At 37.9% G+C, this 72,089-nt stretch overlaps 1 protein-coding gene, 1 long non-coding RNA gene and 1 pseudogene across 2 annotated transcripts; 1 reads left to right on the forward strand and 2 right to left on the reverse strand.

Annotated features, from left to right (window-relative positions):
• Nucleotides 1-6,859: 6,859 nt before the first annotated feature.
• LOC141605962 (uncharacterized) lies at nucleotides 6,860-16,059 on the reverse strand. The gene is made up of 2 exons (XR_012526541.1): nucleotides 15,756-16,059; nucleotides 6,860-7,212 (listed from the first exon to the last, which is right to left on the reverse strand). It is a non-coding gene; the product is annotated as an uncharacterized LOC141605962 (long non-coding RNA).
• LOC141605960 (RNA polymerase II C-terminal domain phosphatase-like 4) lies at nucleotides 14,628-15,646 on the reverse strand (annotated as a pseudogene).
• An 18,009-nt stretch (nucleotides 16,060-34,068) lies between the features above and the next one.
• LOC141608235 (uncharacterized) lies at nucleotides 34,069-35,328 on the forward strand. The gene has a single exon (XM_074427597.1). It carries the CDS (start codon nucleotides 34,069-34,071, stop codon nucleotides 35,326-35,328), a length of 1,260 nt encoding a protein of 419 aa, XP_074283698.1.
• The last annotated feature ends 36,761 nt before the right edge of the window (nucleotides 35,329-72,089 follow it).

Here is a 72,089-nt window from a genome sequence, read left to right on the forward strand (position 1 = left end):
AGTGAGAAGAGATTTCTGATTTGCTAAAATCAATCCATGGCCAATGCCTTGAAGATCGTCTCGACATCCTTGCCAGAGTCTTCAAAATAAAGCTAGACGAACTCGTCCTAGATTTAACGAAAAGAGCCTTCTTTGGTGAAACCCTCGCAAGTATTATATTAATCATCACTTATATATAATAGCTCTTATTCTCACCACATTATATACCATTGTGCAGCTGCAAATGTATTTTAAAAAATTACAACACCTAAATATCAATGACACCGTAACCAGAAGACATCTACCCTAAGTACTCACATAGTTCACTTTTCTCGGTTAGTTATACAATAGAGTACCACCAAAGTGGGTTGTCGGATGCACCAATACTCTTAATTTTACCAGATGAAATTCAACAGACTGAGCCACCTTTCTCAAAATTATCAGGCCGGACTCCCGGATAAAGCAGAATTTTAATTCTTTTTCATACTTATTAGTTTCCTTTCTACTCTATTTAAAATTTGATTGGGTTTATCCCGATTCCCTTTTCCCGTACAAAAACTTGGTTGTCTATGTGGAGAATGTGTGTTTGTAATAATTTGTTGTTTACCAAAAGAAAGAGGAGGTTTGGGTATTCAGAATTGTCATTTGTGGAATGTTGCTGTGATTGTGAAATATGCATGGTGGGTAGCTAACAAGAAAGACAGCATGTGGGTACGATGGGTTCATCACATTTATATAAAACAGGTAGAGTGGTGGGGTTACAAACCAGCCTCTAATTCCAGCTGGACTTGGAGGCAAGTATGTAAAGTCAAAGAACAGTTAAGGGATGGGTTCAATGAGAAGCAGTGGCAGAGCTCTCCTTATATTATTCAGAAGGTGTATGAGTGACAGTTGGGTGAGTGCATTAAGGTTAGATGGGGGCCTTTTGGAGTGCAAGAGATGAGTACAAGTTTTGTTTCATGAAGCAATGAATATGGCTGTTAAGGAATGGTGTAGGGAGTTAGCATTGTTAGGATTGGCAGCTTGAGTAGGTGAGAATAGGTCCTTATATGAGGCAAGTCTTGTATGGTTCGTATGATATAATAGAGGTCTAAAGTGAGAGTGGGTTGTAGTGAGGTTGGATGTTCTCGGTTTCTCTGAGTCTCCAATTCATTATGAATGATGTAATGTGGTATTTTGAGCTTAATGAAACCAAAAAAAATACCAAGTGATCCAACCGAACTGTTTTTTCAAGCATGGCACCCAACGCTTCCAAATCCTCCAAATTCCCCCATTAGACAGTACACAAACGAGAGAGGTAGGCCACTCTAGCTTTCAAATAGTTGATTTGCGAAATATGCACGCAATTTGGGCAGCATGGGGCGGAAAAAACTACCTCATTCGTGTAATCTGTCATGAAACTCATCCCAGGCCTCTTGAAGTGTCCTAAAACCTTTATAGTTGTTGTTGTTAAAGCCTGACACTTGTTCATTACATTCATGCCATTTATCGTAGATTCCAAGTTTTCGATCCCTCTAAACAACATAGTATTCAAATTCACCTGCAAACAAATCGTCATATTTCTCACTATCATAATGATTGAATCAATCGTTATCAATTGGGTGCATCACATCTACATGAAACAGAGAGATTGGTGGATGTATGAACCTCCTGTTTACTCTAGTTGGACTTGGAGACGAATATGTAAAGTGAAGACTAAACTGGCTAATGGGTTCACTAGTCATAACTGGTTGCAGACGGAGTATTCAACTACTGCTGTGTATGAATGGCTCCTTGGGATTGGTACAAAACTGAACTGGTGTCCATTTGTTTGGAATAGACTAAGTCTGCCTAAGGTCAACTTCATCAATTGGCTTTTTGTTAATAGTCAATGCCTTTCTCTAGTCACTGACTGGCTGAATGTAGGGTGGACATGCCCCTTGATGGGATGGATACTGCAATGGAGGTGTCGAAGTCTACTGCAGAAACATGTCATTATGGCAAGCATAATAAATTTGGATGGCCAGGAATCGTGCAAGAGTGGAAGGAGCAGTACAGGGCCCCTAAATGGATACTGTGCACAGTCCAGGAAACACTGAGGTTCAGATTAAAGATGCTGCAACCTGCTACTTTGAATGCTAGAAATTGTGGTTGGCTAAGTAGTGTTAAGCTGGTGATTGTTTAGAGAGTGTTATGTAGTGAGGATTGTTGTTGAAAAAATTGATTGAATCAACCAAATATTGCACAATATGCATCAATAAACTTACCCTTTTTCTTGTTCTTTTTCGTCATGATACACCTACAAATCAACGTGCAAAACTAAACTTAGACATAAAACAAAAATAGCAACCAAGCAAAATGCTACCCCCCACCGAAGCAAAATACATAAACCCGCCAAATACTTATATATGCATTTTACCACAAGTATCAGTGTATCACCAAGATATCAAATTTCAGGAAAAACTAAATAAAAACCCTAATTTCAGGATTTAAAAAACCTAAATAAAAATTGAATATCATATATGACTTGATCAGTAATCTAAATCAAAAAAAGCTAAAGACCTTACTTCAAAGGCATAGGTGCTCATATTGGTCGTGGTAGAATTTGAGGCATGGTGACTCTTTATTCAATAAAGGGCAACCTGGTGCACGATGGCGTCCCCTCTAGGCAATCTTTATAGTTAAAAATAGACTGGCACGGGGTTTTAGTAATGGGCAGTGGTCTCTTGATCCTAAGGGATACACTGTGGGGAGTGGTTATGAGCTCATCAGATTGAAATATCAGGTGGCGCTGTGGCACAAGGAATTGTAGAGTAATTGGTGTATCCCAAGGCATCAATTCATAGGTTGGCTAATAGCTCTTGTCTTCATGACTTATGTCTGGTGTGTGGAAGAGAACCTGAGACTCAGTTGCATCTGTTCCAATATTATGAGTATAGCAACAAAAACCTGACTGACATGGCTCAAGTATGTCAGTTATCTCTACCTAACTGTAATCTGATTGACTGGATTGGTGCTTGTCAAAGTTCATCAGTAAAGAAAGGGGTAATAATGTGTGTAATTGTGGCTACTTTTTATCATATATGGTAGCAGCGCAATAGAGTCAGAATTGAAGAGCATCCTTAAGACCTGAGATACACCAATGGAGAGTACCACCTCATATTTCAACAAAAAAAAAAGGAAACGAGGTACACTTACTAGTAAATCGTCTTTCATGCAACGGAGAATATCTTCTTGGGTTTCCTTAAAACTTAGCTTTTCCACCTTATCACTGAGGACTGAATCCAAGCAAAACTTGAGAATCTCAAGGCCAATGGACTGGTGAACCTTCATAATACAAGGTTCATATGACAGTGAAAGCTTGGGGCATAGTGCTTCTACTTCTGCTTGTTCAGCAAGGCTCTTCTCTATGTCTTCACAGGATGTGCACTTTCTCTTGCCAGGAATCACCATGTATTGGTGACCTGACCTGACTTTGAAAAACCTTACTGCGGGCCTTCTTGATTATGTGATTCAGTGGAGAAGACTATTACAATAGAATGCCTGCATAACACATTAAACATTACCAATGGGTCGGTTAAAGAGCTATTGAATATATGAGCAGTTAGTTAGAAGTTAGTTAGGCGGTTGTAATTGTCTAGCTAGCAGTTAGTTACTGTGCTGTCATAACATAATAGGTCGGTTAAAGAGCTGGTTAAATGGGCCAGGCACGTTAGCTCGGCTCAGCCCATGCAATTGTAACTTCAATATATTTGATAATAAAAATGATGAGGTATTACCTCAAGCAACGGAGGATAGAATTTTAGATGGAATGTTAATTTCTTTTGCTTGGCTTTATCCTTCTCTAATAACACCTTATCAGTAACAACCCCGCCTGCCACTTCCTCTTCCTCCTCGTCTCCCTTCTTGTCCTTGACCTCCCCCTCGCTTTCTTCTTTCTTGGCTTTCAATTCCCCAGATTTTAACATTTTACTTTTACAAGATATATAAGAATCTATATCAGCATACACATTTTCAGGGATCAGGTTGGGTCAATTTACCGCTTCGATTTCACCTATGTCATAAGAAATGTACTTCAGACTTGCTTTCTCGCCAGACGTCGGGAAAAGCAAGAAATTCAATACATAGAAGTATTTCAACTTCTTGACTGAATCCTTGTTTTCTTCTGTAAGCTTAGTTTCCTTAATAATTTTAGCAAGATTATTTTTGTGCAAAAGTTTCTCATGGTTAGTTATATCCATCTCCTCTATGTTGGAGGCAAGGCTGATGATCCACTCAGGAAAGTCTGCCTTAATCTCCTTCTATTTGAATACGTTGCCACTAGGTCTCAACCCATGTAAAAAGGTACATGTGATGACACATGTAAAATGCTAATATCATAGGCTGTTCTTTTATAGTTTTTATATAGATAGATGACTTTGATAGTGGTGTGCTGCTCTTGGGAGGTATTAAGATGGACTATTTTAAGTCGGGTTTTGTATGCAAAATGTAGACAATAAATTCTTGATAATTGGTATAATTTTTTTCTCTTGTTTACAGGATTTTTACAAACAAAATAAATGGAGCACGTGTGTAAATTAATACTTCAATCAAGGTCTAAGTTGTTCGGTTTTGAACGGAAAGATAAGCTTGAGATTAGGAACGGTTCGGTATTTTACAACCTTTTAAGCATGGAAGAGGAAGGGTCTAACAACCTCTATGTTGCCGAGCGCTTGATGGAACACTACAGCAAAGAAAAAAATGCTTTCCTTATTGGAAATACATGGTGTCGGCTGTGTGAACAAGAGGTCGGCTTTTTACTAGGGTTAAGACCCAGTGGCAACGTATTCAAACATAAGAAGGAGACTAAGGTAGACATTCCTGAGTGGATCATCAGCCTTGCCTCCAAGATAGAGGAGATGAATATAACTAACCATGAGAAACTTCTGCACAAAAATAATCTTGCTAAAATTATTAAGGAAACTAAGCTTACAGAAGAAAACAAGGATTCAGTCAAGAAGTTGATATACTTCTATGTATTGAATTTCTTGCTTTTCTCGACGTCTGGCGAGAAAGCAAGTCTGAAGTACATTTCTTATGACATATCTGAAATCGAAGCGGTAAATTGGCCCAAGCTGATCCTTGAAAATGTGTATGCTAATATAGATTGTTATATTTCTTGTATAAGTAAAACGTTAAAAATCTGGGGAATTGAAAGCCAAGAAAGAAGAAAGCGAGGGGGAGGTCAAGGACAAGAAGGGAGACGAGGAGGAAGAGGAAGTGGCAGGCGCGGTTAGTATTGGTAAGGTGGAATTCGAGAAGGATAAAGCCAAGAAAAAGAAATTAACATTCCATCTAAAATTCTATCCTCTGTTGCTTGAGGTAATATCTCCTCATTTTTATTAGCAAATATATTGAAGTTGCAATTGCATGGGCTGGGCTGGGCCGGGCCGGGCTAACGGGCCTGGCCCATTTGACCGGCTCTTTAACCGACCTATTCTGTTATGACAGCACAGTAACTAACTGCTAGCTACACAATTACAACCGCCTAACTAACTTCTAACTAACTGCTCGTATATTCAATAGCTCTTTAACCGACCCATTGGTAATGTTTAATGTGTTATGCAGGCATTCTATTGTAATAGAGTCTTCTGCACTGAATCACATAATTAAGAAGGCCCCCAGTAAGGTTCTTCAAAGTCAGGTCAGGTCACCAATACATGGTAATTCCTAGCAAGAGCAAGTGCACATCCTGTGAAGACATAGAGAAGAGCCTTGCTGAACAAGCAGAAGTAGAAGCACTACGCCCCAAGCTTTCACTGTCATATGAACCTTGTATTATGAAGGTTCACCAGTCCATCGGCCTTGAGATTCTCAAGTTTTGCTTGGATTCAGTCCTCAGTGATAAGGTGGAAAAGCTAAGTTTTAAGGAAACCCAAGAAGATATTCTCCGTTACATGAAAGACGATTTACTAGTAAGTGTACCTCGTCTCCCTTTTTTTTTTTTGAAATATCAAGTGGTACTCTCCATTGGTGTACTATCTCAGGTCTTAAGGATGCTCTTCAATTTTGACTCTATTGCGCTGCTGCCATATATGATAAAAAGTAGCCACAATTACACACATTATTAAACCTTTCTTTACTGATGAACTTTGACAAGCACCAATCCAGTCAATCAGATTAGAGCTAGGCAGAGAAAACTGACATACTTGAGCCATGTCAACCAGGTTTTAGTTGCTATACTCACAATGTTGGAACAGATGCAACTGAGTCACAGGTTCTCTTCCACACACCAAACATAAGTCATGAAGACAGACGCCATAGTACTTTTCGAGCTATCAGCCAACCTATGAATTTATGCCTTGGTATACACCAATTACTCCACAATACCTTGTGCCACAGTACCACCTGATATTTCAATCTGATGAGCTCATAAACACTCCCCACAGTGTATCCCTTAGGATCAAGAGACCGCTGCCCATTACTAAAACCCCGTGCCAGTCTATTTTTAGCTCTAGATATTTCCTAGCGGGGACGCCATCGTGCACCGGGCTGCCCTTTATTGAATAAAGAGTCACCATGCCTCAAAGTCTCAAACTCTACCATGACCAATATGAACACCTATGCCTTTGAAGTAAGGTCTTTAGCAGTTTTTGATTTAGATTACTGATCAAGTCATATATGATATTCAGTTTTTATTTAGGATTTTTAAATCCTGAAATTAGGGTTTTTATTTAGTTTTTCCTGAAATTTGATATCTTGGTGATACACTGATACTTGTGGTTAAATGCATATCTAAGTATTTGGCGGGTTTATGTATTTTGCTTCGGTGGGGGGTAGCATTTTGCTTGGTTGCTATTTTTGTTTTATGTCTAAGTTTAATTTTGCACGTTGATTTGTAGGTGTATCATGACGAAAAAGAACAAGAAAAAGGGTAAGTTTATTGATGCATATTGTGCAATATTTGGTTGATTCAATCAATTTTTTTAACAACAATCCTCACTACATAACACTCTCTAAACAATCAACAGCTTAACACTACTTAGCCAACCACAATTTCTAGCATTCAAAGCAGCAGGTTGCAGCATCTTTAATCTGAACCTCAGTGTTTCCTGGACTGTGCACAGTATCCATTTAGGGGCCCTGTACTGCTCCTTCCACTCTTGCACGATTCCTGGCCATCCAAATTTGTTATGCTTGCCATAATGACATGTTTCTGCAGTAGACTTCGACACCTCCATTGCAGTATCCATCCCATCAAGGGGCATGTCCACCCTACATTCAGCCAGTCAGTGACTAGAAAAAGGCATTGACTACTAACAAAAAGCCAATTGATGAAGTTGACCTTAGGCAGACTTAGTTTATTCCAAACAAATGGACACCAATTCACTTTTGTACCAGTCCCAAGGAGCCATTCATACACAGAAGTAGTTGAATACTCCGTCTGCAACCAGTTATGACTAGTGAACCCATTAGCCAGTTTAGTCTTCAATTTACATATCTGTCTCCAAGTCCAACTAGAGTAAACAGTAGGTTCATACATCCACCAATCTCTCTGTTTTATGTAGATGTGGTGCACCCAATTGATAACGATTGATTCAATCATTATTATTGTGAGAAATATGACGATTTGTTTGCAGGTGAATATGAATACTATGTTGTTTGGAGGGGTAGAAAACCTGGAATCTACGATAAATGGCATGAATGTAATGAACAAGTGTGAGGCTTTAGCAACAACAACTATAAAGGTTTTAGGACACTTCAAGAGGCCTGGGATGAGTTACATGACATGGATTACACGAATGAGGTAGATTTTTCCGCCCCATGCTGCCCAAATTGCGTGCATATTTCGCAAATCAACTATTTGAAAGCTAGAGTGGCCTACCTCTCTCGTTTGTGTGTTGTCCAACGGGGGAATTTGGAGGATTTGGAAGCGTTGGGTGCCATGCTTGAAAAAACAGTTCGGTTGAATCACTAGGTATTTTTTTTTTGGTAGAATGTAAAATTTTCATTAAGCTCAAAATACCACATTACATCATTCATAATGACTTGCAGACTCAGAGAAATTAAGAACATCCAACCTCACTATAACCCACTCTCACTTTAGACCTTTATTATATCATACGAACCATATAAGATTTACCTCATACAAGGACCTACTCTCACCTACTCAAGATGCCAATCCTAACAATGCTTAACTCCCTACACCATTCCTTATCAGCCATATTCACTGCTCTATGAAACAAAACTTGTACTCATCTCTTGCACTCCAAAAGGCCCCCCATCTGACCTTAATGCACTAACCCAACTGTCACTCATACACCTTCTAAATAATATAAGGAGAGCTCTGCCACTACTGCTCATTGAACCCGTCCCTTAACTGGTCTTTGACTTTACATACTTGCCTCTAAGTCCAGCTGGAATTAGAGGCTTGTTTGTAACCCCACCACTCTACATGTTTTATATAAATTTGATGAACCTATCGCACCCACAAGCTGTCTTTCTTGTTAGCTACCCACCATGCATATTTCACAATCACAACAACATTCCACAAATGATAATTTTGAATACCCAAACCTCCTCTTTCTTTTGGTAAACAACACTTATCCCATGAAATTTGTGAGTATATTTTATTAAGTATAAGCTATTAAAGACGGTTGTTAAGATGAAAGTAAGCAAACTGACCCATCAGATATTGATAAAATTATCAGCGCCAAACTACTGGATAAAGCATAAGAGCCAACCGCATATGAGGTAGTGGTGCAATTCATGCTGCATGGCCCTGGTGGAGAAGCAAACACCAACTCCTTCTGTATAATTGCTGGAAGTGCTCAAAGTACTACCCGAGAGAATTTTGCCCTTACACATCTGTCAGTGATGATGGCTACCCTGTGTACCGTCGAAGAAAAGACGGCAGAGAAGCTGAGAAGAACAAGCATACGCTTGATAATAGATCAGTGGTCCCTCACAACCTAGACCTATTAGTGAAATACCAAGCACACTTGAACATGGAATGGTGTAACAAACACAGATCCGTCAAATAACTATTCAAGTATATGTTTAAAGGGCCGGATATGGCACATGCAAGTGTGCAAGAAGTACGTTGTCATGAAAATGATGGAAATGTGAATGCACAGCCGGTTGATGAAATTGAAACATTCCTTAAATGCAGATATGTGTCAGCATCTGAAGCGTGTTGGCAGGTGTTTGCATTTGAGATTCAAGATAAGCAACCACCCGTGCAGCGCTTGACGTATCACTTAGAAGCCGAACAAGACGTCTTCTTTGAAAATTCATAGGCGCTCGATGACGTCCTAGACAGGGTGGGAGATGCAAGAACCTCCCTTACTGAGTGGATAGATACAAACAAAGAACATGAGGATGCATGCCTATTAACATATGCTGAATTCCCGACTAAATGGGTTTGGAACAATAACGGGAAAATATGGACAAGGCGGAAAAAGGGTTTCAAAATCGGAAGGATATACTTTGCTAATCCAAATTCTGGAGAGTCGTATTACATACGGCTTCTACTGAACATTGTCAAGGGGGTAAAATGTTTTGCAGATCTTCACACTATTGAGAAAGTCGTTCACCAAAAATATAAGTCAACTTGCAATGCCCTTGGGCTATTAGATGGAGACGATGAATGACATGTAACCTTGAAGGAAATAGCCAATTGGACAACTACTCAACAAGTCCGAGAAATGTTTGTAACTTGTAACGTTGCTATTACTCTGTGAGGTGGCAGACCCAAAACAATTATGGCTCGCACATTGGAAAGATTTGTCAGACGACATTCTACCTCGTCAGCAACGATGCCTTGGGTACACAGATGTGAAGTTGAATGATGAACAAATTCAAAACTATGCTCTATCGGAACTTGAAATTATTCTTAACAGAAGTGGTCGTAGCTTAAAACAATATGCCGACTTCCCAACTCCGGATAAATCCTTGATAAAGAACAGCGGGAATAGGCTAATACTGGAGGAACAAAATTAGCGTGCAGAGGAAATGGCAGTAGAAACTAAACAACTTCAAACTAGGTTGAATGGTGATCAAAGAAAAGTGTACGCCAACGTCTTAAATGCAGTTCACCAAAAAACTGGTGGCCTCTTCTTCGTGTATGGAAGCGGAGGTACAAGGAAGACATACATTTGGGGAGCACTGATATCGAGGATATGATTTGAAGGCCATATTGTTCTGGCGGTAGCCTCCTATAGAGTTGCAGCATTATTGTTGATATCCGGTAAGACATCCCACTCTAGGTTCGTAATACCAATAAAACTAACCGAGACAACAAGTTGCAGAATAGAACAAGGAATAGATCTCGCACACTTGATTAGAAAAACTTCTCTGATTATATAGGACGAAGCACCAATGGTTCACCGTCATGCATTTGAGGCTGTTGACAGAGCTTTCCGTGATATCATGCAGCTCGATGACCCCGACCCAAAGGAGAAAGTCTTTGGAGGTAAGACTGTTGTGCTTGGTGGAGATTTCAGACAAATACTCCCAGTTATTTCAGGGAAGGGAGGGCAGACGTAGTGGATGCCTCAATTAGCAAATCATCACAAATATGGCCATACTGCGAGGTCCTTAAGCTCCGAAAGAATATGAGACTTATGAAAAACCAAGAAAACAATGAGGTTGCAGAGTTAGAAGATTTTGTAAAGTGGATTCTTGATATTGGGGATTGTAATATACCGACAACTGCAAAGGAAGAAGAGGACGAGAAAACATGGATTGAAATACCAAGAGATATGTTACTCCCAACTACAAATGATCATATCGGCACAGTCGTCAATGCAATTTACCCTTAACTTCTTAACAACTACACAAACCCCAAAGATTTACATGGTAGAGCAATTCTGGCTCCCAAAAACAAGTTGGACGATGAGATTAAACGATATATTCTCCGACTCATACCAGGTGACGAAGTAATTACAAAAAGTGCGGATAGAATTTGTCCACTGATTAACGGGGGGAACATGGAAAATTTATACCCAACGGAATTTCTGAACTCCCTCCGGTTTCAAGGTTTACCAAACCACGAGATACATCTAAAGGTTTGATGCCCCATAATATTGATGAGGAACATAAACCAAGGTGATGGCATGTGCAATGGAACTAGACTAATTTTTGTACGTATACGATGTCGTACATTGGAGGCCAAAGTTATCATGCTGCTAATGTCAGTCAGTTGGTTGCAATTCCACTAATAGAAATGACTCCAACAGAAACTTAATGGCCCTTCACAATAAAGAGCAAACAGTTCCATATTAGGGTTTGTTTCGCAATTACAATAAACAAAAGTCAAGGGCAGACATTTGAGCAAGTAGGTGTTTATTTACCTGAACCATTTTTCAGCCACGGAAAACTGTAGTTGTACGTCGTTGTATCACGAGTCACCACTCGCAAGGGGTTAAGAATATGCATTCCACGAAAGGACTTGGAAAGGAGCGAGGAGGAAACCAAAAATGTGGTGTACAAAGAAATATTTGATGAACTCTGAGCCAGGAACAACCCATCGACCAACGTCTTAAGATTTGGACCGAGACTATAATCCCGCAGGTGAAAAAAAAGAGGTATTATTTAGACGTCCAAGCCTTGTAAATTATCTACGCCCTCACCGTTAACATGCCTTACATTACCTTACGTTTATGATGCTATGTTGTGCAGGTTTATCTTCTAGAAATGATTTTGAAAGAAATTTAGTTTGATAGTTTCCACTCCAACAAGTCCGCAATAGAATTTTTGAAGGATCATATTGCTTTAGCTTGGAGTGGTACTGGAGTGCAAACATTATATGTTGTTTCTGGTCATAAGAAGGACTTGTTTCTTTTCCTCGGTAACAGCCATTTAGACACAATTAAATTTAATTTATAATTTATAATTGTAGTTCCTCTTTAAGTTATACTTCTTATATTAAGTGTCTTTAGTATGCTTTAATTAAAATTAAATTGTGGTTATTGTTCAGAGTCCTCTTGTATTTCAGTTCCTCTTTTTCGTTAGTAACCGGTTTTTTTTTGCTTTACCGTGTATTTATGACATGCTTATTATTATCATGATTCTTCTTATTCTCTTTTATTAATGTTGATGGCTGCTTTTTTTTGTCTCTTTAGTTTCTATTTTGTTCGTATTAATTGGTTTTGTTTGTTATATATGTAAGTTATATTATTACTAAGATCTTGTGTTCTATCTATACTTTCCCTTGCTTATTTCTTTCATTTCTAGTTTGTTTTCCAAGTTGTTTGATGTCTCTCTAATAGCCTTTTACAACGTTGACGATGTAGTGGAAGTCATGTTCCTGGAGCCGGGGTTTTTTTGTTCCTTCTACCTTGCAATTATACTTTATTTGTTGGGTGATGTGGAAGTTTATGTTGAATTTCACCAGCTTTTGACTCCCAACAGTCTTCGTCTTTTGAGAGATGTGATTGCGGTTGTGCACATACGCCCATTGGCTCCTTTTATTACGTAGGTCAAGTATGGTATATGATCTTGTTGACGTGTTTGTGAATTATGGTTGGTGGTCCGGCCGAGTTATAGACGTTTTCGATGTTGAAAGATATTATTAGATTTTTTTTTGAGTTGTATGATGAGGTGTCGTTCAATGTTTACAATGAGATGCGCCCGCATCTTAATTGGGAGGGTAGTAGGTGGATGGGTTTTTTGGGTTGATTTTTCATTTAACGACACCTCATCATACAACTTCAACCACAACGAAAAATCAACCCAAAAAACCCACCCACCTACTACTCTCCCAATCAAGGTGCGGGCGCATCTCATAGTAAACATTGAACGACACCTCATCATACAACTCAAAAAAAAATCTAATAATACCTTTCAACATCGAAAACGTCTATAACTCGGCCGGACCACCAACCATAATTCACAAACACGTCAACAAGATCATATAGACCATACTCGATCTGCAAAGGAGCCAATGGGCGTATGTGGACAACCGCAATCACATCTCTCAAAAGCCGAAGACCGTGGGGAGTCAAAAGCTGGTGAAATTCAACATAAACATCCACATCACCCAACAAATAAAGTATAGTTGCAAGGTAGAAGGAACAAAAAAAAACCCGACTCCAGGAACATGACTTCCACTACATCGTCAACGTTGTAAAGGGCCATTAGAGAGAGACATCAAACAACCTGGAAAACAAACTATAAATGAAAAGGAAATAAGCAAGGGAAAATATAGATAGAACACTAGATCTTAGGAATAATATAGCTTACATATATAACAAACAAAACCAATTAATACGAACAAAATGGAAACTAAAGAGACAAAAAAAAACAGCCATGAGCATTAATAAAAGAGAATAAGTTCACGATAATAATAAGCATGGCATAAATACACAGTAAAGCAAAAAAAAACGTTACTAACGAAAAAGAGGAACTGAAATACAAGAGGACTCTGAACAATAACCACAATTTAATATTTAATTAAAGCATAATAAAGACACACTTTATATTAAAAGTATAATTTAAAGAGGAACTACAATTAGAAATTAAATTCAATTGTATCTAAATGACCGTTACTGAGGAAAAGAAAACAAAAACATCAAAGGCCAAACACAACATAACTGCAATAGAAAGCCAATCATTTAACAGAAAGATGACCAAATAAATAAGCAAGCGTGACTATTTCCCTAATAATAATTATCCCTAATAATTATACTATTCCCTCTGTCCCTATCAATTGTTATCATTTGCCTTTTGCACGTTTGTCAATCCTCATTCCATTTCGTTAATATCGTTAGTTACTTATTAGTAAAAATTATAAAATTTTGATATATTTAATTTATTGTACTCATTAAAAGAAATAAAACATGATTTCACATGACTATATTTTATATTATACAATCGAATTTATTTTTAAGATAATCTTCAATAAATAGTACCCAAAAAGCAAATAATAACAATGTACTGCTCTCAACCCACCATTACCTCTCCCTAACCTCATAATCTTTATCCTTCACCGCCATTACCTCTCCCATACATCCAAACTCCTCCCCACCCACCATTACTTCTACCATAATCTTCATCCTCTTCCTCCCCATTTTCCCATTCTCTTTAATTCGTCACACCCTCCATCCTCACCCTAACCTTGTGCTAAATGATTAGCATCACCATAACACACACACACACACACTCTCTCTCTCTCTCTCTCTCTCTCTCTCTCTCTCTCTCTCTCTCTCTCTCTCTCTCTCATGAATTTCCCTTCCTTAAAATTCTCTAACCATGGTGGCGAGAAGGAAGTCTAAAACGAAATTGGACATAACGACAACTGTGATGGATTTCTAAGGCAATGAACGCGATGATTTTTCATCTTTATTTCTTTGTGTTGATTTCGGGCTTAGGCCAACCTTTCTCTAAGGTGGGTGAGGCTTTCTCGGGAGTGGGGTAGCACGAGGTTTGGTTGTTCGTTACGGTCTTGTGGGTCGAAAGGATAAATGGGTGAGGATGGGCAGGACAATAAAGGTAAGCAAAAGATTTGATGAAATGCTCAAAAACAAATACATAAATAATTTATTGAGTTGAATGAAAAGAAAATGATTTAGAATGGTGAAAATCAAGTAAAAGCAAACAATTATTCACTTCTATTTTCTTATCCCTATAGACAAATGATTCTCTTTTCATTCTTTATTACCGGAAAATAATAAAGGATCATGCACGGATCCAATTTTTTCAAGGTAAATACTTTTTTTGTTGTAAATTTATATCATATTTATCGTAATTAAAATGAAAACATAAAGAAATGATTGAGATTTCTAAGTGAAAAGAAAAACATAAAAAAATGACCACGATGGAGTATGTGATAAATTGTTTACATACCTTATAACCTTAAACCTATCTTCAACTTGTCTTCTCCACAGATAATACTAAGTAACTTCAATCCATCTTGGATGAACCAAAAACTTCGCTTCTTGGATTGCCCAACGCGATTTCTGAGTTCCTCCATTGTTTGAAACAACATGTGTAACATCCGACTCAATGTCAACACAACAAGTTGCTCCTAATTCTTGGGCCATTTTCCACAATTTATGTTCATAAGCTTGAAAATTTCTAGGAAACACTCCACTTAACACTACCTTACACTCTCTATGAACCCTCTTTCGAACGATTTTCAACATCTCCCTCACATATTTACCCTCAGGAGATCCAACATAGTCGCTATGGACTCGTTTAAGAACTTGCAAAATCGTTGACAAGGCTCCATCCATCTCGCCCTCATCCCTCTTTAACTCCGACAAAGCCTTAGCATTAAACCCAAATTTACGACAACTCGAAGAGAAATATATATATCTATCCATCAATATAAGATTCTCTGTGTTGTGGCCAGGCACTCTCGGTATCGTCAAGAACTAAAACTGAAATTTTACGGCTTTTTCACAACATCCAGCCCCTTACGATGTTTATCTACACAATCATCGCGTGAAATAATTCACGAATCAAAATACTTATTCTCTGGATCAAGAAGCTTTGCCATCTCAAGAGTATAAATATACAACTCAAACAACTTACTCGCTTCGCTCAAAAACGTTCTGACAAACGGCCGTAACTTCGTTAACACGCCAATACGAACTAATCGAAATAAACCGCGTCTGTAAGAATCATCTAAACTAGTTAAATACTCCTCGTCGACGCTTAAATCGTCAATCGGAGTCAAATTGACTAACGTATCACAACCGTTTCGCAAATTCGTCTATTTTTCGAAACTACTACATATACTATAGCTAAACTACAACGAATAGGATATTTATTGTACGGTGTAGAATTAATTTGATGAGCACGCAATTTCTTACCGCAATCAAGGCAGGAATCGTTCGCGAATTGACGATACGAACACGATACATAATCTTGATTCTTCATTACGCGATTGAAGATTCTTCTTTGATTTTGACGGAAACTCGAAATAGCAATTTCTCCTCCGATGGCGGTTGCAGAATAATTGTGAGTTTGCAAAGCATTAGCCATGGAAACTACAAGATTGAAGGAATAACTGAAATTGAAACTAGGGTTTCAATTTTGGGATTTAAAGCAAACGGAATAATTTTTTGGGAGAGAATGTAGAAGAGTGGTGTTGTGGTTTTGCAATCGTGTGGTTTATACGAGAAAAGGCGTTTCAGATTCCGAGTGTAATTAATTAGGGAAGTTAATAGATTTGATTTAGGAAATTTAATATTTTTTTTATAAAAAAGGAAATTGAATAGTTTTTGGTGTCATATTAAATTTTGAATCTATTAAATATAATTAAAAGGATATCCCAAAATGACAAATAAACGTCACCTAGACAAAGCCACGTAGGATTCAAAAGGTTATCTAGATTAAAATTTAATGTGACGTGGCATATTTAAATGTGACGTTGCATATCTTTAATGTGACATTGATTATCAATTTATTATTACATGACATTAATTTAAATCATTTATCTATAAATTAATTTAATTCATTTATATCTATAATACTAAAGGATATTATCATTATTCTTAAATTATTTGTGTATATTAAATATATTGTCTTCCAGAATTTATATAACCATTACAAGTTTACATCAAATTTCATAATTTATAATTAATATTGACATTTTAATTGAAATTTTTATAATAAAACATGTTAATAAATTTCATAATTTATAATTAAAATTGAAAATTTAATTGAAATTTTTGTAATAAAATATGATAAGGATTAATTAAATCTCTTCATATTACTAAACACTCACCATTATTAACATTTTCCTATTTAATTCATTGTTCTTAAAATTTTTGTAATAAAACCTGTTAATAAATTAATTAAACCTTTTCATATTACTGAACACCCACTATCACTAACATTTTTCTATTTTTTTTAATTAAACATGTTAATAAATTGATTAAAACTCTTCATAATACTTAACACACACCAAATTAATTAAAAGTTTTTCCTATTTAATTAATTTTTGTAATATACTATGTTAATAATTTTACTAAAACTCCTTATATTACTCAACACCCATAATTTTCATTAACATTTTGTCCTACTTAATTCATCTCTTGAGGTCCTCGGCAATCAATTATATCTAATTTAATAATACCACAAAATATATTAAAAATTAAATTAAAATATGGGAATTTATGGTTGTGTAATGCCTATAATACCTATAATAGTTTCTATTCACTTTATTTATTTAAAAGATGACTATTTGTCATGAGTTTCTAAGTTGTGAATTGTATTTTATGGTTTAATTTATTTATTTGATTATATTGATTATATTGAGTATATTGAGTATTGTTGTTGTTGTTGTTGTTGTTGTTGTTGTTGTTGTTGTTGTTGTTGTGTCCAATAAAGTATATTTTAATTTGTTATGTTGTTGGTTTTATGAATCGTTTGCTTTATATTTTAATTCAAGTTTTCCAGTTGGTTTAATTTAAGTGACTTACATATGACAGTGTTTTGATTCGTTTGTCAAGTTTTTGCCACGTTGATGTTTTATCTTTTCGTCAATGTATTTTTTATATAATTTTAAAGCACCGTGAAACGTATGTGAATGCAGATAAGGCAAACCATCACATGAGTAATCTGAAGAGGGAAGAAATATAAAAGGCACGAAACTTAGGTAAAATTAAAGGTAAAAAAAACCAAGGTAGAAACTGATAAGTAATGGATGATTGTTGATCTCAAAATAGAAGTCTTATAATATTTATTTTAATTTGTTATTGAACGTATATTGTGGTGTAATTTACTATTATACTTTCCCGATCAACCTATTTGAATTTGTACTTTTGTAGGGTGGAGTGTGAACTTCGGGACGAAGTTCTTTTTAAGGGGGGGAGACTGTAATACTACGGATTTTCTTTGGTGACTACTCGACCGAGTAGAGCCTACTCGGCCGAGTAGTGCTGTTGTTATAGTCTGTTTCGGTTCTGCCGAGGAATACTCGGCCGAGTATAGTGAATACTCGACCGAGTAGAGGATACTCGGTCGAGTATACACTTTACTCGACCGAGTATACGGTCTGGCGAAGTGTATTTTGACGGTTTGATTAGGGAATGTTTAGAGATATTTTTATATCCCGCGTCAGTTTCTAAAACATAATTTCAAACCTACGATTACCCTAATCACTGCCTAATCATCCTCTAATCTTGTGGTGTGTGCAATTGTCGCGGTCTTTGCGTATAATCTCTTGTTCTACTGTTGGTAAGTTTCATCTCCATGTTATTTGTATTCGTTTAGGATCATTGTATTTATGAAATTGGGGATATGGGGGTTGTGCAATGTGTAATTGTGTATGTGACTATTGTATAGGAGAAGACTTCGTAGAGGAGCCTTTCTGATTGTCCGAGTTTCGTTCTACTGTTGATTGTTAAGGTAGGGTTTCCCTACTCAGTTTACTGTTCATTGTTAAGACATGGTTGTTTTGTAAATATTGTTATCTGTTGATCATCGGAGTATGAGTGTTGTGGTGACGGTGTTGGTGTGGAGATGTTCTAACGGCTGTGATGTTGTGTGATTGTGATTGAGGTGGAGTCACTTGCGGGAGTGGCTTTCACACCCTAGTTCGCCCTCCGTGGAACCCGCCGCGGGAGGGGACGTGCACATTAAGGGACAGGGATTGTTAGTCGCTCGTTGATGAGCTAGACTAGGTGGGAGCAGCTGCGGTCACCCACTGGCGGCGAGGATTACCTGTTGCGATTGATAATCTGGCAGGGCTACACACTTTGGTGTGTAGTCGGTTACTGTGTGAGATCGGGAGACTGGAGTTGGAGGATGATCAGCTGGTTATCTCGTCTGTTTGTCTTATATTATTTGAGTAATACTGACCCCGTTGTTGTTTGTGGAATCTGCGGTGATCCATTCGGGGATGGTGAGCAGGCTTGACAGGTATTGCTAGTGGTGAGCTTGGGGTAGTCATGGGAGCGTTGTCATCACCAGTCATAGCATCACCGTTCGAGTCTTAGTTTTGATTTTATTAGTTGTCAGACATTGGAATAAGGAAGTTGACAATATAAATGCTTGCGGGGCGGGAAGCTCTTTTCTTGTCTTGGGTCCAGCCATTTTTTACCTATTGGTCCTAGTATCATAGGCGACCGAACGGCCGCCCCCTAAAATTACTAGACCAACCTGCTATAATAATTCCATAAACACCTAGCGAAGATATGGCAAACAAATAAAGTAGCCCTATGTTCGGATCTGACAATACCATACCATAATCAAAAGAGGATCTATAAGAATATAAAATAAATAAAGGAAAATCAAGTAAGAATATAAAATTCTTTGCTTTATTTTTACAAGTCTCTCGATAAATGAAGAAAGACCTCCGCTCTTCGTGATCCTACTCTGTTTTGACTCGGATCACAGGAAGCACGTGAGACTAGTCTCCGAAAGACGCCACTTGGATCCTTTGCCTCTTCTTTTTCAACTCGACTCGCTGATAGGACTGTCCTTGAGCCTTGAGCACCTCCGCCGTGCTCGCCGTTCCTCCCCCGTGGAGGTTCGGGGATGTATTGATTGTATTGTATGGAACACAACTAGAAATGGAACAGGGTAACCACCCAACCCCTAAAAAAAAAGAGGGTCTGAAACCAGTCCACCTTTAATAAGGATATGGCGGACGTATTCCTTTCATTAAGTGATTTATTAGATAATCGAAAACAGAGGGCAAAAAAGCAGCCCATAAGCTGTTTTATTTTTCCAGAATGTATCCTAATTTTTGGCCGAATCCGGGACAAGGACGGAACTTATATTATAAAGGCTGAGTTTCACATTTTCCTCCTTCTTTACTTTCTCTTCACCGCGAATCAATTACAATCCTCGGGGGAAGGGCTCTTCCCAAGCGTAGTGGGCGGAACTGCCAAAGGAATCACTCAAGCAGGGCCTTAACACAAGGAAGTAGCGTAGTACAATTCTTATGAGTCCAAGTTCCTAGGCTCCCTACTTTAACTGGCTCGCATTTTAATTATTCAGGTTCTAGACTCGCTCCGAGACTACACTCGGCGACTGCTGGCCTGAGAGAAGGTGGCCTCCCTCGGGTGACTTATCTGTCAACTTTTCCACTATCACCCCCAAAAAACCAAACTCTGCCAATGACTAATGATCAAGTACAAAATAAATTTTTGGATCCATATATTAAAAAATCTAGTAAAAAAGAACCCGCAACGGGAAGAGTGCCAGCAAAGGTTTGTTTTGTTTTGAAAAGCGCCCTTTGAATGGTAGTTTTTGGATTTTGGTTTGATGTAAACTTTAACCCTTTATGGCATTTAATAAATGTGCTCAGTTCAGACGCTTTTGATATGTACTAACCTCGGGTAATCGAGATGGTAACACACTTTCATGGTAGGATGGTCCTGGTAAGGCACCTTGGTATGAGGGGGTGTTACACATGCCGATTTTGGATTTGAAATTGGAAGTTCCAGATTTCTTCTGATTACTATTTCAATTTGAATACTCAAGGACTTTGATTGAAAACTTCAATTTTTAAGGTAAAGCATGGACTTTATATTTTTAAGCTACTCAACCCATGAACTAATTGTAACACCTAAGATTTTTAACTTCAAAACTAACAATTTTATAATTGAACTTTTCATATATTATGATTGATACATTGGCGGCGGCTTCTATATTTGTTTTGTGAAATATGATTTTAGTTTAATGCCTAGTAGTTTTAGTATGACAAGTTCATGTTCAAGGCTTTGGTTGTGTCTTTAATTTCATAAAGTATGTATTCTATCTTTTATGATTGGTTGTTTTAATTAGGCAATATAGTTTATTGAGTTAAAAACTTACGGATTTGGCATGAACACATTGATGACCATGAGCAGGCCAGATGACGAGGTCAAGGTCGGAGAAGGCCGCAAATCCGGAATTAAACTGGTGGCGCTTAGGGGCTGACAGACTTATGGTGTGCCAGTGGGGGAAGTAGAAGGAATTGTACTACCATGGAGAAAATAGCGAGGCACTGAGTCTGAGAGAAGATAAAAAAGTTAGAATTTTATATTTATTGGGCTTGTGTTGCAATATAGACATATAGTTAGTCTTTTGCTTAATGGACTGGTCTTATGGTATAAAACCGTCATATATAACAATTTGTGAAATAAAATTATTTTTGTTAATACACAATGGTAATACAACAATTGCTGGTCTTATTTTCTTGGTCCGGTCCGTCTTGCTTCAGACCGCCTTATTTCAGACCGCAATAAGACCTCTCACAAGTGAGAAGCACGTGAATGGTGGGACACCCTCATGTGCTTTCCCACTCACACCCTAAATAGATTTTCTGTAAGAGGAAATGGTATCCGTCTGACAATTTCAGACGGATATAACGATCTGAAATAAGAATTTGTGTTCTTGGTCAGCCGAAAGGGATGGCCTCATGTTATTCAACAATAGCTGAATCTTTTTCTTTTTTTGTTGGTCAAAGCCCAAAGGCATAATGGGCTAGAGATTTAGAAGTTTATGATAATTTGACATTAGTATCTATGGAATTTCATACACTAATCATACAATTAGGGTGGAATTCAACCAAACTAAACTTATTATACTCCGTAATCAAATTAAAACTCACTAATTTTTGGTAATTGCAACAAGTCAACAACACAACACAGGTCAAAACAAAAACACAAACTCTGCAACAATAAAAACTGAACTGAAATTATAGAACCGAAATTCTTGTGCCTATACTTAGAATTAACGCTTGTAAGTGTACCAATACACACCATTGTTCTTCTCAACCTCATCATTTGTCACATAAACACATTCCTTGTATTCCCTTCACAAAGCCTTGTACCATAGAGTCCCATCAAATTGGTAATATTTGCCTAAAATCGGCTTGATCGCCTTTGTGGCCTCCTCGGCCTGATAATGTGGGGCAAGGTAGAGAACAAATGGTTTGCATGGTGTACCAAGGAATGTATTCTATAGTGTTAAGGACGAAAACCTTGTCTTTTTCTAACGAGTTATGGTTTGCGGGGTGTCGTGGCTTAATTTCCATGAAAACTAGGGTGTTAGAAGTAATGAATAAAGGATTAACCCGACCGTATCATCAAGCCATCGGTAGTTACTAAAGGCGTGGTGGCCGCATTCGTGGGCTAGGACCCAAACTACGGTCATGAGACAACCTTGGACTGTTGCATTTACGGTTCATGCAATTAAATCTATAATATATAGTTAAAAGGCATCCTAACAATGTTAATTGTGATAATCCTATGTGGCAAAAAATTAAATGTGTTAGGATGCCTTTTAACTATATAATATAGATTTGGATTATAAATTATTAATTATTATTTGAGTATTAGACATAATCCTTACCTTTAAAAAAAAAAAAAAAAAAAAAGTTAATTAGTGTTCCACATTTTACCACCTCACCCTACCTCGTTATCTTATTTATTTTTAAAAACAAAATTATTGGTCAAAATCCTATCGTCTTACTGAAAAAAGAGTACTGTTATTTTTTTTTTGGATTGATTTAATTACATTACCCAAAATGAATGAATCGCTTTATCTACTCTCACCATTAACTAGGGGTGTTCATTCGCGGTTCGGTTCAGCGAACCTCTAATTTAATTCGGTTCGCACTCGGTTCGGTTCACCAAAACTCCGAACCTAAACCGCACCGTTAGAAACGGTTATAAATGGTTTGGTTAACCACTTTAAACGGTTATTAGCGGTTCAGTTACCGGTTAACCGATAATCGTTTTATATTACTTTTTTCTCAGTTTTCATTAATTTTTGGGAATTTTTTCTAATAGTTTAATTAAATTTTCATTATATATTATACCCAACAATAAAGTTAATAAGCTAAACTTTAGCATTAATCAATTTAAGAAATTATAAATTTGGATACACTAAGAAAATTAAACGAACGAACAGATTTTTATATAATATTTTAATTTTTGGCTTACCTTTTTATGAAACGGTACGGTTCACGGTTAACGGATTATCTAAAATTGCGAACCTTAACCGAACCTTTTCCATAATAAAGTTAACGGTTCGGTTCAAAGAATCGCTTTTCCGAAACGGTTCGGTTAATCGAACCTTAAAACTGGACGGTTTTTCGGTTCGATTATTGCGGTTCGGTTTATTCTGAACACCCCTGCCATTAACCCTTATTCACTTTCCCTGTTAACAATTAAATTTTATTTGCTACAAAGACGATGCCCCAAACTGAGTACCCGATTATCATAGAACCCCGTCAGCCATTGATAACCGAGATTGTTGTCTTACGCCATTTATGCAGGGAACACAGTTTGATCGCAACATTATTAGAATTCTTCGCACAGAGATTAAATTATCAGTATGATTACGGTCTTCCTAATTACACAACAAATAGTAAGAGAATTACTCTTTCACAAACACCACAACGACTAAAAAAAATCGAAACAATCAAACCTGTGATTTTCACGGGCTACAAAACTAGTTGTAGGTAATATAGGTAAATGAGTGTAACAAAGAGTCAAAGACCGAGTGAAACATGTGGTGTGATTGCCCGTTTTAAATAAATGAAACAGTTGGAGTATAAACCTAGGAAAAAGAGCTACCCTTAAACTAATAGTTGACCAACTAAACGAGCTAGAATTACAGGCGTAAACTGAGAGACGGTACTTCTTGAAAGGAGTTAATTGACCAAGTTTAAATGTTCCAGGTTTTGGAGTTGGTGCTAATTGAAATATAGAACGGGAAAATTGTCAACATCACATAAAGTAAATTGGATATGAATTATGATAATTAAGTGCAAGAAATGAAGTAAATAATATTTTGTTCTTGTCTACAAATTTACAGAAAATACAAATATAGCTTTAATTTACGGGTTTGCTAAAGATCGCCCCTAGTTTTACTCATCTCGCTCCTAAATATTACCTTTTTGCCCTTGAGTAATTAAAACCCCATATACTTTCCTTTTTACTCATTTTCGATTTTAAATTTAAAATTTCAAAAAAACCGCTTCAGAAATTAACAAAAACAAAACCGTCTCAAAATAATACGAAATAGCGATTTAAATTGGACAAAAATTGACGATTAATGAACCAAAAAACTTAAAACGATCATAACTTTGTGCTCGGATGTCCAATTTTGACGAATTTTTTTTCAAATCACTTAACTCGACAAGACGAACGCAATAGGAAAAAAAAAAATTGAAAAATGGTCCATTCGTGTAAAAAACACGAATTGACCTAGGCCGATTCATGTGGTTTACATGAACACGCTCGCCGGCGATTCGTGTAATCCACATGAATCGGCCTAGGCCCATTCGTGTGATTTACATGAACGCTGGCCAAGGCCGGTTCATTCATAAAACCACATGAACCGGCCTAGGCCAGTTCGTGTTTTTCACACGAATGGGCCCACTTTCCAATTTTTTTTTTTACCATTGCGTTCGTCTCGTCGAATTAAGTGATTTGAAAAAAAATTCGTCAAAATCGGACACCCGAGCACAAAGTTATGATCGTTTAAAGTTTTTACGTTTCTAATCGTCAATTTTGTTTCGAATTTAATCGTGCTTGATTATTAATTATCGTAAAATGGGTCACCGTCACTCATTTTTTGAATTACCGATAAAAATTAGTTTTGAGAATGTTTTAGAGTAAAGGGCAAAGTTGGAAAGTGAAATGAACATTAGGGGCGAGATGAGTAATATAGGGGCGATCTTTAGTAATTTTGTTAATTTATTATCCATGAACTGCATTAAGTTACACTTAATTTTGCGAAAATTATCCATGAACTGCATTAAGTTACACTTAATTTTGCGAAAATTATCCACATCGATAAAACGTAAATCACGTCTTTTAAGTCATTGTTCATTCTGTGTTTTCACTATTCATTTTTAGGTAAGCTAATTTATTGTAATTCTAAGAAGCAAGCTTGAATAAGACAAAAGAATGACAAAAAAAAAATTATTTATTTTTATAGAGTATTTATTAACAGAACGTCATACAATATTTACAATGAAAACGAACTAAGAACATTTATGTAATCGGCATTATCTAACCTATGATTGATTATCTTATCAGGCGCTAAGAACTTATACATTTTTAAAAAAAATATAAGGTTGCTAATAGTTTTTTTGTGGGAAAATAGTAGTTTCAATTAAAAAGAATTCAACATAAGGTTAAAAGATATAACATAAGCAATAATCACAGGTCGTGTACCAATTTAGATCATTTCCATTATCTCTCTAATACACTCTTATTCTAATATATTTTCTCTCTCCATTCATTAAAACATTATTTATGAAATAATTACAATCACTAGATCGTACCAAGATTTAATCTGGACCGTTCAATAGTAATGGAGGCCAATTTCTTTTCAAGTAATGGAGATAATCCGGACCAGTCACGTACTACCTACTACCTACTACCTACTACCTACTACCTAAGCCTGGCAAATGTGTCATTCGGGTCGGTTTGGGACGGGTCACATCAGATCGGGTCAATAAATTATCGAGTCACTTTCAAGTCGGGTCAATTTTTGGTCAAGTCATTTCGGATCGTGTCATTTTGGATCGCGTCAATCTGGGTCATTTCAGGTCATGATTTTGTCTTAACTAATCAATTTGGGTCATTTTGGGTCATTAAATCGGGTCACTTTGGGTCGGTTCTATCGAGTGATGCATTTCGGGTCTATCGGGTGATGCATTTCGGGTCATTTTCGGATCTCGGGTCAGCCTTATCGAATCAAGTCATTTGGGTCGAGTCAGCTTTGTCAGGTCTATAGTACTAGTACTACCCATAAATGAGTGACATAATACTTTAACCAATTCAGACGGACAAGATGTCACCATTTTCTAATAGAATGTAACCATTTAATGACAAAATGTTATAAATAAAATTGCCACTTTTTATCCTGAAAATGATGGTAATATTTTTCATAAAATAGTAACATTTTATTGTAAAATGGCTACATTTGATCCGTCTTATTTCAGACGGGAAATATTCAGTCTGAAATAAGAATCAGTTCAATTCAGTTCATTTAAGTTCAGTTTCAGTTTCAGTTTCAGTTTCAGTTTCAGTTCCAGTTCTTGTTTCTAGTTCCCGGTCCAATCCGATCCAATCTGGTCTAATGGAGGTGTTATCGCTCCTAGAAAAGCACCTAGTGTGCTTCAACCCAGGTCATATCCTGTTCTTCTCTACAAATTTAAAGAAAATACACTTAAAGATCAAATTTATTATCCATGAACTCATTAAGTTACACTGAATTTTGCGAAAATTATCCACAGCGAAAAAAAGTAAATCGCATTTTTTAAGTCATTGTTAATTCTGAGTTTTCACTGTTCATTTTTAGATAAGCTAATTTATTGTAACTAGTATAGGACCCGTGCTACAGCACGGCATTTTTAAGATTTTGTTTATAAAGAGGAAAATACAATAAAATTGTTTTTGGTATAAAATATATGATACTTTTAAGTTAATGTTATAATATAGTAGATATAATATTAGGAAGGAGGACAAAAATTAAGTTTATTACCGTAAAAGATAGTTGAAACTAAGTTAGTCTTGTTTCGAACTATTAATAATAATACTATAATGTTAAATCAATAAGGGGAACTAATTTATGAAATTAAATTAGATGTAAATTATACTTAAAAAAACCTGTTAGCCTTATAAAAAAACGGTCAAAATAATATACGAAATAAGGGGAACTATTTTGGTTGGTTCTAATGAGATCTGCGAAATTATGTAGAAACAATTTGTTTTCATATAGGATTGTTACTCCGTATTATCTTAGTCAGATTTTTTTTTGGTTATACGTGGGAATGGTGTTATCAATGGGAAATCATTTTGTTTCCATATAAGATTCTTAATTAGAAAAGTCAAAAGAATTTTTTGGTTATACGTTGGAATGGTGGTAATCAATGGAAATCAATATGTTTCTATATTCTTAATTAGATAGTGGGCTCAATTCAGCATCTTATTTGTGGTGATTTAAATACATAAAGCACATGCCCATTAATCAGAATCTTATTTGTGGTGACTTAAGTACATAAAGCACGGGCCCATTAAAGTTGGGGGGAGTTGGGTGGGAAACTACTAAGAGATTTTTATTCTCTTAGTAGTAGGGGGATTCTAAGAAGCAAGCTTGAATAAGACAAAAGAATGACAAAAAAATAATTTACTTATTTTTATAGAGTATTTATTAACAGAACGGCATATGGTACTTACACGAAATAAGAACATTTATGTGATCGGTATTATCTAACCTATAATTGATTATCTTATCAGGCGCTAAGAACTTATACATTTTTAAAAAAAGTATAAGGTTGCTAATAGTTTTTTTTGGTGGGAAAATAGTAGTTTCAATTAAAAAAATTCAACATAAGGTTAGAAGATATAGCATCAGCAATAATCATAGGTCGTGTACCAATTTGGATTCTTTCTATTATTTCTCTAATACACTCTTATTCTAATATATTTTCTCTCACCATTTATTAAAACATTATTTATGAAATAATTACAATCACTAGATCGTACCATGATTTAATCCAGACCGTTCAAAAGTAATGGAGATCCATTTCTTTTCAAGTACTGGAGAGAATCGGGACCGGTGACGTACTACCTACTACCTAAGCCTGACAAATGGGTCATTCGGGTCGGTTTGGGACGGGTCACATCGGATCAGGTCATTTTCGGGTCAATAACTTATCGAGTCACTTTCAAGTCGGGTCATTTTTGGGTCAAGTCATTTCGGATCGGGTCATTTTGAGTCGTGTCAATCTGGGTCATTTCAGGTCATGATTTTGTCTTAATTAATAATTTCGGGTCATTTTGGGTCATTAAATCGGGTCACTTTGGGCCGGGTCTATCGAGTGATGCATTTTGGGTCTATCGGGTGATGCATTTCGGGTCCTTTTCGGTTCTCGGGTCAGCCTTATCGAATCGAGTCATTTGTGTCGAACTAGCTTTGTCAGGTCTATAGTACTAGTATTACCTAGCCCTGGCAAACGGATCAGGTCGTGTCGTATTCGTGTCGGTGTTAACTTTAAACGGGTTATCAGTATCCCAACCCTAATCCGACCCAATTACAAAAACGGGTCATTTGTCTCAATCATAACCCAACCCATTTAGTTTTTATATAACTCAACCCGACTTGTTTAACCCATTTATCTTGTAGAAGGTCATTTGTAACCCATTCAACCCGATAAATAAGCTAAGTTTTATAGCCCTATTATCCAAAAAATGGTGATTGAGAATGTTTATTTTAAAGTTGTTTGGTTGGTTTATTGATTCAACCCAGATATATTATGACACTTTTAAATAAATGGGTTATTCATGTCGGGTTCGTGTTAAAGGAGCTCAACCCTAACCCGACTCATTTAAGTTCCGTGTCGTGTCCGTGTCAACCCAATTACTTAAATGGGTCACAACCTCTCAACCCTAACCCGCTAACTTCGTGTCGGGTTCGTGTCGTGTTTTCGGGTCGTGTTAACAATTGCCACCTCTAGTACTACCCATACATGAGTGGCATAATACCTTAACCAATTCAGACGGACCAAATGTCACCATTTTCTAATAGAATCTAACCATTTAATGACAAAATGTTATAAATAAAGTTGTCACTTTTTATCCTGAAAATGATGGTAACATTTTATCAGAAAATAGTAACATTTTATTGTTAAATGGCTACATTTGATCCGTCTTATTTCAGACGGGAAATAGTCTGTCTGAAATAAGAATCAGTTCAATTCGATTCGATTTCGATTTGATTTGATTTCGATTCAGTTCAGTTCTGTTCTTGTTTCCAGTTCCCGGTCCGGTCCGATCCAGTCTGGTCTAGCGGAGGCGTTATCTCTCCTAGGAAAGCACTTAGCGTGCTTCAACCCAAGCCATTTCTTCTAAACTCTCTCCTTTATATTTTATATAATTTTTTCTATATCGTTTTTGTTATATTCGTTATTTTACCGTTACTATTAAAAATTCATCTATAATTCGTCTATTGTTATTATTGTTCTTTTACATTTGTGATTTTGACCCATGTTTTCTAACATCGGCAAATATGACGGTTTTGTGTTTTGTGTTTGGTGAATGATGAAAGAGTTAAGGGCTGAAGAAGATGAAGTTAGATTATTATTTTTTCAATAATTTTTTTTAAAGTTGTGACTTGTATAATAGGTAGTTAGTCAGTTGGTGCGTTTTGAGAAGAGTGGGGCATTAGTGTTATTTATTTTAAGTTAAATTGAAGTTCGGATTTATTACAAGAAGTTGACCAATAGTTTGGATTATTCCTATCAAATATTAATATTAATAATATATTGTGTTATTATTGTTGTTGTTGTTGTTGTTGTTGTTGTTGTTGTTGTTGTTGTTGTTGTTGTTGTTGTTGTTGTTGTTGTTGTTGTTGTTGTTGTTGTTGTTGTTGTTGTTGTTGTTGTTGTTGTTGTTGTTGTTGTTGTTGTTGTTGTTGTTGTTGTTATATTACTACATTATCATCATCATCATCATCATGAGGAAGAGGATGAGGATGCTTATGATTATGATTATAATGTTTAGTCCAGTCCAGTCCAGTTTTTACTTCAATCCAGCTCAATTAAGTTCAGTTTAGTTCAGTTCAGACAAGTTCAGTCCAAAAGAACCAAGACCTTAATCTAGCAAAAAACACTAAAAAAATACTATATGGGTCGGGGCTGGGCCAGACATTATGGAGCCCAGCCCGGCACAGTCCAGCCCGACCCCTTTTTGGTGCTGGGCCTGGGCCACAAAGTGATAGCCCAGCCCGCCCTAAGCCCAGCTTAGTGTACACCTCTAAGTGTTTGTACTCAACTAATTAAGCATTCACAAATTCTCACTGTTGACGGACACTATCCATTTAAAGTTATAGACGGATATTGTCTCTCTCACAAAATGAGAGTGGATAATGCAAGTGGGTGAGAAATGGATACTTCCACTTGCATTTTGTGAGAGGTCACTATCTGTCTACAACTTTAGATGGATAGTGTCCGTCTACAAAGAGACAGATTATTAAGCATAATCGTTTACTTTGTTTCAATTCAACGGTGGCACATTTAATTTTTTTGCCACGTAGGATTATCACAATTAACTTCTATTAATTTGGATTATAAATTATTAATTATTATTTGATTATTAGACATAATCCATATCTTAAAAAAAGAGTTAGGCTTTGTTTGGCACGACACTTCAGGTAGCTTATTTGACCAAAGTAGCTTATTTGACCAAAATTTCAGCTACCTGATTTTTTTGCAAGTGTTTGGCAAGTAGCTTATTTGGTGAAATAAGGTACCTGAAATGAAATGCTACCTCAGGTAGCATTTGAGAAATCAGGTACCTAAAATGACTTATTTTCCATTTTTTACCTCTTTATTCTATAATATTAAATAATTTTCATATCCTTTTACGTCATTTTACCAAAATCAGCTACCTTTTCAACTAGTTTGCCAAACACATATTTATATAATCAGTTACCTTATCAGCTCATAATTTTCAGCTCATAATTTTCAGGTTTCAGTTAGCTTTTCAGTTTTTAGCTACCTTTTCAGGATTCAGCTACCTTTTCAGGTATTTTTGCCAAACAGAGCTTAATTAGTGTTCCACCTTTTACCACCTCACCCTACCTCGTTATCTTATTTTTTTTAAAAAAAATTTTGGTCAAAATCCTATCGTCTTCTTGAAAAAAGAGTACTGTTATTTTTTTTTGGGATTGATTTAATTACATCCTACCCAAAATGAATGAATCGCTTCATCTACTCCCACCATTAACCCTTATTCACTTTCCCCGTTAACAATTAAATTTTATTTGCTACAAAGACGATGCCCCAAACTGAGTACCCGATTGTCTTACGCCATTTATGCAGAACCTGGAACACGGTTTGATCGCAACATTATTAGAATTCTTCGCACAGAGATTAAATTATCAGTATGATTACGGTCATCCTAATTACACAACAAATAGTAAGAGAATTACTCTTTCACAAACACTACAATGACTAAAAAAAACCCGAAATAACTAAACCTGCGATTTTCACGGGCTATAAAACTAGTTGTAGGTAATATAGGTAAATGAGTGTAACAAAGACCGAGTGAAACATGTGGTGTGATTGCCCGTTTTAAATAAATGAAACAGTTAAGAGTATAAAAATAGGAAAAAGAGCTACCCTTAAACTAATAGTTGACCAACTAAACGAGCTAGAATTACAGGCGTAAACTGAGAGACGGTACTTCTTAAAAGGAGTTAATTGACCAAGTGTAAATGTTCCAGGTTTTGGAGTTGGTGCTAATTGAAATATAGAACGGGAAAATTGTCAACATCACATAAAGTAAATTGGATATGAATTATGATAATTAAGTGCAAGAAATGAAGTAAATCATATTTTGTTCTTGTCTACAAATTTAAAGAAAATACACTTAAAGCTCAAATTTATTATCCATGAACGCATTAAGTTACACTTAATTTTGGGAAAATTATCCACAGCGATAAAAAGTAAATCGCATTTTTTAAGTCATTGTTAATTCTGAGTTTTCAGTATTCATTTTTAGGTAAGCTAATTTATTGTAATTCTAAGAAGCAAGCTTGAATAAGACAAAAGAATGACAAAAAAAAACAATTTACTTATTTTTATAGAGTATTTATTAACAGAATGTCATACGGTACTTACAATGAAAACGAAATAAGAACATTTATGTGATCGGTAGTATCTAACCTATGATTGATTATCTTATCAGGCGCTAAGAACTTATACATTTTTTAAAAAGTATAAGGTTGCTAATAGTTTTTGTTGGTGGGAAAATAGTAGTTTCAATTAAAAAAATTCGACATAAGGTTATGTGGACAGCGGGGGGCCCACGGGGGCGCTTGGGAAACAAGCGCCTGCATTTTTGTATGGAGTCGCCACCAATTTTTATGGGAAATTGGAACCGTTCGAATACCTCGTGTCATGTCAAGACACAAAGTAGAGACATGAACACTAAGCAATCGTTACCCTTAGCATTCTATGTCTAGAATGACTCTCGTGGATGCCAATGAACACGGGTGTTCACGGAGATCTGGAGTAAGGGGGGTGAGGGTACGTATTAGGAAGCTCTTTTGATCGAACACCTAATCCCGCCCGCCTCGATAGCGGCCTCTACTAATGATTAGGGAAGTTATTCGTACTTGATATATTGTCGGCTATATGCATGCAATGCAACATCCAAGTTTTAATCCTAACATGTGAAAATTAGGCTAAGTCGGTGAAACACGTAATTAGCATACAATTGGGTCGAATTAGGATTTAATGCTCATTTACATGTGAAAACATACAAGCAGTAAAAGAAATACAATAATTATGAATTACAATAATGAAAATTACATTAATTACAATGGATTAGGCGATTTATGTCGAAAATACCTTTAAAACGGATAATTTGAGAAAAAGGAATAAAAGAAAGAAACGAACAGGAATTAGCGTGATATTACGGATAATAGTTAGTTAATATGTAAACTAATTAAACTACGTCAAGGCAGAAACGGAGTTCGGGGACGAAATTCAACCGAATAAAGCGCAGCGGAGAGTCGTCGTTTTTGGAATAGGCGCGGCGATTCTGCGTCGTTCTGTTCTCGACCCGAATTTGGGCGTGAAGCGGAATTGCGTGTTGTTAATATTCGTTGGTGAATCTAAAGATTGATTAATGATATTTACTCGGATGAAAGTGATTTAAAAGGTTATTTAACATATGAATGGGTCATGAGAACAGCAAAACATGAATAAGACGGAATTAAACGAATTAACATAAGATGGATTAATTACAGGAGTGAAAAATATTAACAAGCTAAACAAATTAAATCAATTAATTAGGTTAGATACAATGGATTAATGATGAATATGCGATGAATACGACAAAAGACAGATGAAAACTATATCAAAGACGAATTCCAGAAACCAATATTGATGAATCGAATCTCTATAACCCGGAATTGAATTTAATGACGAAAACCCGCAAATATTGGATTATAAGGGATTTAAGTCGGAATTGTGATGATTGAAACATATTAAAGATGATGATAAATATACATGTGAATTATATGCTATCATGACGAAGAATTAACAAATAAATGAAACAAAAGAAAGAATTTGACGAATAACGAGAGATTTAACGAAGAAGAAAGGAAGCGAGAACTGCGGCGGCCTCACGAAGAGGCGCAGCGGGGGATCGCGCTCCTTCAAGAGGCGCGGCGATTCTTTGCGTCCTTTCTCGACGGTTATCTACTGGAAATCCGTAAAAAGAGGTTTTTAAGCATGGTTTTAGAAATCGGTTTTAATGGTATTTTCGACATAAACACTACTACAAAAGGGCGAATAAGTAACGCAGGATAGAGAACTGTGTTGTGTGAAGAGCGTTTTTTAGGATAAAAGAAAACTCCTATCTTGCATAACTGTTGTTCAAATAAAAGAATAGAGAACGCTTATATAGAAAACCGTTATTTACTTGATTAGTAAAATAAAGTAGAGAATGCTCATCATATCACCGTATTGTATACCACCACTCACCGCCAGAATAACCATACGTACGCACAACTTTATCCCCACAATCCCAGAACTTGAAAATTTTCGAGACTTTCGCGCCGAAAATCTGATTTCGCTCTTATAATTATATACCTACCAAAATTCTCTCATTCTTATAATTCTATAATTGAATCAATTTGGTAAGTTTTCTTCAAAGCGGCGGCGTCTTAATCAATTTGGTAATTTGCTCTTATAATCCCAGTACTAATCAATTTGGTAATTTTCTCTTATAATCCCAGTACTTATCCCACAATCCAAGACTTTTGTGCCGAAATTCCGCAAAGAGGCGTTGTTGTCTTCAACCTCACATCAATTTGGTAAGTTTTCTACTGTGTGCTTGGTATTTTTTTTAATACTCTCTTTCAATTGTGGATCAATTTGTATAATTAAACCCTAATTTTGTTGTTGGACTATGTAATTTTATTGATTTTGTCACTTTTAGTTTACTGATTATGGTTTTATTTTCTTCCAATCCCAGTAAACTTAAACCCTAATTTTTATTGACGATTATATGATTCGCTAGTTAATGAATTCTCCATTGGTTGTTTCACCTTCTATTCACAATTTTTTTACACTCTATAGTATGTCTTTAGTTGCTTTGTTGTTATCATTGTCAAATTAGTAATAATCTATTTAATCCTTGCTAGTGTTTAAAAATGGATCGAAGTTGGATAACATCGTCAAAATTGGGGGACTCAAAATATGTTGCTGGAGTTATGGAATTCATTAGATTTGCTTTAGAGAATAATAGTGAAGATCATGAAAAGTTGCCCTGTCCTTGTTATATGTGTCATAATCTCATGCATCACAAAGTTGACGTAATACTGCGTCATTTGAATAAATGGGAATTTGATAGAACATACACTTGTTGGCACCGTCATGGTGAAAAAAGAGTAGAAATTCCAACAAATAGTCATCAAGGTCGTAATACCAACGAGGGTGATAGATTAGAAGACATGATGAGTCAGTTTGAGGAAAGAGTGTATGATGAGCCAAATATAGCAGAAGAAGTACTAAGTGATTTTGAAAAGCCTTTATACACAGATTGCAAGTACAATAAACTGTCAGCTGTACTTAGGCTATACAATCTGAAGGTCGGTCATAGTTGGACAGACCGAAGTTTTACGGCATTACTAGAGTTGTTGGTTGACATACTTCCGCCTAACAATGCTCTGCCAAATAGTACATATGAGTCTAAAAAATTATTATGCACAATGGGCTTGCGTTACGAAAAAATTCATGCTTGCCCAAACGATTGCATACTATTTCGTAATGAATTTGAAACTTTAAAACATTGTCCCAAGTGCAATGTCTCAAGGTACAAGAAAAAGGAGGGAGTGCCAGCTAATATTTTGTGGTATTTTCCTATAATACCAAGGTTTAAGCGATTTTATTCGAATCCAGAAGATGCAGAGAAGTTGACGTGGCATAAATTTGGTCGTAAAAAAGATGATGGGTTTCTAAGACACCCAGCTGACTCTCCACAATGGAGATTTATTGATGGAGAATTTAGTGATTTTGGGAAAGAGGAACGAAACTTACGCCTTGGACTATCCACTGATGGTATGAATCCATTTAGATCTCTAAGTAGCAACCATAGTACTTGGCCTGTCATGTTGGTGGCGTACAACTTACCTCCTTCCTTATGCATGAAAAGAAAGTATGTTATGTTGTCAATGCTTATCTCTGGTCCAAAACAACCAGGAAATGACATCGATGTATACTTAGCACCTCTTATTGACGATTTGAAGTTATTGTGGGAAAAAGGTGTAGAAGTATTTGATGCCAGCCGTAAAGAAATGTTCAATTTAAGAGCAATGTTGTTTTGTACCATCCAAGATTATCCGGCATATGGCAATCTTTCTGGTTATTCAGTAAAAGGGGAATGTGGTTGTTGTATATGTGAAGATAGATAGAAAGGAAAGTGGTTGTCAGCATCTCGAAAGACGGTATATTATGATCATCGTTCATTTCTTCCTGATGATCATGAGTATCGTAGACTGAAAAAGGCTTTTAATGGGGAACAAAATTTTGAAAGTCGTCCAAATGTCTTTACTAGCCAAGAAGTGTTTGAAAAGGTAAAAGACATTCAAATTACATTTGGCAAGTCAAAGAAAAACAAAAATGGAGTTGCTAAAAGGGGATACAAGAAGTGTTCATGTTTTTGGAGCCTTCCTTATTGGAGATTTCTATTTGTCAGACATTCTTTAGATGTGATGCACATCGAGAAGAACTTTTTTGATAGTTTGATTGGCACATTGTTGAATATCCCGGGGAAGACAAAAGATGGTCCTAATGCTCGGAATGATTTGAAAAAAATGAATATTAGAAATGAACTCCACGTTGTTGACACCGAAAAAGAAAGTATCTTCCCCCAGCTGCCTATACACTGTCAAAAAAGGAGAAAGTTGAACTTTGTACAGCTTTAGGAGGAGTTAAAGCTCCAGAGGGTTATTCTTCAAACATTTCTTCTCTGGTTTCAAAGGAGAATTTGAAACTCACAGGACTTAAGTCTCATGACTGTCATGTTCTAATGGAGGATCTGTTACCCATAGCTATTCGTTCTATTTTGCCAAAAAATGTGAGATATGCTATAACTAGGTTATGTTTTTTCTTCAAGGAAATATACAGTAAAGTCATTAATCCTAGAGAGTTAGATTCTCTAGAGATTGAAATTGCTGAGGTTTTGTGTCAATTGGAGATGTATTTTCCACCTGCTTTTTTTGATATCTCAATACATTTGCCTATTCACTTGGTAAGAGAGATCAGGTTTTGCGGTCCAGTGCATATGAGAAGTCAATGGGCCTTTGAAAGGCAAATGAAAACGTATAAAGGATATGTTAAGAATGCTTATCGACCCGAGGCTTGTATTGCTGAGAGGATGTTGTATGAGTTAGCTATGGAATATAGCTATGAGCATCTAGGGAATATGAAAACGATAGGGCTTCCTACATCTCGACATAATGACCAATTTGATGGTAAGGGAACCATTGGCCGTAGAGAAGTTAACATGTCCCTGGACAAATGGCACATGGCGCACACATATATTCTATTCAATGAAGATGAAGTGCAACCGTATGTCAATCAGCACATGTCTTTTTTAAAGGCGCAGAACCGAAGGGCCAGCCAAAAATCATTAGCTATTGAACACAATAGATCATTTCGTATTTGGTTCAGAGATCAAGTAATGAAAGAGCTCTATAGGTCATCACAACCTGTTTCTGATCGACTTAAGAGCTTATCCTATGGTCCAAATATTTCTGCCTCATTTTACTCTGGATATGTTATTAATGGTTGCACATTCTACACAAGGGACCAAGATGATAAAAGTACTATGCAAAATAGTGGGGTATCTCTGGAGGCTGAAGCAATGCATTTTTCTAGTGCTAAGGACAACTGTCCTATCTTTAGTAAAATGCGATACTATGGTGTGATTGAAGAGATTTGTGAGTTGCATTATTTGGGGTTTTCAATAGCTGTTTTTGGTTGCAAATGGGCTGAGAATAACAACAACGTTGTTTGTGATAGTTTAGGGCATATTTCAATGAATCTTAACAAACTTGGTCATAAGGACGATCCTTATATTTTAGTTAGTCAAGCTAAGCAAGTGTTTTATATGACTGATCCACTGGATAAGAGAAGGTCAGTTGTTATTACTTCAAAACCTAGAAATGCTATTAATGACCACGACGACAACGTTATGTTAGATGCAATGCCTGCACCCCATGAAATAGAAAATGCAAATAATATTGTTGATAATACATCAGCATATGTACGTAATGACCATGAAGAGGGGATTTGGTTTACCGATGAAAATAATCCTAAAAAACGCCGCCTTACAGGTTCTTGTAATTTATAGAATACTATATGATTTTAACATCAAATGCTTTTACTTATTTGGCTATAGGGAATAATGTTGATATATATGTTATGTTTTGTGTGTGTGTAGATTGATGGCGAAAAAGAGAAAGCAAGTTAATGTGTCTGGAGATGTTGCAAATTCTGGATCTGATGAAGAGGTTTCGGCAGAGTGTGAGAACCGTAGGGGTCGGACTATACTTGCAATAGTTGGCAAAGCAATTAAGAATAGTACTAAAGTTCCTTTACAATGGAATCATAATAACGTGCCTACTGGGCCAAACAGGGGTAAATTCGCTAATTACATTGGCGTGGTTGCTCGTGAACGAGTGAGTATCAATTATCGTGAGTGGGATGATGTGCCACAAGATAAACTTGATGAAGTATTTGAGTTCATCGCAGTAAGATTTTATACTTGACATCTGCATACCTATATATCTTAATTATCATCATGCACTGTTTTTTTTTTTACGCAGAAACTCAAGTTAATATATTTATATATATTATCTAGCATGTTAATGATATCTTTTTTTTTTTTACACAGAGGGGATTCCCAGTGCCCGAAGAGTGTAAAAGCTATGTGTTAGGGCGAGCTTCTATAAAATGGAGAACTTTCAAGGCTCGATTAAGAAGAGATTGGATGTATGATTCCAAGGGAGAGAATAAAAATGTAATAATAGGGAAGCCGCCTTCAATGTATGATTGGATAAGTCAATCTGTATGGGACAATTTCATAGAAACATACACTGATCCTAAGTTCAAGGTAATCGTCTCTGTATTTATGATCACTATTGCATGGTTACTTTCAAATTATATTTATTACCAACATTTAATCATTCATAATATTAACTTTTGTATGCATCTAACATAAAGGAGCTAAGTGACTTGAATCGAGAAAGAGCAAAAAAAAGAACTTCAACCTATCGAGGAGGGCGGAAAGGGTACTTGTATTTTGAAGAAGAGATAGTAAGTTTATCAAAGACAATTAACATTACTACCTCTAAATTTATATATCGATATTTTTTTGTTATTATTATTATGTTTTCTATATTGTTGGGTTGAAGAACTTCGGAAAAAAAAAGTCCCACCGAAAGATGTGCCTCGACATTTAGTTTGGATTAGAGCTCACTCTAGGCAAGAAAATGGTGACACGTACTTTGACAACCCTACTGATTTTGAAGTAGCTCAAGCAATTGTGAGAATATAATTTAAAGTTTAAAATCATTATATTCATGTTCTTGTCACAATTATATGCCAACTTAACTTTGTTGTTCATTTTTATTGATAGAAAGCATTAGAGGCGCAGCAAATTCGAGGAGAAATAGATGCCACAGGCCGAAATGATATACTAGCTAGAGCATTAAAAACTCCTGAACATGGTGGTTCTGTTAGGGGTGTTGGATCGGGGGTAACTAACAAGCAATATTTTGGGTACAACAAACCAACGCCACCCTCTCAATTGCAAACTGAACTCCTCAATGTCAAAGCGCAATTAGCAGATGTGACAAACAATCAAAAATTATTGTTTTCTTACTTAATGTCTGGTGAGTCCAACCTCGAACAGTTGAAACAATTAGCATTTTCAAATGCTAACCAAGTGATGATGGGGTCAGATTGTGGTGGTAGTAACCAAAGAATGAGTAACCATGGGTCAGATACTCATGATACAAATGCGGGTTGTACTGGTTCTCTAGGGCAAGGGTCAGGAAATGCCGAGTATACCCAATCTTGCGAAAATCTTCAAGGGGCCAACTTTAAACTTGTCTCTAAACATAATAAACATCAAGAGAAAGACGTGCAAACAGAGGTGTACCGTGTTCCTTGCACTGAGCCTCAGAATGGTGTGCTACAGAATGCCCAGTATACCCAATCTGGCCACGATCTTCAAGGTCCCCACTTCCAACTTGTCTCTGAACATAATAAACATACAGATAAAGACATTCAGATAGAGCCGTACCGTGTTTCTTGGCATGAAAATACGAAAGATGTGCCAGAAAATGAGCAAATCGTTATGAATCAACCATTTCCAAAGGTAATGTATGAATGTTATCTTCCAATAATGTTTGGAAATTATTTTGTAGGCATTTTAAAACTTTTGATATATTGTATATTCTAACATTTTATACTAAAAATATTGTTACATGACTAGGGTGCTGATAGTGTCTGTTCATTGGCAATTGAGAATGAAAAATGGGTCGATATAGTTGCCGTTGGTGAAGTGTATGTTCCAAATGACGGAGAACAAGTCAAGCATCATTTGAAACCGGTGCCGAGTGGTTATTATAGAGTTTCTATTACTGAAGAAGTTAACCCAAATGCACTTTTGCCATGTCCGGAAGGAGAAATAAGATTCGTTTGTCAAGGAAAGGGTCAATTTTTTATTTGGCCCATTAACTTAATTTTTCCGATACAAAAGGTATTCAAAAACTTACATTTTTTTTATAATGGATTATAATATATTACTAATTCATTCAGCTTAGGTTCTTAACTGTCATATTTCTCCTTCTCTCAACTTTTTTATTTGCTATTATATATCTAGACGGATAAACAACCCCCGAAGGAATTCAGCACAACATATGCAGACTCTCCATCATCACAAACTTCATCTACTCAAAAGTATAGGATCACTCCAGCGGATAAGTTGAAAGTGACCACTACCTTGGTTTAAGTTTTCAAGGATGTAGCTATTGGAATGAAAAAGAGTGGAAAAATCAAATCATTCACAGTTCCAGCCAGAGTTTTTCAATATGAGCAATGTGTTAGCCTTGATTATATAGATATGCTTGATTGGTGTTTTCAAAGAGAGATAGGATCATCTCATATGTCAATATTAATGATGTAAGTTTATGTTGCAAACTTTAATTTTACTGTTTAGTTGTATATATAATTTTTTAAGGATGAATTAATATTTTTCTAATGTGCAAGGTATTTAAGCGAGTTGGTTCACACCGAAGGCATCTCGAGGCTATATGGATTTTGTGACTGTAACTATCTGTCCCCATTAACTCCAACCGAGAAAAATGAAGATGATCGTTGTGACTATCTATCAAGGGTCTTTGCGTGTAATGATGCTAAAAACAAAAATCAGCTCTTTTTTGCGCCTTATTATGAGGGGTAATTCATTCTTCTTAGTAAATGTTATAAAAATATATATTTTCTCGCTATTTTATGTGAATAATATTGCAATGGAGACCGTAAATGCTTCCATACACATTGGTTAGATACTTCTGCCAAAATTTTGTCATTAGTTGTAGTTTCATTTTTATGAAATGATGCTAATAACTAGCTTCAATTCCGACCATTTTTTGCTTCTCTGAATTATTTTGGTTTTGTGTATGTAGACGACATTGGATGTTGGCTGTTATATGTCCATGGATTGGTTTGGTGCATTGGTTAGATCCAAATGGAGCGGAAAATGAACCTCGTGAATTTGCTCAAACCATAATCAACAAGTATGTACTAAATTACTTTATTTTATATTAGTTGCACACAAATAGGTTGGTTAGGAGTAATTTGGGATATTTGTGATCAGAAACTTGACATTTGACTATTACCTAGGGGAATCATCAAATTTAGCATGGAACATAGAAAGGATGTTTCCAAAATTAAGAAGAACCCTTACATTAAGTGGAAGAACATAGAGGTATTATATATCATCAAGAGAATTTTCTAATCCTTTTTTAACATACATATATTGTTAATGCACTGTGTTCGTAGGTTTTTGATATATTTATTTTCTTATCACTACTACAGATACAGGCTATAACAACGGTTAAAAACCGTTGTTATATAAAAAAGCGGACGTTGTTAAAGCGTCCGTTGTAAAAGGTTTTAACAACGGTTGGTTTTCTTAAGGAAACCGTTGTTAAAAATATTAACAACGGTTTTAAGTATAAAACCCGTTGTGGAAAGTGTGACTCAATTTTGGGGGGAAAGTTATAACAACGGGTTGTAATATACAAAACCGTTGTTATAACTAAAGACAACGGGTTGTTTGTAAATAACCGTTGTTGTTTGTTCTTAAAAAATAAAAAAAAAATTAAATTAAATATTACTAGATGCATGTATTATTACGGCCCGTTAGAATTCCGATGCATGCAGAATATCCCTTAAATTAATTACCAATGGTTTTGAAAAAACTTATAAATGTGACTAGCTATAAATATTAAAGCATCCTTTAGTATCTAACATTCATTAATTGAAACAACATGGCAATGAACCCTAATTTTATCAACAACGAAGAATGGCTTACACAAACGATTGAAGATGATGGGAAAGTTCTCGCCGGCTTCCCGCCGATCAACACCCATTAATCAAAGCATCCCTTGAACATCAACGGAATTATTGGATTAAGAGGCGTGAAGCAATCCGGCTTGTCAACAAAGCCTCATCATCATCATCATCTTCATACCCTCGTCGGCTGTTACTTTCGCAACTTGGTCAGGCCGAGAGATATGTTGAGTTGTACTCTTCCAACCTTATCTCCACATGCAAGTCGTGTCCTTGCATATATTCAATCTGTTATTGCAAAATATGAAGCCAATGACCGGAAGTTAGCGGTATACCAGAGTGGCGTGATTGGTGGCAGGTTGAGAAGTGCTTTTTACGCTTAACCGGGGTTGTTCCGGCTTATTATACATCTTTTGATTTCTGATAATTGCTGTAATGTATTTGGTTTAAAATTAAATGAAATGATCATTTTGAAAGTGTTGAGTTATGCTTGTTTGATTTGCTTCCATTTTTCAACTCCATAGATCGGTCATCATCAAGATCCAGATTATTACGCCATTCTTGTCCAATAAGATTTGAAGCGAGATTGAGAGATATGATGATGTTGATTATGGCACAACTTCCTAACATATATATTAATTAAAAAACAACTCAACCCACACATTGCTTAGTATAAATACATTGCATTATCTCAACTAACATGCATTTCCATTATCTCAATATATTCTCCAAACCCTAACTGCTAAAACAAACTCCAAATAAATTAACCCTCTCCTTAATCTTTCAAAACAAACTCCAAACTCCAACAAAATGAATGATATCATCCTTAAGACTCTTACTATGCTCGATCCGTACTGAAGGACGCCAAAGAAGATGGAAATGAAATAATTAGCAGATGCTGAACGGAACCTAATGGTCGATAAAAACACATACATGGAAATGAAATAATTAGAAAAATAAAATAATGACGATGAAACAAACCTGATAATTACAGAACGTACGTAAAGAGACGATGAAATCAACAGTGACGGCGAGAAGATAAAGCGACGATGAGAAAGAGAGAAAGAGACGATGAGAAAGTGTGTGTTTTGTGTTTGTGTTTGGTCGCTTCTTTGGGTTTGTGTTTGTGTATGTATTAAGGTTTGTGTTTTGTGGCTGCAGCAGACTTGTGTTTGTGTGGTTTAGAGTATGGAAGGTATTGACAACGGTTATTAAACAACAACCGTTGTGAAATATGTTTTAACAACGGTTGTAAAAAAAACCCGTTGTTAAATAAGTTTTAACAACGGGTTTCAAAAATAACCGTTGTGATTACTTTTCACTAACTTTGCGCCAATTTTGCGCCAAATTATTAACAACGGTTGTTCATGTGTGACCCGTTGTTAAAACGAATAACAACGGTTTTTATAACCATACCCGTGGTAATTGATTTTAGTAAAATTCGCGCCATATATTCTACAACGTCTATTGTGATTTTCGTGAATAATCGTTGTTAAAGGGGCGTTGTAGTTACCTGGATTTGTAGTAGTGTATGTAATAGTGCCCTCGTCAACCTCTAGACTCTAAAGATTGTGGATATTATGTATGCCGATACATGATCGAGATAATAGAATCCAGACAGATGATTATTCCTGACAAGGTATTGTTTAGATTACATATATACCGAATTCTGTTTCATGTTGTTTGTGGAGGACGTGGTTTCATAATGCACTTGCCCAAAGCTAAATTATAAACCTTTTCGCTGTTTATGGTTGGGTTATTACTTTGGCTAGTCGGGTTAGGCAAAATTTTGAGAACATTCAGAATGCCCTATTTATACGTTAAATGGCTCATCAGTTTTTGTTTTATTTGTAGTATTTCGACAAAGTTCCTCCCATGTATTCTCAACAACTGATTGATGAAGTTAGGGAACGATGGATTTCTTTTGTTAGTAGATATCCTCAGCCGACTGATAACGATGAAGACAGCGACGGGAATGACGATCTATTATTATAAGTTATGCTGTATCTCAGTTGCCTGATATTTTGTATTGTTTTTTATGTTTGAAAAATTTTGATCGAACTCTTGGCACGATTTTTTGTCAGCTTAGTTTTGAACTTGCTTGTATTAAATATTTTGTGGATGAATGGAACATTTGTCCGTGATTTTGGTTTTTGAGATTGAGCTAATATAGTACGTTGGTTATGCTAATTTGGTGGCCTGCAGGATGTATATACATTTTGTTTGATTAATAGCACAGGCCGGGCACATACAAATATATTTAAATAATAATATTAATTAATGGCCACATTTAAAAAAAATGTAAATTAAATAGAGAACTGTTAACTTGGAAATATGATATCTAAATTATGAGAATAGAGAACTGTTATTTACTCCAGCCGCTTTCTATTACAGGAAAAGAGAACACGTACCCGGGCGTTCTCTAAACAAATACTATTAGATAAGTAACTCCCCCAACATACATAACGGTTCCCAGGAGCGTTCTCTATAGTGAAGTATACAAAACGCCTCTTCTACCTGTTATCTATACAATATAGAACGCTAAGCTAAAGAACGGTCCTAAGGCGTTTTATAAAGCCTATTTTAACTGTTCTCTATGCCTGTTTTTCTAGTAGTGAAACCTTACAATTGATGATACAATAATTAAAATACAATAAATAAAAGAGAGATTACACCCTCAGACTTACATGTTGACGAAACGAGAAGGACTAAGATATCGATTAGTGATGCTCGACTCGAATGTAAAGAAAGTGCCCTCGTAAGAGGAAAACGATTAAGTTAATTAAGTTGATTGATGTGGAGTTGGTCAAATTGGTCGGTCATGCAACGGGGAGGCTGGTACTCAGAAGGATCCGAGCTTACGTGGTCGAATGTTCAAGCACGTAGACGCCAAAAGTAAGAACAAAGTCTAGAATGCAAAGGGAGAAGAGAAGGGCGGACACTCGCGTGAGAAATATGAGTAGCGAAGGCTCCTATTTATACTAATCACGCGACGGAATTATGGTAAGACTAGGATACGGAAGGAAAGATCCGGAAATAACCGACTTAGGTTAAACGCGGAAACTTGGACAAAAAGAAAGCCCTGGGAAAAGGCGCAAAGAAAAGTGCTGCGTCCCTTGGAAGAGGCGCAGCACTTGCTGCGTCCTTTCCCGGGTAGGTTCCTCTGCGCGTAGAAAACGCGTTTGACAGCCTGTCGTATTTTAAGCATAACTTTCTCTAAAAGACTCGGATTAAGGTGATTTCGGTGGCGTTGGAAAGCTAAGAAAGAGATCTAGAACTTTATGTGAAATAGGCCTGACCCAAAAAACTCGTTACGACCTCGTAAAACGGGCCTAAAGCTCGGGTTGTCATTTTAGTTAAATGAAATACACATTTTGTAATGTAAACTTTTAGTTTAGCCTAATGAAGTGACATGAGACTCAAAATGAGATATAATCTCAACATTTTATGACATCCTAACCTTAGGTAGACAAGCACATTGTTTTGACTCGGGATTTGACAGTTTTAGGAAATGAAGACGGTTTTTGACCCGGACTCCAAATGAACTCTAATTACTGCCAAAACGACCGTAATGACACCTAGATGACGACCATAAGGTAGACACAAGTGTTTGAGCAATCACTTGACGATAAACTTACGAACTGTCACAAATCGTTCCGCGTACCAAACATGCGGCCCAATCATCACCGGGTGGTTTGCGGGAGGTGCAGAAACGAGGTGTCTACAGAGCCCCCACTTTGACTGAGGCTTGGATAAGGCGAAAGTCAAAGTATAGCCATCAGGTCAATCGAAGATTACAACCTGACGACTATGGCGACGCGAGGCGGCTCAAGGGGTCTGAGCCAAGGACCTGTCGTCGGGAACATTTTAGAGTCTGTCGACTATCGGGGAGGGTCGTTTAAAGTCCATTAGACTACGTAAGGAAGCTCGCCAGCCATAAGAAGAGACCATACCTGAGACTTCTTTCTCGAGATGCTTCCGGGGGTTGCGTAGGAGCTAAGGTTAAGCGTAGGAGCTAAGGGTAAGACCTAAAAGATATATAAGGATTGTGCTAGGGTGTGGGACCCTAAAGGAAAGCATTGACGGGAAGGAGGCCAAATATAAGTTCAACTTAAGGGGTAATCAAGGTTTGAGTGTAGGAACTCTAAGGAAGTGATCCTAAAGGAATATGATCCTAAAAGAAAAAGGTGATCCTAAAGGAATATGATCCTAAAAGGTATAAGGTGATCCTAAAAGAATATGATCCTAAGGGTAGAAGTGTATGAACTCTAGGGAGTTTGGGAACCTAAAGAGCTAGGTGTATGAACATGGGTATATGAACCTAAAAGGACGGCTGGTATGGGAACTTAAAGGCTTGTGAACCTAAAGGAATTGGGATCCTAAGGTTAAGTTTAGGAACTAATGGGTATGGGAACTTAAAGGCTTTCTGAGGTATGAGAACTCCAAAAGGATTTTATGGGTTTACGAACCTAAGGTTGTTGGTGTGGGAGCTTAAAGGCTTATGAACCTATGGGAAGCCATTTTCGGATCTAAGAATCTAGGGGTAAGAATCCTAACTTTGGGTTTACGAACCTAAAAGGAAGGAGGCTTTGGTTTGGGAACAAGAAAAAAAAAATGCGAGTAGCAAGACACAGGCGGGAACTGATGAGAGAAAACTGCTTGGGTAGTCTTCGAGAAATATCGTAAGTAGTAGGACACAGGCGGGAACTGCTGAGAGAAAACTGCTTGGGTAGTCTTCGAACAAACTTCGATAAGTCTTGGGGTTGATGTTGATCTCCATGTCTCGAGAGGAAATGACTGTCGGTCGTGAGCTCTCGTGGGGGAACATAATCGGGAATTTATTTCCATGTCTTGAGAGAGATTGTCTATCCGCTTACTCTCGCTTGGGGAAATATAATGAAGGCGTGTCGAAACACCTGCCGGGAAATACTCGCTCGTTGTGACAAGCGAGGTCTTGGTAAAGTACTGCTTCTGATACTTACCTGCATGGTTAGTAGCCACACAAGAATGCAATCTAATATATGCACGTAAGCGATTATCACATGGACCTCGAATGAGGGAACACATAGGTTTTGCAAAAGTTGTTTCTTTATAAAAGTTGTTTAAAACTTGTTCAAAGAAGTTTGTCGTTTATAATGTGTTATGTATATTCAATGGACTTTAGACATAGAGCTTGCCATGACATAGACCTACTAGGACGCGCCGCGAAATGTAGACTTAGGTTGGACTGACGCGACACTAACTTAGATTTGACGCGATACAGGGATGACTTTGACAGACTTTGTTTAAGTATGCGCAACCCTTAGCCAAGTGTGGGTGACAATGCGTATCAGTTCCAAAGGTATAAGAATTGCAAGAATGATTAAGGCATATAAAGGCAAGGCCTGAGCCATGGATCATCTGTCTACTAGGACTTCTTTTGCCATCGTTTGCTGTAAAAGAGACCCCTCTTGAGGCACGATAACTTGGAGAATTGATCTAAGATCTTTGTTATTGTCCGGACCGAGTACTAGCTAGACTTAGAGGAATAAAGGAAGAGTGGCATCTTGGAAGAGAAGCCCCCAGGATGATAAGATGACTCTGGACTTGGTAAAAAGAGGCTGGGCGACAATAAGGAGCCCCTAGTATAAAGGTGTTGGTTGTGGAAGGGATGTTAATTGAGATTGGAAGGTTGAAATAGAGGTTGAAAGTTGATGGTTGATAATTGAGATTGAAAGTTGGGAGTGGGGATGGTTGTGTCCTTGAGGACTGCCTACGTATCCACATGAAGTGAAATCAAACCAGATCGTAGTTCTGAGGTTTGGTTAATTTTATTTGGGTGTTGTGGTTGTATCCTTCTTGACTTCTTGTGTAAGAAAGGACTGCCTATGTATCCACCTGAAAAGGTGAAATCAAACCATGCTCGTAGTTCAAGTGTGTGCCTAAGCTATGTTGTTAGGAGCTTAAAGTGCAGGGGTCAGGAGAGCATATTCCTTTGGTGACTCGAAGAACTGATTTGAGATAACTCCCTTTGATCATAGACCAAAGAGGTGCAACTAATTTTGTAAAAATTTCCTTGTCATGTGAGCACACTTAGTGGACCCTAAGGATGAATATGGGTATGTCCCGTCCTAGGCAGCAAAGTATTTGAAGACTCCGTGTATGGGTCAAGGCGAAACTGGATTGGATATTTGGAATGTGGAGCTCGGTAATAAGAGGTTTTGATGAACAAATCTCTGGAGCTTGATTTTGTGGTGTTAAGGCTTAATGGGATTATGGCTTGTAATGTGGCTTGGAAATGGGGTCTCTTGGCTTGATGTAGCCTGAGCACATAAAGGTAGGTTAAAATGATATGGGTTCAAGTTTCCATGTCTTGGCCGTAAAGGATGGGTATATTTGACGAGCTTGAGGGGATTCTCAAAATTCCTAACTATCTCCCCGTAACGGTCTCGAGAAGGACTTAGGGTGTGTGATGTGTGAGAGGCTAAGTGAGGTTGCTAGCTGACCATCTTCATCGATGTCTTGATTCTACCTAGACTTCAACAATATTCTGTATAGCATTTGATTCCAGGCTTGTTCTTGATTCAGATTTGGATTCTTGGTCTAGGGTATATCTTGGATTTCTGCTCAGATTCTTGATTCCGGTTTTTGAAGATAACTTTGACCTTGGGTATTGACTTGACTTGCTTGATTGAACCTTGTTCTTATTTTGACTCTTTCGTGTCGGATATTGATCCTGGTCATTTCTCTCGATTAAGCCTTTGTCTTTGATCATGACTCGTATCGTCCTGGATTTGCTTGTATAACTTCGACCTTGGATTTAGGTCAGACTAGCACCTTTGGTGTGAAACGGGTTGGTCTTTTTTAGTAACACGGGTTGTTTATTGTGGGGAATGGGCTTGCCTTCTGTCATGGATTGTTAACAAGGGAGACGGTTTGGATTCGTCCTAGAATCTCTTGAGATAGGCTCGTCCTAGACTAGGGTTATATTGTGGTTTCTATTGCCAGACATGGAATAGGTAAGAAAAGAACACGGAGTTTCAGGTCCTCTACAACTTTGAACGGAACATCATATAAGTGCACTCACATTGACTCGGCATGTGTTGTTGTTGTTTGTTTTTAAAATGTCTCAAACCAATTCTTGTTGTCACAGGAAAAGGGTAGAGGAAGAGATATGATAGAATATGTGGATTTAAAAGCGTACTTTTATTGAAATGGATAATAAATGTATTTAACGTAGACTCGAGAAGACACGTGACTCGTGGGACAGCCCCCAGGTTGTCACTAGGAATGGAAATGGACACAAGGAAAGATACTAGAACAATTGGGGAAAGAAAGCCTAAGACTCGGACTCGGACCCGGACTTCGACTCGATCTTAGACATAGACTCGTAATCATCGGCCCATGCTTGAACATTTTCTCTTCCAGCAACTGGCTTTGGCATCTGACCTTGAGCATTCACCCATTTGAGCACCCCGTCCTCATCGTTGGGAACACTGAAAGGATAATAGTCAAGAAGAGTTTCTTGATAAGTGGTATATCCATGAGGATCGCCTAAGCTACCTTGTGGGTTAACGGTTGAGAGGGACAACCTCCCGCTTTCGATCATATCCTGAATGACATTTTTTAATTTGTAACATTTCTCTGTATCATGCCCTTTGCCTCTATGGTATTTGCAGTAGGCATTCTCATCCCAGAACTTGGATTTCCTCTCTGGGTTAGGCGTAGGTCCTATAGGCTTCAACATTCGTTGTTCCATGAGTCTCTGAAAGGCATCGGCGTATCTAATACCAATGTTGGTAAATTTCCTTGGAGGCGTGCCCTTCTTTTCGGTAGTCTTTGTAAATGACCTTGGAGAGTTGTTAGGAATAGATCGTTCACTAGTTACTTTCTCCTTAAGACTGTCAAATTGAGGGTTTGTTTGGAAACTTTTCATCTTGAGAGGTTGGGCATCAAGCTTCTTACCCATTTCAGCAAACTGGTTTTCCATCTTGGAGAGTCGAGAGTTTAGGCTATCAATAACTCCCTCTATTTTGGCAAATTTATTGTTGAAGGCAATGGAAAGCATGAGCATTCCATTTTGGATATCTTCGTCTTCGAGGATATTGATCTCTTCGTCATCATGATGATAGAGGAGATGAGAACAGTCTAGAGATGATTCGTCGTCATGTTTAACGATATTAGACCCAAGAGGGTCAATTTTCTTAGATTTCCCGACAGAAGGTGGCTTAGGAAGCTTGCCTTCTTCGATCATATCTTGGATGGTGTGTTTCAAGAGAAAACACTCTTCAATATCATGGCCTCTACCTTGGTGATATAAGCAATATTTGTTGCCCTTCCAGAGGTTCACTTGCTTCTCTAAAGGTGGATCCGAAGTCGGACCTATTGGATGTAGCTTGCCTTGGGCAGAGAGTCTCTTCAAAGCATCGGCATAAGACATGCCTAAATCGGTAAGCACCCTTTGATGCCTCCCAGGTTTCCTTCCAGCTGTTTTCGGCTTTCTAGGACAATGGCTATTGCAAGAGGTAAGCTTTGGACGACCTAGACTAGAGGTTTCTCCAGGTGGTGTGTTCTTTTCAACCATTCTATTCTCGAGGGTGAGGACGCGAATGCTCAATTTTTCCACTGTAGCTTGAACTCGTAGGACCATGGCATAAACATCTTGGAGAGACACGGTGATGGTGGCTTAATCTGCTTCGTGACTTTGCTGACTGACAGAACTTGCTGGATTCCTACTCGACAGAAATGACGCGCATTACAACTCGATTCGACATGGGATCACGCATACTAAGGCAACAAACAAAGGAAGGGATAGGATGACAAATCTAGACTTGACTTGTGAATTCATGAAACGTCGTGAGCGACTTCTCGTGTTTGAATTCACGGTGCTTGACTTTTAATTTTAGACTCGAGTGTTAACTTTGACGGAGTGACCCTCATATGATTGACCTTATTGACGGGATTGATGACACGTGTTGATTCTGGACTCGAGGTTTGCTTATAGGTGTTAAGAAGAATGCTGTAGTTTAGACTCAAATATGAGGCCCATTGAGAGTCGTGTGTTGAGCCTCGGAACGTGTGACTCGAGTGTTTAGATCCTAATTGAATTGGGGTAGGGGGTCCAAAATGACGGCGTGACGCCTCAGGACTTGACTTGAACGTTGAAAAGACCCAAAATGTAAAGGAATACGGGTTCATGACTCGACGGAGTTCCGACGAGGACATAGTCGGTTTGAACTTTGACTCTAACTTAGCCCAATTGAATTTACATATTTACATTTACATGTTGGAAAATGTTTTGAATAAAACGTTTTTGTTTTTTTTTTTTTTTTTTTTTTTTTTTTTTTTTTTTTTTTTTTTTTTTTTTTTTAAAAAAAAACGTTTTTTTTTTTTTTTTTTGGTTTTTTGAAATGGGTTTGAGGCCCGAAATTTGACTCGATAAACAGACAGAATTTTGACTCATTTTGCGCTATTTGAAATTTTGATTAAGAAAAGGGTTTTGATTTTTGAAAGATCGTAACGATTTTGTTTAGAAATGGTGATCACGTAAGGTACAAACATTTATACAAGCATTATAATGGGATGCTGAGTGCATTTAAAAGGGTTTTGGTTTAAAGGGTGGGTTGCCATACCGAACCATCAAACCCGAAGTCTGTGGAGAGGCTCGTACCAAACAAGAGTAAGGCCGATTCCTAGTCCATTTCCTCAAGTAGTGAAAGCCCTTGATACAAACAAGAGTAAACATCATGGTATGGATGACGTCAATCGCTATCCATCCTTAGGCCCAAATAAGAATTAGGACCGTTTAGACGGGACGATTGGTCGAATGGGTTGGGTTGGGCCTAGGAAGGCCGAATAAAACGATCTAGGAAGACCGAGTTATGAAAACCGACAATTGTCTTATACAAACTATTCCCTAACCTTGTTCAAGTTTCACCCTTGCTACACGTAAGTGTATTATCCCCAGTGGAGTCGCCAAACTGTGGACAGCGGGGGGCCCACGGGGGCGCTTGGGAAACAAGCGTTTGCATTTTTGTATGGAGTCGCCACCAATTTTTATGGGAAATTGGAACCGTTCGAATACCTCGTGTCATGTCAAGACACAAAGTAGAGACATGAACACTAAGCAATCGTTACCCTTAGCATTCTATGTCTAGAATGACTCTCGTGGATGCCAATGAACACGGGTGTTCACAGATATCTGGAGTAAGGGGTGAGGGTACGTATTAGGAAGCTCTTTTGATCGAACACCTAATCCCGCCCGCCTCGATAGCGGCCTCTACTAATGATTAGGGAAGTTATTCGTACTTGATATATTGTCGGCTATATGCATGCAATGCAACATCCAAGTTTTAATCCTAACATGTGAAAATTAGGCTAAGTCGGTGAAACACGTAATTAGCATACAATTGGGTCGAATTAGGATTTAATGCTCATTTACATGTGAAAACATACAAGAAGTAAAAGAAATACAATAATTATGAATTACAATAATGAAAATTACATTAATTACAATGGATTAGGCGATTTATGTCGAAAATACCTTTAAAACGGATAATTTGAGAAAAAGGAATAAAAGAAAGAAACGAACAGGAATTAGCGTGATATTACGGATAATAGTTAGTTAATATGTAAACTAATTAAACTACGTCAAGGCAGAAACGGAGTTTAGGGACAGAATTCAACCGGAATAAAGCAGCAGAGTCAAATCCTTTGAATAGGCGCAATGTTGCTTTGCGTCTGTTCCTGACTTGAATTCTGGTTGTGAAGCCGGAATTGCGTGTTATTAATATTCGTTGGTGAATCTAAAGATTGATTAATGATATTTACTCGGATGAAAGTGATTTAAAAGGTTATTTAACATATGAATGGGTCATGAGAACAGCAAAACATGAATAAGACGGAATTAAACGAATTAACATAAGATGGATTAATTACAGGAGTGAAAAATATTAACAAGCTAAACAAATTAAATCAATTAATTAGGTTAGATACAATGGATTAATGATGAATATGCGATGAATACGACAAAAGACAGATGAAAACTATATCAAAGACGAATTCCAGAAACCAATATTGATGAATCGAATCTCTATAACCCGGAATTGAATTTAATGACGAAAACCCGCAAATATTGGATTATAAGGGATTTAAGTCGGAATTGTGATGATTGAAACATATTAAAGATGATGATAAATATACATGTGAATTATATGCTATCATGACGAAGAATTAACAAATAAATGAAACAAAAGAAAGAATTTGACGAATAACAGAGGACGAACGAAGAAGAAAGGAAGCGAGAATCTGCGCGGCCTCACGAAGAGGCGCGGCGGGATCGCGCTCCTTTCAAGAGGCGCAGCGATTCTTTGCGTCCTTTCTCGACGGTTATCTACTGGAAATCCGTAAAAAGAGGTTTTTAAGCATGGTTTTAGAAATTGGTTTTAATGGTATTTTCGACATAAACCTTACAATTGATGATACAATAATTAAAATACAATAAATAAAAGAGAGATTACACCCTCAGACTTACATGTTGACGAAACGAGAAGGACTAAGATATCGATTAGTGATGCTCGACTCGAATGTAAAGAAAGTGTCCTCGTAAGAGGAAAACGATTAAGTTAATTAAGTTGATTGATGTGGAGTTGGTCAAATTGGTCGGTCATGCAACGGGGAGGCTGGTACTCAGAAGGATCCGAGCTTACGTGGTCGAATGTTCAAGCACGTAGACGCCAAAAGTAAGAACAAAGTCTAGAATGCAAAGGGAGAAGAGAAGGGCGGACACTCGCGTGAGAAATATGAGGAGCGAAGGCTCCTATTTATACTAATCACGCGACGGAATTATGGTAAGACTAGGATACGGAAGGAAAGATCCGGAAATAACCGACTTAGGTTAAACGCGGAAACTTGGACAAAAAGAAAGCCCTGGGAAAAGGCGCAGCAGGTGCTGCGTCCCTTGGAAGAGGCGCAGCACTTGCTGTGTCCTTTCCCGGGTAGGTTCCTCTGCGCGTAGAAAACGCGTTTGACAGCCTGTCGTATTTTAAGCATAACTTTCTCTACAAGACTCGGATTAAGGTGATTTCGGTGGCATTGGAAATCTAAGAAAGAGATCTAGAACTTTATGTGAAATAGGCCTGACCCAAAAAACTCGTTATGACCTCGTAAAACGGGCCTAAAGCTCGGGTTGTCATTTTAGCTAAATGAAATACACATTTTGTAATGTAAACTTTTAGTTTAGCCTAATGAAGTGACATGAGACTCAAAATGAGATATAATCTCAACATTTTATGACATCCTAACCTTTGGTAGACAAGCACATTGTTTTGACTCGGGATTTGACAGTTTTAGGAAATGAAGACGGTTTTTGACCCGGACTCCAAATGAACTCTAATTACTGCCAAAACGACCGTAATGACACCTAGATGACGACCATGAGGTAGACACAAGTGTTTGAGCAATCACTTGACGATAAACTTATGAACTGTCACAAATCGTTCCGCGTACCAAACAGGCGGCCCAATCATCACCGGGTGGTTTGCGGGAGGTGCAGAAACGAGGTGTCTACAGGTTAGAAGATATAACATCAGCAATAATCATAGGTCGTGTATCAATTTGGATGGCGTGAGTGATGTTTTGCCACAATGGCACGATTTTACATTTTGTATATTGAGTACTGAAGCGGGATGAGTTTCTTATTTGGTTACGGTTGTACTAGCTTGGCTTTACCTCCACTTATCCAAATTGTTTTTGCCCCTTCTGACCCAATTACTTCACCTCACATTATATGTAAGTCCTCGGCGTGTGTCTTGGTCATGATTGGTTGGAATGCATATGTACGGTCGGTAGAAATCGGTTTCATGTTAGGTTGCATGCATGTTCTTATAGGTCGAAGTTAGGTGAGCGGCTTTATTTCTTTCTATCTCACAACATTATACTCACCTTGTGCTTGATCAGTGTGATGAGCGACCCGTGGCCATGAGAGTCCGATATATATGAGTCTTGGAAGGTCGACGGTTCAGTAGTTTCCAAACATTGATTTAACTCGTTTGCATTTGACCTGTTGCTACTTTGTTAATTTGTTGCATTAAATTGGTTTGGGTGGACAATTTGTAGTTGTAAGCTGGTCCCGTTCAACTAGTTGTTTTTAGTTGCTTTCATAGTTTTCTTGGGGAAAAGCAAAGGTTTGGTTTGGGGAGGTTTGATGCGTGCATTTTATTTAGGGTTTTTATCCTATATTTACACGCATTTCTATGTTATTTATGTAGCATCTAGCTACAAATGCCTCCGAATAGTCTACTTTGTTTTGTTTGACGTTACTTGCAGGTTTGGACTTGAAGTGAGCTAAATCAAGCCTAAACATGTCCCGTTTGCACACATTTTGGAAATAGAAGAATTGGAGCTTGGAATCTGTCACTTAGGGATGCGTGAAGTGGCTTCGGAAGGTGTTCTGAGTTCATCCGTGCTAACATAGTGGTAGCTAACTCGATCGACTAAGTTGACTGCTGAAACTAGTCGAACGAGTACCTTTTTGTGCTGGGAACACTCGATCGAGAGGATGTTCATGCTCGATCGAGAAGGGTGTTTGATGAGTTCCTAGATCGAGTACCTGCTTTGGTCGATCGAGGGGTTTGGCCTCTATTACGCTCGATCGAGTAGTTTGCTTTTACTCGATCGAGAGGTTTTGACGACTAGAATATTTTTACGCAATCTTTCAGATTTACCTATTGGGTATTTTAATTTTTAGAATAAATTAGGGGGACGGCAGGCAGAACTGATCTCCGCTCTCGCTCTCTTTTTTGGCTCTTTAGACCTAAAACTCTAGCTTTTTGGAATTCTTTTTATTGGGTATTTTCTATCCTTAATTTCAATTATTATTGATTGCAATTGTTCTTGTTTTTATCATCTCGTCCCTCTACTACTTTAGTTCTTGTTTTTACTTAATAATCAATTTCTAGTATTAGGGTTCATATTTTATCGCCTTATCAACATGTTCAAGTTAATTGTTTCATTTGTTATTGTTAATTTCTCAACTCTCATTATGCATAGCTAATCTCCTTATGCTAGGATATAGGGGAGCCATGGTAATTAGGGAGTTTAAGATTAGGTGATTAGGCTTGGCTAGAATTAGGTTTGTGTTGTTAATCACCGCAATTACTAGCAATTAGCTGCTTGAGTCGACGCATTTAGGTAGTTGATTCATTACACCTTGACCTAGATTGGAAAATTGGAAGGGGTAAGACCTGCAGTGAACATTAGGACATTCTAATAAGGGCGAAAGCTAAGTTAGTAATGTTTTAGGGCGAAAAGCGGACCGGAAGGACCTTTTCATTACCCTGCAGACCAAATTTGCTTCGACCCTAGATTGGATCCCTAGAAAACCATGGTGAACCGACTGTCCTAGTTGTTTCTCTCTTTCTGGTAATTTCATTAGAACTTATTGCTTGTTTCTTTACTGTTCCTTTTCTCTATATCTTCGTAGTTTAAAATCAAACAATCAACCCCCAAGAAACAAGTTACCTAGGCATACTTAGTTAGCATACAGAATTCCCATATCCCTGTGGATATGATATCCGACTGCCTCTACTACATTTTATAGAGACCGGTTGATTTTATTTTTGATAGGGTTGAGACAGCCGAGTCAGCATTTAACAGATTTCTCTTTGCATTTAACTGAACTTAAATTCCATTAAAAACTTCAGTTTCAAATGAACATTAAAGTGAACATTGCATTCAACACTAAACTGAAGTTTAATGTTCATTTGAAACTGAAAGTTTCAGATGAACATTAAACTGAACATTACATGAGTTGAATAAGATAGTGCATTACATTCCATTTAGCTGAACAACTAAAGCTTCAACATTGTATCCTAGTTCATTCAATAGATATTCTAAACCTTGTGTTTTACCTATTCCTTGCATATATTCAATGCATTCCCTGACGAACTGCTCATTGACTATTAAATTCCGTGGTAACATACCAATGACAGCAAGATGACCCTCCCCCCATATGAGGGAGTGAAAAAATATTTTGTCCCTTACACTTCATAATATCAACCATTACTGCTTGTAATGATAAGAAAATATTATTCAGTTTGCTTGTAAGACTATATTTCACAAATGCTTGCATCACTTTATTTACTAGATCATCCACTGTCTTTGTTGCCTGTTTTTTTTTTTTTTTTTTTTTTGTATTGATTGTAATACCCTGAAATAGCCAAGGTCGTTATAGTTAAAGTCTAGTGAGTTAGGTGGCTGAAAAACTAACTCAATATGAAATCCATATGAGTTTGATGCAACCATAAAGTCAGGATCATCATTTTTGATGTGAGGCCTAGCATTGTCTTGTTGTATGTATGTATATATGCTTGGTTAAACCTTCTGGCCAAACTGCCTTAATTGCTGGTATTACTTGTTGAATTAGGCATTCTTTAATGACATGTATTGTGATTGACTCAATTGGCTTAGTCTCTAATGTATCGTTGGCCTATTTCTGCTGGCCCTAGCCGTCGGTGCTTGATTTGTGAAGGGAAACATGCCTATTTTACCACCAAATAGGCATTCCCCATCTACTGAATAAATTGGTCTACTTACTGCACACATGAACATTACTTTTGTGATGTACCTCTTTGATTGGCAGCTTCTACATGGCAGCTCCTTCTCCTCCACAATATAGGCCTTCTCATTGTCATCTGTAGCGTAGAACCACTTTTCATCCATGTGTATTGTGTTGCTCATTTAAGTAAATATGATTTCATTCACTAGGACATTATTGAGATCAAAGAATTTTTCAAGTACTTGTTTTACAATTAATGACTTCACTGAGTAAAGTAACCTGCGATCCTTGTGCATCTCACTGAGTTTATTAGGATGTAATGGCCTTGAATGAGGTTTAAGTAAGCCTTCTTTCACTCATGAATAGACTGTTCCAACTGAAACTCCACTATTTTCTGCAACTCTTATCATTCTATCCCTTCGAGAATGATCCAGCAACTTGATATGCTCAATATTTTGTAGGATTCTCTTCCTATTTTTGTTGCCTATCCTTCCACTCTTGACACCTAACTTTTTACCTACTAAGCTTGGTTTTTTGCCTAGTCTCCATATATTAGATATGCTTCTATACTCAAGTTGTATCTTGCATCTACCTCCTTGATGGCACCATGAGCAAGCTTACCATTTTGGGACTTTTCAAGCAAGTAAATAGCTATTTCAGTCCTCTAATCTTCTGTCATGCACTTAAAGCCCATTGTTGTTATGTGATAATCAGGAAATCTGTGTAATTTATTGTAGAAAGGCCATATAATTTGTTGTTTGGACCGTAATAATTTATGGGGTGTAAAGTTTTTTTTGTTGTTGTTTTATTATTAAATGAGAGAAAGGTCTAATTTATGATGATGAATGTTCTAATTTAAGGTGAGGAAGTACTGTATTATTGCTGGTATGCCTGGGTTTTGTAATTAAGAGTCGTTGACAGAAATTTGGGGGCTTTTTTAAAAGTTGTACTTTTTGGTGGGAAGGTTAGTGCTTAAGCAAAAATGTAATGACCCACTCATTATGATTTAATAAAGCAATATGCACAATTCCATTTGTACTTTTATTGTTTCTTTATTGTTACCTTATTATTTGTGCAAAACTCAAATAGGTAAAGTGGAGTTGAATGGAGAAAGTATATTTTATAACTGTAAACATTCAATTTTTTTTGTTAAAAGTATTGATGTGAAATTTAAATAAAGTGATCTAAAACTTGGCTACGAGTGTAACTCAATTTCATTTCCCACCCAAACCTATCTTCTAATCAATCTCTTTCAACAACTCGTTTCTCGTTTAAAGAACATCATTCACTCCAAATCATGTCCAAATATTAAGGACACGCGTCCGACACGTGCCCAAATACCATGGACTATAAATGAAGAAAGTTAGAGACGGCTTTATGGGAATCCGACACGTTTAGGCGCGTGTCTAACGAGTGTTGGTGTCGGACACGAGACGGCTGATTAAGAGGAGTGGCCGTGTTACCTTTGGTGAGACAGGGCTGTGCGGGGTCATCTTAGTACTACTGAAAATAGTCATCGGTAGAGCAGAGCAAATATATATGTTACGGTTTTAATATACTGATATATACGATACGGTATACGATTTTAATTACACAAAGTTTCGTGTATATAATACGAATTTCCATTATACGATATGATTTTTCTGGTATGGGTTGGATGAAAAAAAAAATTGGATATGTGGTTTCTAAACGGTCTTTGAAAAGATATAATCAAACTAATAAATTCACAGAAACTGAATAAATTAAGTATAATCACATTAATTGTAACAACCCTCATATTCATCTAATTATTAAAAACTTATAATTATATACAATACTGAGCCAAAATAGAGAGATATTATAATCAATATACAAAGTTCGTCTTACAAATTACAAATTCTTTTAAATATAAAATAGGATTATTTGACGAGAATATTCTGAACTGTGGGGGTGCTGTTCAAAATACCCTAAACTCTATTTTAACTACCAATAAAACAAACTAGTACCCTCCTTAGCTAATACTCCCTCCTATTCATTGTGATTTTCCACATTAGTTTTGGGGTAAAATTTAGTGGTATGGTGATATGTGGATATAAATGAATGTAAGAGAGAAAATGCGGGGTCACTAATTACTATAACCACAAATGATAAACAAATAAGGAAAGTGGAAGATATTAGTAAACTAACCGTTTTAAGAAATGTGGAAGATGTTAGAGAATATGAGGGAGTATTACACTATCTTCACTGGCTTCCTGCTATGCAGGTCAACTTTCTTAATTCTTACCACTCTTTTAACCTCTCATTTTCTTTAATGGTTGCCATCCATTTCTTCATCCTCTATGACCCTATCTCCTCCTACCACCGTCACAACACCAGTCATGACGCCATAACTGTTTACAACGTCAGCCTCGGCCCACTGTCAAGGCCCTATGCTTACTCATACGCCCCATCTCCCTCTTCTCCCTTGACACCTTCTCTCCTGCCTTTACTAAGTGTCTCGGCACCGTCTGGACCAGAACCGCAAGATACTTATGGATCGATTAGTCCCTCAGACCCGTTGACTACGGTCCCAGGACTCCCAGCTTTATCCGGTGATGGCATTCTTCTGCTCGGTGAATTCTACCCGCATACTGTCTTGCACGGCAAGCCCAAACACAGCAAGGCGGTAATGGCTGACCTTGCTTCTTTGGTTTATAGCGCTTATCAAATTTTGATTGTGCCTTCTTTGAAAATGCCTGTCCCTTTTGAGACTAGTTTGGTTATTCAATTTAATCATTACTAATAATGCTGTCTATAGATTGGATTGGGGTCTCATAGAGAAGGGTTTGTAACTGGGGATTTAGGGTTCTTATTGTCTGTAAAAGTAGGCAGGTTCTTTAATCATAGTTATATTTTCCTTTTTTTGTTCATTTCATCTTCAAATTTGCTACTTAAATTAAAGCCATTATTAGCCAATCATTCACGCTTTAGGGAAATGGAGTTTTGTAAGTCCGTCTCTGAAGCTTTTCTCTAAATTTGATCATCACTTTTGTTCACTTTTGTAAGTTGGCTGTAAATTTGATCTTCGCTTTGCAATTTTCGAAAACAACAATTTTGATATGAAAAAGTGAAAAGGGGAGCTGCTTTTTGTCGCCCGAGTTTTACTTAGTGTCGCCCGAGTTTGACATTGACTTTCCAATTTTACCCTTTTATCTCATCTTTGACTCTCTTAATCTATCTCCTCGTTTTATTAGCCTCTAAACTTAATAACTAATTACATAATTAACTTAAAATCTCCAATTATAAACATAGACATTCACAAGCGATAAACGAGGCAAATTAATCGATACGATCCTATATTTCCTTTAATTTTCGTACTTCCTTAGCAAATTTATGCTTTATTCAATTTATGCACTTTACTTGAACTTTTGGACTGAATTTGGACGAACTTGGTTGCCGGATGCATTGTACTCCGGTACCAGTGACTGGAGTGGTGATCATGCGTGTTAGTTGTTCAATCGTGGTGTTTACAGGAACATACCACGAGGGTATCATGCGGCTTACACGATCAGGCCATGGTGGTGACGTGTGATCAACACGATCAGGCCATGGTGGTGTCATCTGAGTTACACGATCAGATCATAGAGGTGTCGTCTAAGTTACACGATCAAGCCGTGGTGATGTCGTGTGCTTTACATGAAACTCTACCGTAAGTCGAATGAATTTTTCAAAAAGACAACCAAATTTCCAGAATAATAGAATTTTACATATTGAATTACCAAGAATACAACCAATATTCCAGAAATTACAATAAAATTACCCAATATTTCATTGATTCTATACCTTTTAAGACAATTCAAGTAAATGAATTGAAAACTAATGAGAGTAATTGTTGTTGCTGTTGTCGTTAAGACATCATGTTGCCGCCACGGTCAAATGGTTACGCAATTTCCGAAATGCGGTGGAGTAGGTGAAGATGAAGTGAAACGTGGATGGTGATGGATCTGATAGTGCTAGTATCACGGTGTTAATTGATGAGGGGTAATTTTGCAAGGGTGTTAATTGTATAAGGGTAGTTTAGTAATTTATACGGGCGATGTTAGTTTTTTTGTTTTTTTGTTTTTTTTTCTTATTTGTTTTTTTTTTTTTTGACAGCAACAAATAGCATAGCTTACAACAGAGCTTCCTGAGCAAGATTATGAGCTATCCTATTCACTCCCCTAGGACAAAAGCTAAGAGAGCAACAGTGAAAATGAGATGCAATAGACTTAAAATCCTGGATAATGCCAGTAATAGACGCAATAGGCTTATCCGCTCCGGCCACCTGCATAACCAAGACAAGGCAATCCATAACCAATCTAACACGAAGATACCCTTCATCCAAGGCCCATTTTAGTGCCTTGATAGTAGCCTGACCTTCAGCTTGCAGGGCAGAAGAGGCAAACGAGCGAGCATGCGCAGTATTCCTTAAGATCCCATCTCCATCCAACAAGCACCACCCCATGCCAGAACTTCTATCCGCCTTCCAAGCAGCATCACACTTAACAGTGCAAACATTTTCGCACACAGGTCCACCAACAATCCAAAAGGGAAATGAGTTTCTAATTCTCTTTGTTAGTTCAAAGTCAGAAGAGAAGTCCAACAAAGGCGCTTGAGGGAGGCAAGCATCCTTATTGCACACAACCTCATTCATACACTGAATGTCTCCAAGAATAGAACTGAGGGCACCCATAGGCCAAGGGCGACTACTCCTGAAGACCATATCATTCCTACAACACCAAATTCTCCAAAGGGTAGCGATAAGGGGGAAAAAGAGGGAGGTAGGATCTGGGCCACTTAAGAAATACTTGACTCAGTTTATGACCCAAATTCTAACATCAATATCCACCCCCCCAGTGATTCTAATTCCTAAAGGGCAGCCAAATCAAAGAGCTTTTGCAAAGCAACAATCTCTGAAGAGGCGAGAAATAGATTCCACACAAGTAGGTAAGCCATCATAGAGAGTATAAGAGGAGCGCGAACTCATCTTGCGTTTGAGAAATTCAGAACCCACGGAAAGGGCATTAGCCATAAATTTCCATAAAAACACCCTTAGTTTGTTATAAATAGGCAACTTCCGGAGCTTTGATTTGCAGAAAGTCACAATGGTTGGAGACATTCTAGAGCGATCAACACTTGTGGTAGGTCCATCAGATAAGGCCTTAGCAACATAGTAACCCGACTTGACAATGTAGACACCATGTTTAGAAAATTTCCAATAGAAGGAGTCATCCGAAGGATGACACAGAATATAAGTTGCGAGGATTTTCCTTGTAACTTCCTCACCCGGATCGAAACCAAGAGAGGAAAGATCCCATCTTCTGTGATTATCGTAAAGGTCACCTACCAAGAGCGTGGAGTCAGTAGGAACATCCAAAGAATCCCCGCAAATATCATGAAGACTATAACCCTCTATCCATTTACTCTTCCAACCATTAAGACGAGATGAAGATCCAATAGACCAAGCTGTTTGGGCTAAAAATCACTCAAAAGGGAAAGGCCCACTTGATAAATAAATGGATCATAAGAGAAGGGATAAGAGAAGGGGAGCCCACAGTTGTAGGAAGCACGGAATAGGACGAATGATCCGGCACGTGCGCGAAAGGAAGGGTGAGGCCCATCGAAGGAAGCGTTTGGATTTAGGAAAGAGTATTTAGGGAGAAGTTAGGGAGAAGTCAGGGAGATCAGGGAGAATTGAGGGAGACGGCCAAACATGGAAGGAGTTATTATGGAAATTATATTCCCTTTCCATAATCAAAGTAGGATACATCTAGGGTCCTTACCCTATAAATAGCCAAGGAAGCAATCAAAGAAGGACACACACTCATTCACATACGCATACAGACATTCATTCACATACGCATACATACATTCATTCGGGATCTCATCAACACGGTACCTCGGGTTAGCAAGACTAGCACTACGATACAATTGTAATCATCCTCCTATTCAAAGCTAGTGCAATATTTGGCAGGGTACCGTCCCTCCCGTGGTTGTTCCCACATCGGGTTTTCCGCGTCACCAAATCTCAAGTGTTAATTTATGTTTCATACTTTATTTACTTATTTAAATACCGTCATACAAACGAACAATCAAATATCCGACGAGTAAGACCGCATTGACCTGAATCAACCAATCCGGTAAAAAATAACTAAACAGTTTGGCGCCCACCGTGGGGCATTGTGGTCGTCAATCGTTGATAATCTAAGTGCGCAATGGATAAGCAAGCATCGGAATCCGTGTCAGGGAGCAGACAACCGTCACCACCGCCGACCTCTACTCAAAATCCAAAGATAGACAAAGGTGGTAACGCAGCTCCGGACATACCTCAAGAACCACACCAACAAAGAAAAAACCTCTTTGCCTCCTAAAACTCCCGCTGTCACAACCCAAGCCGATCGAGATAAGGGAGCCAAATGAGCTCATGCCTCACCCCGCCACCCAGTCCCACACAAATGTTGCTCGCTGGCGTAGAAAGCCTACAGAAGGCCATGGAAAACATGAGAGAAGACCAGAAGAAAGCTGAAGCTGAAGCTGAAGCAAGGAAGAGGGACAGAGAGCTCTAGGCGCAGATAGATATCCTAAAACAGTAGTCTGTCACCCCAGTAAGCAGGGCAGGCGAAGGAAGGACCCAGCTAGTAGATCTGACACATGGGGCACCAGGCGGCAGGAATCCACTTCGGCAAATACCAGCTGAACTGGTAACAAGGTTGGATCTAGCTACAATACCATCAGAAGGAAGAATAACTCCACAAGGACTAGGGTACCTCACGCCGGATAACTGGCCGGCAGCCAGCCGTGTGGAAGAACGAACATGTGGCACCCCTGTCAGCAATTGACCAGACACCTGGAGCAGGAGCCGAGTTGAACCAGCAAGTAAACTGGCAGCAGGGAACGATCATTACTTCAACCCCCCTAGCTGCTGGGATGCTTCAGAACCTTCAAGAGTTTGGCTCAGGAGGCAGCATATTGAATCAACAAGCAGCTGACAGGCAGACCCCGGATTCAGGTAGCATAACAAATCAGCAGTATTTAGAGTTGAGAGAGATGCTAAGTAGGGTTCCAGGACTGCCTCCCCCACTTGAGAAAGCAACACCTGACAGTTATGCCGACTCGCCATTCGTGGATGCCATATCCATCACAGCTATGCCAAAGGGATTCATAAGTCCAAATATGCCTCTCTTTGACGACACAGCAGATCCCTTTGACCATATAAGCCAGTACAAGTAGAAGCTGATGACAGTAACAGCCGTAGGGCAGGTAAAAGAGGCCTGCATGTGCAAAGGATTTGGATCCACCTTATGTAGATACCTCATTTCTGCACCTCCCGCAAACCACCTGGTGATGATTGGGCCGCATGTTTGGTACGCGAAATGGTTTGTGACAGTTCGTAAGTTTATCATCAAGTGATCACTCAAACACTTGTATCTACCTCTTAACATTCATCTATGTGCCGATGCGGTCGTTTTGGCAGTAATTAGAGATTTAGAGTACATTTGGAGTCCGGGTCAAAAATCGTCTTCATTTTCTAAAATCGAGTCAGAATGTTCTGGAATGTTCCGGATGTTTCTATTCCATATTTTGCAATGTTTTAATCTTTGGTAAAGAATTTCCCATAATATTCACACAAAATATTAAGGAAAACAAGATTAATCCGTTATTCCATAACCAAAACACGGAAATCTTTCTTCCGCAGGAGGAAACCACTTGGGAAAGGACGCAGCAAGTGCTGCACCTCTTCCAAGAGACGCAGTGCATGCTGCGCCTCTTCCCAAGTCCTTTTCTGCGTATTTTTTGTATCTTTTCATATCTTTTCTAGATTCATTTCCAAAGTTTCTCAGAAAAACCCTACTTCCGTCGTGTGATTAGTATAAATAGAGACCTTCGGTCTCACATATTTCTTACGCAAGTGTCCGCCCTTCTCTTCTCCCTTTGCATTCTAGACCACGTTCTTACTTTTTGGCGTCTACGTACTTGAACTTTCGACCACGTAAGCTCGGATCTTTCTGAGTACCAGCCTCGTTTTGCATGACCGACCAATTTGACCAACTCCACATTAATCAACTTTAATCAATCTTGTTCGTTTTCCTCCTAGAGGGCACTTTCATCGTACATTCGAGTCGAGCATCACTAAACGTTAACTTAGTCAATCTCGTTTCGTCAAACATGTAAGTTTGAGGGTGTAAATCCCTATTTTTATTATTGTTATTTATTTTTGTTATCATAATGTAAGGTTTATGTCGAAAATATGCTTAAAGCCGATTTGTAAAACCTTGTTTAAAACCCTTTTTACGGATTATTAGAAGACAACCGTCGAGAAAGGACGCAGCAACTGCTGCGCCTCTTCGAAGGGACGCATTACTTACTGCGCCTCTTCGTGAGGCTGCCGCAGTTCCTGCTTCCTTTTTTCTTCCTTCGTCTTTTGTCAATTCGTTTTATTTATTTTCTTTCGTTTGTTCTTCGATTCTTTGATATAACGATTTAAACATAGTAGTTTAATATATTATTCATGGTCATTAGTATTGAATTCGTTATTAAATCTCGACTTAAATCCCTTATAACCAATATTTGCGGGTTTTCGTCATTAAAGTCAATCCGGGTTTTAGAGGTTCTATTCATTAATATTGAGTCTCTGAAATTCGATCTTTGATATATTCCCATATGTTATTTATCATATTCATCATTAATTCATCATTAATAGTTTGTTTAACCTAATTAGTTTGTTAATTTGTAAATAATCCTTTTAATCTTGTATTAATTCGTCCTAATTAGTTTTGTCCATGTTTTATCGTTTTTATGACCTTAATCACATGTAAATAATCTGATAATCACTTTCATCCGAGTCAAATAATATAATCAAGCATTAAAATCACCAATGAATATTAACGATTCACAATTCCGGCTTCACAGCCAGAACTGAGCGAACGGACGCAGCAACTGCTGCGCCTCTTCCAAGGGACGCAGCTCTGCTGCGCCTGTTCCTGGTTGATTTCTGTCTCTGAATTCCCGTTCTGCCTTGACCTAGTTTATTAGTTTACGTATTTAATTTACTATTACTCGTATTATCACCTAATTTCTCTTTGTTTATTTATTTACTCTTTCTCAAATTATCCGTTTTAAATGTATTTTCGACATAAATCAATAAATCCAATGTAATTATTGTAACTTCCTTTATTGTATTTCTTTTATTGTATTGCTTGTATGTTTTCACATGTAATCAACCTTAATTCCTACTTCGACCTAATGTTTGCTAATTACGTGATAACCGACTTAGTTAATTCTCACATGCTAGGATCAATCTAATGGATGTTGCATTGCATGCATATAATCGACAATATATCGAGTATGAATAACTTCCCTAATCATTAGTAGAGGCCGCTATCGAGGTGGGTGGGATTAGGTGTTCGATCAAAAGAGCTTCCTAATACGTACCCTCACCCCTTACTCCAGATCTCTGTGAACATCCGTGTTCATTGGCATCCAGGAGAGTCATTCTAGACATAGAATGCTAAGGATAACGAGTTCTTAGTGTTCATGTCATTACTTTGTGTCTTGACATGAAATGAGGTATTCGAACGGTTTCCAATTTTCCATAATAAATTGGTGGCGACTCCACAAATGCAAATAAACACAAAGAGTGAAAAGCTTGCTTTGCTTTTCGCCCGTGAGCCCGCGTTCACAGTTTGGCGACTCCGCTGGGGATAATACACTTACGTGTAGCCAAAAGGGTGAAACTTGAACAAGGTTAGGGAATAGTTTGTGCAAGACAATTGTCGGTTTTCATAACTCGGTCTTCCTAGATCATTTTATTCGGTCTTCTTAGGCCCAACCTAACCCATTCGACCAATCGTCCTGTCTAAACAGTCCTAATTCTTATTTGGGCCTAAGGATGGATAGCGATTGACGTCATCCATACCATGGTACTTGTTTTGTGTGTATTTTGTGCAAGGCGAAATCAGGTTAGGGTAGAGTTGTGTAGGGTTAACTAGCTCTAGATAGTCTGTTGGTCAGGCTGTCAGGGTAAAACATGAAACTGTAAATAAAATAACGACAACAATTATAAGACAAATTTTGTACGTGGAAAACCCTTGAATGGGAAAAAACCACGGGCACCAAGCCAGGAGAGGATTTCACTATGTAATTTTGGAGAATTATTGTATGACAATGACAATGTTTATATCTCTCTAAATATTGCGTATGTAAACGTATGCTTCTTCTTGTGTGAGAACGAGATGAGTCCAATATCTTCAAAGTGTTCCTTATATAATCTTCAATCTTGAACGGCTGCCTGATATGGTATTGAATGCGGATTATTCTCCATTATTGCCTGTAATAATTGCTAATATTCCTCCCTTAATTACTGCATTTACTGCGAGATCTTCTCACTTAATGCTGCGTATATATTCCTTTTATAATACGCGTATATGGTCTAATATCATCCTGATATTTTGACCGTTGTCCTCTCCATGGCCTGGCGCCTATCTTCGTGTGTCCTGATAGCCTGACACCCTGACGACCTGGCAGTCAGGTTTAGATGAGATACTGATCAGGAAGGTCTGCGGATTTCCAGGCCTAACAGTTACCCCTTATCTCCTTATTTGTGGTGTGCCAGGACGAAAAAAATGAGGAGATAACTTTATTTTTGGGAAGATTACCCAACGGTTAAGTTATGCCCAGTCAGTTTCCTGTAACGGCTATTTTACTGCAGTTGATGACGCTTGTAATATTTATTGCAACTTCCTTAATGATTATCCACTTCCTTTGCGACTGAAACCCTATTCTTCTCCATTATAAATACCTGCATGCTTTATTAAGTTGAACTCACCAAAGCAATTCTTCTTATTTCTCTCTTTAATAATCTTTCTCTTCAGTTCTCTTAATTCCCAACTTCTTCAATCTTCGATCAATTCTGCATAATCTTTCAAATAATGGCTGCAAAAAAGAAGTCTACCAGGGCGCGGTTCCTCGTAACCCCTCCTCCTCGTAATCCCGAGGAAACTTCTTCCTCAAAATCTGCCTACTTCTTCTCGCTGCTCTATCTCCCACGATCAGTAAGCCGAGTGATTCTCCATTGGAGATGATCTCGATATTCCATGGTGATTTTCAATTCAAGCCTACGAAGGCTTTAAATGAGGATCAGTCTCCTGCAAACCGTTTAAAGCCTGAGTTTGAGAAGATTTTGAAGGATAAGGGGATCATCCCTGCTGATGCTGAAGTCTGGATCCCTGAGAATTCTCCCATCAGGGCCGACTGGGCTTGTCCTGGTTGGTTCTGTATTCATGACCGGCTTTCGGGCGGGTTGTAAGCTTCCTTTTTCTCCTCTTATGGTTGAGGTTATTAAGGAGATCGGTGTTCCATCCTATCAGTTAATGCCAATGGTGTGGAAGGTTGTGTGTTCCATTGAGAATCTCTGTAAAAAACACAATATTTCTTTTTCTCTTGACGATTTGAAGGCTTGTTATACCGTTAAAACAAACAGTCCTGGCCATATAAGTTTTAAGGTCAGGGCGTCTACTACTCCTCTTTTGAGCAACTTGGACATCGGCCATGATAAAGGTCAAAAGGCTCTTGGTACATGTTTGTCGGGACCAATTTTGTGGGTCCTGACCTGGCGTATTTAAATCATGAGGCTTGCGTTGCTGGTGAGTCTTTTGGTTTCTCTCTTTGCCCTGCATGTTTTATTTGTTAGTGAAAAATAAAATGAAAATAATAAGTCATACCTCTCACGTGTGCAGTTGATGATTGGGTTACTGAAACTGAGTATCCCACTCCCAATATTTCTGCTTTCCTTGCTATTCCTCCTTTGGAGAGGTCTTGGCCCCTCTATTGTGGGGTTGGTCACCTTCCTCGCTGTTTGAAGGCTGATGGTGCTGCTAGGGCGGCTAAACCTTCAGGGGCTGCTAGTGCTATTACCTCAGGCAGTAAGTTTATCTTAGTCTCTCTCTTCTTTTTGCTTTGGCTTCCTGATAATGTTTGATTTAAATTGCTAATACAAAGATTTCGTGTTGTAGCCACCAGGTCATCTATTCGCCTTGCCAGGTTTGGCATGGTGACCTTTCACCAGATCGGCTAAGATCAAGGAGGAAGGATCCCGGGGAAGCGGTGATGCTTTGAACTCGTTATTGATTTGATCGAACAGTCCGATCTTTGCCAAGGTCATCACTGCACTGCCTGCTTCTCTGCTGAAACAAGTTCAACAAATTTCAAAAAAGGAAAATTGAGGATGTTGATATTTCGCCTTGGCCGGGAAGTGAAAGCCGGGGTGGACATTATGGAGGTCGCTAGGGTGAAGATCGGGGATTACACTCGCTTCTAAATCGATGTTATGCTCACCCTTGACCTCGTCGAGACTCGCTACTCGGGCGATTGCTTTAGTGGATCATTCGATCGACCTCTTGGTGGTGCCTTGGCTCGCCGTAAAAGAGGTAGGTCGGAACAATTTTTATGTGTGTTTTGTTTGGGTAGTTTTTATCATTGGGGTATGTTACTAATACTTTTCTTCCTATTTTCGGTCAGGGTGCTGCGACCTAGCTCCATAATGCCTATCGGCTACTTCTTTGGTAGCCGAGTTGATCCGATGAGATCGATTATGATAGGTCAAGTCCGAGCCGGATTTTGCACGAGCCGATCCGTTGCTAAAGCCGACTTGACGAGGGTGCAGTGAGAAGGATCTTGCTAAGGCGGAGGCGATTCAAGCAAGCGATCACAGGCTTGAGGCTTTAGACAGAAATGAGGAGCTCACCCAAGAGAGTTATGACTTGGAGTTCAAGCTGGATGATGCTTCCCTCTACTTCTATATCAAGGGAAGGGCTGCTGCTATGTCAGAGCCTGTTGAAGCTAGGGCTAAGTGGAACCCTGAAGCTGAGATGGCTTTTGCTTTGCTTCAAAGTACCCCGACCGCATAATATGGAAAATGAACAGAGGTCGACTCTCCGGGGGAGCGAGAATGTTGACGCCGATCCGGCTAAGAGTAGGGAGCGGGTGTTGATGCTTTGGTACCGTTTCTAAGGAGAAGCGAATTTATTTTTTCAGTTGGTATTTTGGCCCATCCAGGGGGGATGTCCCTGGACAAACAATATTTTTCTTTTTCTGTTTTGGGTCAGGGAGACTATCCTTGGCCTTTATGAATATTTTGGCGCCTTTGCCCCAGGGGTAAAGGTTTTTTTATTAATATAGGTATGGTGGCCTTCTTTTGGCTTATTCTGCTTTTTATTTTGCATTCCTTTGTGAGTTTCATCCTGTTGGGCCTGTCAAACATTTTGTTTGAATAAACTGCACGTCATTTTCGTTTTATTTTGTTATTCATGAGTAATTCAGCCAAGTATAGTTTTTTGCTATAATGGTTGAAGGGGTGGGAAAACCGGCCTGTCAGGAGGGCTTATGTCCCCTGCCTAGCTGGAGGGCTTGGTATTCGGCCTGTCAGAAGGGCATTTTAGACTAAGTGTTTGGGAGAGAACACCCTTACACCTGTCTTACTGCGTCCAACCGGTTGTAATCCGTGGCAGTAAACCTAGTCAGGTCAGACAATTATTTCATGCCTGATTGGTTCTGACATCTACTGTATCTGGTGATGGTTACCAACTCGTCAGGCACAGTCAAGTGCAGAATTTTTGTTTCAGAAATATATAGTAGAGTAGCCCTCAATCCTGAATATTTATGCATATAATCTTTTATCATGTATAGTTGTCCAGGATTCAAGAAGTAAATAAATGGGTTAGTTGAACGGATATAATTTACAGACAAGGCATGTAAAACATGTAGTTCATCAATTAGCACGTCAGGTTGAGTAGTGATTAAATTTATACCTGATTGTAGCCTGATCTGATCTTTACATATGGAATAATTTTAAATGAGTTACATTCCAGGATCTTGGGATCATTTCCCCTTCTAGCGTTTGGAGCCTGTATGCTCCTTGCCCAACAATTGAATCGATTAAGTAAGGGCCTTCCTATGTGGGAGCCAGTTTGCATGCTGATTTTTCTTTTTTATTTGGAAATATCTTGCGTAGGACAAGGTCTCCTTCTTTAAAGACCCTGATCCTGACGTTTTTATTGTAAGTCCTGGCGACTGCTTGTTGATATGATGCCATCCTGATCTTGACAGCGTCTCTTAATTCTTCTGTTAGGACCAAGTTGTCTTGCATTAGGTCTTTGTTTGCTTCAACATTGTTCAGGCTACATCTGGATGTTGGTACTCGTACTTCCACAGGAATGACAGCTTCACAGCCATACACCAGAGAGTAAGGTGTTTGGCCTGTTGCAGTTTTTGGAGTTGCCCTGTCTGCCCATAGTACTAATGGAAGTTCTTCAGCCCATCTGCCTCGTCTTCTTTTTAGCTTCTTTTTTAGGCAGCTTATGACTACCTTGTTGCTTGATTCGGCCTGGCCATTGGCTTTTGGATATCCAAGGGTTGAAGTTACCAGGTTGATATTCCATTCTTGGCAAAATGCTTGGGTCCTTTTCCCCACAAATTGAGTTCCATTATCGCATACTATTTCTGATGGGACTCCATATCTGTAAATGATGTTTGTCCTGATGAAGGATATTACTTCTTTTTCAGTTACTTGCCTGAAAGAGTCAGCCTCAATCCATTTGGAGAAGTAATCAGTCATAGCTAACATGAATACTTTTTGTCCTGGAACTACGGGCAGTTTTCCCACAATATCCATGCCCCACTTTATGAATGGCCAGGGCGCGGAGATTGAATGGAGGAGTTCAGATGGCTGATGTATGATTGGTGCATGAATTTGGCAGGCTTTGCATTTTGAAGAGTATTCCAGGCAGTCAACCCTCAGTGTAGGCCAGTAGTAGCATGTCCTGAGAACTTTGCTTGCCAGACTCTTTCCTCCTTTGTGGTTGCCACAGTCTCCATTGTGTATTTTTTGAAGTAATAGTTTGGCTTCTTCAGGCTCCAAGCATCTCAGGTAGGGTCCAGCCTGAGGCAGTATTCCTCGGAAAAACCAGTCATAATAGGGTTTAGTCCAAGAGTTATTGTCCTGATTGACAGGACTGACTTGTTCAGGTTTGCTGATGGCTGGCTCTAATAAGTGCACAATTG

The sequence above is a fragment of the Silene latifolia genome, chromosome 10, assembly GCF_048544455.1.
Source record: "Silene latifolia isolate original U9 population chromosome 10, ASM4854445v1, whole genome shotgun sequence".
Taxonomy (NCBI): Eukaryota; Viridiplantae; Streptophyta; class Magnoliopsida; order Caryophyllales; family Caryophyllaceae; genus Silene; species Silene latifolia.

Coding starts and splice junctions, on each gene's coding strand:
- LOC141608235 (XM_074427597.1), top strand. CDS start 34,069: ATGGATCGAAGTTGGATAACATCGTCAAAATTGGGGGACTCAAAATAT.